Here is a 72,089-nt window from a genome sequence, read left to right as displayed (position 1 = left end):
CATCAATATCGAAACCTGTTCAGTAGGATAATTGAAAAGCATCACGTTATCGGATGGCGAGAGCAGAAAATCAAACTCACCTGTTCTTGCTCTAGTGAGGGGGGGAACAGTTATGGCACTACGAGTGGCCATACTCCACATTAGTGGATATTGGTCTCGTTATCGCTCTCTCTCTAAGTACTGCTGTATGTGTGTGCGCGCGCGGGCGACTGGAAAAGTACTAACGGTTGATAATTGCGGCAAATTATCTGCTGTGGTTAAGGAAAAATCAGCTCAGGCGACGCTTTCACAATTGCCTGCCATCCGGCTGAACCACTTCAACACAATGCGAGAAGTCCGTCATACGATGGATCTCCTTGAGTAGTGTCATTCGCCGCTATTGTTCGTTGATATTATCTAAGGAAATATTTCTTAAATGTATCTTTTCCTCACAAGAATACTCTGTAACAGTAATCTCACACGAAGCTCAGGCATGCGATCTTGAAAATTATTTTATTAATTTAATGATAATTTCATGTTCTCCTGATCGGCTGATTACTTCCATCTTCTACTAATTTGTCTTAATGTGAAACCCAGTCAACCTTTTATTCGGAAATTTCTCAATCCGCAATATCACCTTTCTCTTCTACAATTCGAGTCCAGTTAACATTCTGTTGGCTGCGTTTTCAATTCATGATGTTCTCATTACTCTAAGAAACCTCCTCGCTTCTCATTTTTATTTGTAAATGAAACGTGTGATCATTGCAAAGAAGCAGCTCTCTTAAACCGACCATCAAACTATTAAATGAATAAAAGAAACGAAAATGAATGTCCATTATTGTTTCACAGTCAAGCAAACGAACATTTGCCTTTGAGTTTCTTTGGTACATAAGAGGACGAAGTGGCGAGTCTAAGAAGCTCTTGTTTAGTAGTTCTTCTTTTTATGTGAATCCCACCCAATAAAAGACAACCGCCCTGGATGGGTAAAGGTTTACACAATAATGTTCGCCCGCTCCAGACATCAAATATGAAACATTTTTTTCAAGCCACTCAGGCCTCTAATAAGCAAGATATAGAAATAAATATATAATATACTTTTCCCTACACAGCTTTGGGAATAAGCTCATTTATTCCACAACTCTATTTGCAAGGTGTTTTTTTTTCAAAGGTTTCGAAAGAGCTCATCTTTAAAATTGTCTTTCCTGGTAGGAAACAAATTTGCTCTTTTAAAGCCTAAACACCACCTCCTCCGCCGATTACTCCTTCCGATGTATGATCTGCATTTGTCATCTTCAGTATTAATATTTCTTTCACCGATGAAACAGAATTTTAAATTGTAATTCGCCGAACACAGTTATGAAACATTCTCTGTGCTCTCAATGTGTTAACTTCTACCATTCAGTGTCTATTTGCGTGAGCGACTTCCAGTGCCTGAGTCTCCCTTAATAAGCTTCTGACCTTCTCGTCTAATCTAATCAACCACTTGTCTCCCAGCATACAAAAGCTCCATTTAATTGGCACAAAAATAACCATTCTACTGGTTGCAACATCGCGGAAGATCACTGAACCATCGCTGATTGCTTCTCCGGCGTCGGTCATTCGAGCATTCTCATGACGAGCTAAAAATGCTTAATTTCAGAGACTCAGAATAGCTGTCAAGAATTTTAAATGTTCATTTCTTACAATATAGCTAAAGATTAAAGTAAAATTTACAAATTAAAAATTCTGAAATATTTCTAAGAGGATAAAAGAGCATCAAGCTGGAATTAATAAGCATATTGCATTAAACTCTTGCACTGTGTATTCTGCTCTCAAGAATAAATAAGCATTTCGTAGTAAGCCTTTGTCATTTATCATGCACGCACTTTTTTTATTCTTCTAAGCACAGTTGCTGATTATTTACGGCCTGTAATGGGGACACAAGAAAAAGATTAATAAAATGCTACAGCTGGTGAAGTCTTCTCTACAACAGTGAAACTTGGACTCTAAATGAAGAAGCAGAGAAAAATTTAGAAGCTTTCGAAATGTGGACCATCAGAAGAATGTTGAAAATACCATGGACAGAGAAAATGAAAAACGAAGATGATTTAAAGAAAGCAGAAATGAAAAGTTAATGAAAATAATTAAAGAACGAAAAATTAAATATTTTGGACATCTAACTAGACAAGAAGGCACTCAGAAATTAATATTAGAAGGGAAATTGGATGGGAAAAGAGGGAGAGGTAGACACAGCAGAATGTGGATTAAAGACATTAAGGACTGGACTGGCTTGAATTACCATGAATGTTCCAGAGCAGCAAAAGAAAGAAAAAAGTTCCGTGACATGGTTGCCAACCTCCTCCTAGAGGATGACACTTGAAGAAGTCCTCAGAGAATAAAATATTTGCAAATGTGGACTTCGGGAAACATTGAGAGAAATAATCTGGATGCCATTTTAATAAATTTTATTGTGTCTGAAGACTGCCGTTCGTAGGATTATTCGGAATTAATAAAGAGGCAACTGCGGCTATGATACCAGTGTCTTATTAGGTCTTTAAATCGTGCGTGTTTTTCGTGTAGATTCTTTTCGTATGGCATCGTAACTTATAGAGGAACGGACGGAAAATGGATGCTCAAGTATTTGTTGAAATGCTCGAATCATTTGAATCAAGCGCTCGAAAGTGAACACATGAAAGTATATACATAACCAAAATGTTCTTTATTGCGTGAAATGAGTGACATGCGTTAACTGTTTTAGGGCATCCACATATGCTCGCGACTCTTTCGTATGGGTGGATGGAGCCGTTTTTTCCCTTTATTACTTTTCCTGAGAAAAAAGGGGCGATGCAGAGTATGAAATTTAACAGGATTAATTTTTTAATCTGCTGTTAAAGGTGAAAAATCACGAATTCTTAACAACAACAAACTGTCATGCCCTTTCCATATTATAAATGAATAGCTAACCATACTATTTGCAGCTCTGGTAAATAACGGAGGAAACCGTTCGTAAAGAGTGGCTTTTTTTTAACAAAATGAACATATCGGCAAGAATAACGGGATTATTTGAAATTACATTGCACCAATTGATCAGCGTAATCAACGATCGAAATTGGCCGGAGTTTGGCAGGTGAGAGTTGAGTTTTAAAACCCGATTTTCAAAAATTCAAGCATAGAACTCATACGATTATAGACAATACGTTAGGGTTTGCCCCTCGAGACTGTAAAAGTTGTCAGTTATATATTCTATACTCTCTTCCCCCCCCTAAAAGGTGTCAATTCATGAATTCGCTATCAGTAAAGACAAGTAAGATGTACTGGTTGCCCGCCTGTCTTCAAAACGTTACTTAGGACTAAATGCTACATAGTTAGGGAAATATAAAAAGGGTTTTTTAGCTTTCCATCAGTGAACTGAGCGCTGCTGCATAATGCCTGATTCATCCCTTCATGTCTTACAGTCACTTTAACGGCCCATTGTACTTCTTTTCTTGCAACATTCGATTTTCCAATCCTGTTCAAAACTTCGCAGGAAAGTTTTCATGGATAGCACTTCGTGTTCGGTTCTGAGTTAGTCAATCGAAAATGCTAAAGGTCTTCCTGTTCACAAAGAGTTAAGTCGTTTGTTTAAAACACGAAACTTAACTGCGTAATAAAACGAAATAACCTTTTTACGGAAAACAAAAGAGAGAAAGACACACAGAGATCGAGCTAAAGGCTCCTCAAAAGAAACCTTTCACTGGTCTTATTCGTACATAGTTACATCTTCTCTCTCTCTCTCTCTCTCTCTCTCTCTCTCTCTCTCTCTCTTTCTCCAGATGGCATTCAAGTGATTACCCAAGATATGCTCGCTTGTTCTAGCGGGATGACTGCTGCTCGCTCTTGTTATCCCATCATCTTAATTTATTATGCAAGCGTTGAAGCCCATCAAGGGCAACCGTTGCAAAATTTCCGCTGCTTCTTCCCCCCGAATTCCAAATGAACTTACGACTTTAGTGTCCTTCATCGCAATGAAGCTTCTCACGAACACGTTGACCCTCACAGCACAAAGTTGTCTGAAAAGAGAAGTAACCGGAAGTGAACAGAATTAAAAGGAAGGTCGTGCCATGGGAAGAAATTGAAACTCCGTCATTGGAGAAATGTTGAAACAGAATACGGCGGCAAATATAAGAAGTGCGAGATTACATTAAATCTGAAAACTGTGTGCATAAATATCTGTTATATCATTCAAAGTTAACTAACTGATATTTTCAGAGGAAACAAAAGTGAATGAACTGTCAGGGAGAAGTTTTTTTAATATGATTTTGGTTTATTTTCAGATAGTCACAAGAATAATGAAACATGAGTTACGGCAGATAAACAATCCTGTAGCGGCTTTTTTTACAATCCAAGGGAGGAGTATACTGTGGTGGGAACTCCTGACAAACTTTCGGAAGAAACTGGTTTCAGCGACTCTTCGTCCTTAGCTGCCCGATAACTTACTTCACGGTCATGGGGAGTTTGTTATTACAGTCAGAGCCGCAGTCGTTTCAGATTCGTTTCGCTGATACTCCTTGTTCCCAAAGACCTAGGTTTTCGTATCGCGTCTAGGACTCGAAGATTCATTTTGACGACTTTTAAGCTGACGGTGAGTTAACCAGTCTCAAGAGGAAGTGGGAGAGTTTCCCCTACAGGAAACCTGAGGGTTTCAGCCCGCAAAACAGGCAAACCGGCCAGAAGAATACACGCAGGTAACAGATGTAGGAGACTACAGGAATACAGATCAACTTCCCTATTCTGTGGGGAAGCATGCTTGGTACGGAAGCGTAAAACAGATCAAGAAATGGATTATTATATTCGAAACAAGTAAATTAAAAAAAAAATGACAGAGACGTTGGCTTCCATTTTGAGTCGTTCAGATGTGATTCTTTTGTTTTATTTCGGATTGTTGGGTTAGAGTTCAGAATCATTTTCTTTGTAGCGTCCAAACATTCCCTGCAACCCTAAAAGCGAAGACTTTTCTTTCGGTCAGAGCAGTCTGCGTTTTAAGCCTTGTCCGATCATACCGAAAAAAAATTGGAGGAAGAACTGGCATTGCTACCCTTTTGGCCTTTTTATTGTTTAATCTTTTTACATTTTAATGTAGCTTAATTGCTTTACAGTCCAATAGATGGCATTGAATTCTGATCACTGCACGCTTACATAATCTTATCAAGACGGTCATCAACACTCCATAAGTGCTTCCCATGCTGCGTTGCAACTGGAATGCAAAGCTTCACGAGATAATCATAAAGGCGGAGAAATCGCCATGGTTTTCGGAGGATTCGGAATGTGTTGTGTTCAGTATTGTAACTTTTCTCTTATATTTACGCTTGAATACTTTAACTTGCAGAATTTTTCTTATTCCTCAGAACTTTTTATTTTAATATAATGAATTTTTTTACCGCGCAAAGCAAGAAGTTCAGATTCCTACTGTAAGATGGCGCCAGCAGTCTTATTAATTACAATAGCATCCATGACGTGGAGTTCTCTGGGTTGTAATTTAGGAATGGGCTGAAATCATTATAAAACGAAAAAAAATGCCCAAATTATACGTTATAATTATTAATTAACATAAAATGCTTGATGACGATCAGCAGTGCAGTCCGATTAGATGAAGTCCGGTTTGTCGTATCAAATAATTGTGTGTGTGGCAAACGCCCTTGGCCACTCATTGCCAGTGATGATGCCCCTCGCTCTTAGAGAGCGATGCTAATTAGAAGTACTCGCTTCTGAAAGAATTCACTCGTCAAGAAAAATATGTACTGTTGAGCTGGTCGGATTTTAACAGAATTTTTCTTAAATTAGTGGAGTGTTCAGAAAAAATTTTAAATTTTGGTTTCATATTATTCCTGCGAAAAAAAATGAAATAAACGCTTTATTTTAACCACATGTCACGCGAACACTCTTTCAGATATGAGAATCTGTTTAAATGCATATTAAAGTTGTAATAATTCATATCGGAAAAAATTATCTAAAAACTTACTCAATTTTGTTGTGGAACCAAAAAAGAAAAGTCGGCAGAAATGCGTGATTAGCGAATAATGAAGAAGACCGTCTGGAAACCACTTGAATCTTTTAGTACCAAATGCTGTCTGTACCTTATGCGAACGTTGCCAATTAAAAACTAAACAAAAAACGTTATTTTTTACAATTTATTTTTAATACGACGCTTTACGAGTAGCGGAAAGCATGTTAAGATTTCCAATTTCGTTCGAGCTGAGATGTTGTTTTTATTTCTTATTCCTTATTCCGTGGAATCTTACAAGAGGTGAAAAATCAGTGGTTCCAACACCATCCTATTATATTCAATATTCAATTCATCTGCGCATAGTCCGGAAATTGTATGGATCGGGAACAGCTTTCAGTGAATTTTAGCCGAAGTGAATAATGACAGTTCTGTTTGCCCGTAGAAGACTTCTTTCACGACAGTGATCTTGTTCCTTAGGACAACAGTCCAGCCTCTTAGATAAAGTGGATTATTTGTGCACTGATTAAACACCCGGGATATCTTATCGTTTTGAGAAACCAATCAGTTCAGTATAGACAGAGCTGGAAATGTATGTACATGCATACATTTATTATTATTATTATTATTATTATTATTATTATTATTATTATTATTATTATTATTATTATTATTATAGCGATCCTAACTGATAAGAAACTCCCAACACCAATCTATATAACGGAACACTGGACTCCATACTTCAAAAATCTTCTATACCAAGCAAGGAAGGCAAAAACAGAGAAAAACTACAAGTTCCTGTGGACAAAGAATTCCCAGATATTTTTGAGAAAGAATGAAAACACTCGAGTATACATAATTACAAGTGAATCCGACTTACACAGCCTACCAATATAAAAAACTAACTCTTTACATCCTTAAGAATAAGATTAGAACTCATTTAAAAACTATATAATGGAGATCTCAAACATAGGCGAACATATCCAGTCAGACAACATAAACTTCAAGGTCTTTGACTCTTTGAAGAAATGGTCAGACAACATTTCCACCAACACCAACTTCACAATCATACACACAAACATAAGAAGTATAAAAAAAACACTGGCTTACATTGATAACACAGCTCAATTATACCATGATAAACATAGATGCGCTAATACTGACCGAAGTTGCAATAAACGACACAGAAATTTACGCATACAACATAAATAATTATCAAACCTACAACTTATGTAGAACAAACAAAAGAGGAGGTAGCATTGTGGCATTTATCAAAGAAAAATACAATGTGACAGAAAAACAAACTCACTTCGAACATGCGGAAACACTAATTTTGGAACTCACAAATAGCCACAATAGTATCAAATACACAATAAACACAATATACAGACCCCAGATAATAATCCACTCAGTTTTCTTCACGAGTTAGAAACATGGCTAAGCGGCATCGAACCGCGTACAACACACAGGCTCATCCTAATAGGAGACATTAACATAAATACTCTTGACCACGCTTCTTCAACCACTAACACATATCTTGATATACTAAGTCAGTACAACATAAACCCTACCATTAACCCCCAACAAGAGAAGAAATACTCAATAACTCACTAACACAATCATGCATTGATCATATCAACATACGGGCTCCCATCCATACATATACATCATCAGTAATTAACGTCAAAATTGCCGATCACTACTTTGTCTCAACTTCGTTTTATTACGTTTCCTACCCCCCCCCCCTCCCACCACCACAAAAGTCGACAAAACTCGATCATACTAAAGAGCATTGTCGATAACCAAGTAAAAAATACAGACTGGAATTCCCTACTTAAAATAAACGATCCTGTAACATTATACGAGAATTTTCAACTAAAGTTCACAGAAATATACAAAAAAGCAACAAAACCTACACAAACGAGGCGACAAACAGACAGCAATCCATGGATAAATGACGACATACTAAATACTATTACTGAAAAAGAAAATCTATGGAAAAAACTTAAAAAGTCACCCAGTAACACACATTTACAAACCTTATACAAAAACACAAGAAATAAACTAACAACAAAAATTCGTAGGGCAAAAAGACGATACTACTTCCAAAAATTCATGGAATATAACGACAACATTAAGCAAACATGGGCTACACTCAACGAATTAGTAACCCGAAAAAAGAAAACTTCAGCACAAGATTTTATTGCAAAAAGCTTCGGTCAGGACACAAACCAAGAGGAACTAGCAGACTCATTCAACCATGCTTTCACAAACAACATCACACAACTCAAAAAAGACAAACTACCAACGATCAACAAAAAACTACGACAAAGTCAACAACAAACGATGTATTTTCCACCCATAACAAAACAGGAACTGAAAGAAGCAATCCTACAACTAAAACCAAAGACCACTCCAGGAATAGACAAAATAAGACTCACAGACCTTATAACACATTTTGAACAAATAAATCCAATACTTTTGAAACTCGTGAACATAATATTCGACACAGGCATTATTCCACAACAACTAAAAACTGCAGTAATTACGCCAATATACAAACACGGCAAAAGAAACGATACTCAGAACTACAGACCAATAGCTACACTACCAGTCATCTCAAAAATTCTAGAAAAAATAACACACACCAGACTACAGAACTATTTACAGAAGTACAACATCATCTCACAAAACCAATACGGCTTTCAGAAAACAAAAAGCACCATTACTTTATTAGAAGACATCGCCGACACAATAAACAAAGCTCTCGACAAAAACAAGTACGCCGTCCTTATACTGCTGGACCTAACCAAAGCATTTGACACACTTGAACATGACATACTACTCACCAAACTATACTCAATAGGTATAAGAGGAACACTGCATACATGGTTCAAGAACTACCTCTCAAACAGAACACAAGTAACAAAAATAGGTACATGTCACAGTCGGAGTATACAAGTAAAACACGGTGTACCTCAAGGTGCCATATTATCACCCACTCTATTCAACATATACATTAACGATGTTCATAACATATCCATAAGAAGTCAAATATTTCAATACGCAGATGACACTGCACTACTAGCAATCCACACAGACATTAACACAGCTCTCTGCAAAGCACAACAAGACCTAAACGAAATCACAACATACTTCCACCAAAACGCAATTCTAATCAACGGTACCAAAACACAGATGTTGATAATACACAACCCAAGAATCATACGCCCCGCATCACTATCGATACATTGTCACACATACCGCTGCATTAATAGCAAAAATACCTGCCAATGTTCCGAAATCAAACCTGTAACACACGCAAAATACCTCGGTCTCTATATAGATTCCCACCTTAAATGGACAAAACATATAGAATACCTACACACCAAACTCCGGATCATCGCAGCAAAACTCTTCCAAGTTAAAGATATTATTCCACCCAACATAAAAAAACTCCTATATCACGGTATCTGCGAATCCCTACTCAGATACGGAATAACAGTCTATGCAAATACATCAAACAGCCACCTAACAAAATTAGAAACACTACACAGGAAAATCGTGTCAACAGTGATCTGGACACCTTACACGCAACAACCAATATCCGACAAGCACATGGCGATACACAGAATTCTGAGCATTAAAAACCTGAAACACTACATGACATTAACAAGGAATTACTTCAACATCACCTATCGAAACAACAGAGACACATATCGTATAACACGACCTACAACAACTCTCTACATCCCCACACCCTTCAACAACTCATACGGTTCTTTTGTGAGATCACATCAGATACCCACGCAACTCAACAACCTACCAAGAAAGTTAAAACACGTAGATAACTACAGAACATTAAAAAACGAACTCTGGAAAATATACCAACAAAGTTAAGAAACCATTAACACTAATATACACATCACAAATCACTAGCATCCAATGCCTACATCCCATACATAAACAGTAGCAACAACACAAATAGTGAAGGCTAAATCCCACTCTCTTCATAAAAGCTAACCCAAGCTTCGAAGTAGGTGGGATTAACTTGCCTCACTCATCTACAAGTAATCCTTATAAGTAAATGCAGAAATTTGTATGAATAATCACTCTTTCTCCATTATTATTATTATTGTTGTTGTTGTTGTTGTTGTTGTTGTTATAAGGGCGCTTTAGCAGCAAGCAGTCGCAAGCACGCTATTTCGATGCTCCCATATTTTAAGTTGCAAAGTAGATCTTTTCTTGTGAATTAAAATTTAAAGTACATCAGTGAACTCCGTTCTTCAAGACGAACATATAGATGTAAAAACTGTAAGTATCTGTTAAGTAATAAGTAAAATATAAGTATTCAAAGTTCGAAGTATACGTTGGTCAACTACGCGAGAAGAGAACAAAGGAGGACGCCATATTAGAAAATACAGCAAGATCGTCAAACAAGAAGTATGAAGTGCTACAAATGCCAAGAAGACCTAACGGGGAAGAAAACCACGTAACATGTAGGAACTGCCAAAGAAACATGCATTTTTTATGTTCAGGATTGTCCGAGACTACCTGGCAGCGAAAATCAAACAAGAATCGTGACGAGTGGAAGTGTCCCCATTGCAGAGATAACAAAGGAACGTCGCCTTCGACCGCAGGCGGAAAACAGCCAACGCAGAAAACAACCGCAGGCAGTAAACAGCTATCAACAACAGAGGGAATTAAAAACAAAGAAAACAACAACGGAAACCCAGGTGAGCCATCTTTAAATGCATTACTTGAAAATAGATTACAAAACCTAAAAGACTGTTTAATCGATTTTGTTGGAGAACTATTTAAAAAACATACCGCACAAATTACAGAAAAATTTAACCAATACGAGGCATTTATTAAATTTAATAATAACTCGATAGAAGATATGTTACAGACCGTTAGAGAAATTAAAAACTGCATCAAAGAGCTAACTGAAAGACAGCATAATTTAATTAAAGAGACAACGGACCTACGGCAAGAACTAAACTCTCTAAAGCAACAGTACGAGCTCTCAAACCAACAGCAGCACAAAAATGACCTCCTCATAAATGGTCTCCCAGAAATAGCTACGGAACCTCTAAGAGACACTGTAATACAACTAAGCCAAAAAATCGGCTCCCCCATTGAACCAAGAGACATCCAGTCAGTGCATCGGTTACCACAAAAAAGGAAAAGAGAAAATAATACCCGTCCTTCTCCCGTCGTAGTGCGACTCACCAACAGCCTAACAAAAACTACACTTATAAAAGCTAGCAGGATTAAAAATCCAGTAGTAAAGGATCTGAAAGGAGACCACGACAACACCCCAATATACTTGTCTGAATACCTTACTCCACACTATCAGAAAATATTCTACCAAGCAAGGAAAGTAAAAACAGAAAACAATTACCAGTTTATATGGATAAGAGACAGCAAAATATTCCTTAGAAAGACACAAGACTCAAAACCAATCGAAATAAAATCCGTAGATGACCTCAACAGGCTGTCACATTGAAAGGAATATTGACAACTCGTAAAGAAGGACCAGCACCCCAACCAACATGAATGCACACCATCAAGCAGACGTAATCACCCCGGAACATGATAATTGCCACATTCTGAAATCAATATCAGAATGGAAACAACTGACAATCCCCAAAAAAGGACTATCTATTCTCCACATCAACATCAGAAGCATTCAAAAATACTGGCTGACCCTGCAAGCTTATCTGAAGGAAGATATAGACGAAATAGACATTTTAATACTGACTGAAGTATCTACGACAAACGAAGAGGCATCCTCCTACCAAATGCCACACTTCCAACAACACAAACACTGCAGACAAACAAAACGAGGCGGTGGTATAATAATATTTACCAAACATAAACTAGAAGTAACAGAAATAAACTATAAATTAGAATACGCAGAAAACATATGCATCGAAATTAAAAACATCAAACAAGAAAACTCCCTGATATTAAACGCAATATACAGACCACCCAACTTAAGCACCACAAAATTCCTAGAAGAACTAAACAGATGGCTTTCAGCCACGAAAGTAGGCACCTCAAAATACTTGATAATAATAGGAGACATTAATATAAACATTAGGAACATAAATAACAACACAGAACAATACCTAGACCTATTATCGGCATATAACATAACCCCATCCATACAGTCGTATACACGAGAAGAGATAGTCGGAAACACAACAACCTCAACCTGCATTGATCATATAAATATAAGGGCCCCTCCAAACAGCCACACAGCAGCCGTCATAACATGCAAACTAGCAGACCATTATTTCACAGCATTGCAGTTACACACTGAACCAGAACCCATAAAAATCACTGAGACTACAAAACAGTATCATAGCATTGTAAACGAAGCAATAGTGAACGATGAAATCAGAAAAACAGACTGGATGCAGATAGCATCTTTAGACTCTGCTGAAGCTGTATATAATAATCTTAAACTTGCATTTAACAAAATATACAACAAAGCATTAACAAAAATAAAAATACGCCCCCAAACGAAACAAAATCCATGGATAACAGACAACATACTAACAGACATACAAAGAAAAGATGCCCTATGGAAACAACTTAAGAAGTCACCGAACAATATCGCTTTAAAAGCTGAATACAAAAGAAAACGGAATCTCCTAACAACCCAGATTCGAACGGCAAAAAGAAACTATTACAGCAACAAATTAACAACAGCACAGAATGACATAAAGGAAACCTGGCACCTGATTAATGAAATGCTGGACAATATACACAGAACCACTGCCACAGAAACAATAAAACACAGCTTTGCCTGCGACCCCAAATCCCTCAAACAGTTGGCAAACAACTTTAATCAGCACTTCGTGAACTCTGTCCAAAAGCTACAAGAAACAACCTTTCCTCACACATACGAACATTCTCCACTAGGTCCACGAGCAACCCAGTCGATGTGGTTCCCCACAGTAACAAAAGAAGAACTATCACTGGCAATTCAACAAATTAATCCTAACAAAGGACCGGGGATAGACGGAATCAGACCAAAAGACATCAAGAAACACTCAACCGACCTACTTCCAGTTATACAAAAACTGTTAAATAAAATCTTCGAAACGGGACACATACCTGAAACACTGAAGACTGCATTAATCACACCCATACACAAACAGGGAAAAAGAAACATAATAAGTAATTACAGACCTATCGCCACGCTGCCTGTAATCAACCAAATCATGGAGCGCATTGTACATCAGAAACTCTCCACATACGTTGAAAAATTTCAAATCATACCCAAAACACAATATGGCTTTCAAAAAAATAAAGGAACAGCAACACTCCTGGAAGATTTCACAGATCTAATAAACGCTGCATTGGATAAAAACAGAATAACATTAGTGGTATTCATTGACCTAACAAAAGCATTTGACACACTAACACATAAAACCTTGTTAACGAAACTTACCCATATCGGAATTGGAGGTCGTCTACTCCAGTGGTTTAAAGCATACACGAAAAACAGAAAGCACATCACACGTATAGGATCAGCACACAGCAAAGAGGTACATGTAACCTGTGGAGTACCGCAAGGAGCTGTCCTATCTCCCATTCTATTTAACATATACACACACGACATAAGCCAACTCCCCCTAAAAAGTAAAATCTTCCAGTATGCAGACGACACTGCCATAGTATCCATTCACAACACTGCAAAAATCGCTTACAAAAATATGCAACACGACATCAATCAAATCACTAACTGGTTAACCGAAAACGGCATATATATAAACCCTGGAAAAACAAAGCTAATGATATTCAAAAACCCCCAAACCCTGCCCATAGAAACTAAATATCTCACTATCAAACATTCATCCTCCTATACACAAAGTGCAGAACCTAAAATCACAACCATCACACAGGTGAAAACAACACGCTACCTTGGACTTCACTTCGATGCAGATCAAAGTTGGAATAGCCATACAAACTACCTACATACCAAGCTTAGGATAATAGCAAGCAAACTATACAGATTAAAAGACATTGCCCCAACCCACATAAAAATACTAATCTATAAAGCATTATGTGAAAACATTTTAAGATATGCAATCACATCATACGCATTCTGCGCAGACTACAGACTTAACAGGCTACAATGGTTGCAAGATAAAATGATAAAACTGATATTCTGGGAACAACCCACTCTTATGCAGGAAGCATGGACAAAACACAAAATATTTAAGGTGAAACAATTACGCCACTACACAGTCATGTTAAAACACTACTACAGCCCAACATATAGAGTAACCAGAACAACATATCAAATAACAAGACCACAGTCAACAAACTACATAACATATAAGTACAACAATCACCACGGCAAAGCCACCCGAAACTTCTACGTACCTGACATGATAAACAAACTGCCGTTCGACAACAGAAACCTAGGAACATACAGAGAGCTGAAACAGGCACTATATAAATATTATAGCGAGAATGAAAATTAGAGCAATTCCTGTTTCTCTCTCCCCCACCACACACACATACACACACACACAACCTACGACAACCCCCCCCTCTCAAAAAACTACCACTACAAGAACACAAAGAAACAAACACACCATGTCTAAATCCAACCCTATTTTCACAAAAAAAAAAAAAAGTTAAACTGTAATAGCAGTCGAAGTCTTTCAAGCACGTACCAACAAACAGTAAAATCAACACCTGGCTTGTGACCACTATAGGAACACAACCATGAAACCACCACCCTCTGTCATCTATTATCTTCCTCAGATAAGCTCTGCTAAGCTTCGAGGAAGAAAATTACTAACTTGCAAGTATCTGTTATACACACTTGTAATGCGTTATAAATATTATATACATATAATTACTACAGCAACTATGTATGCAATTCATCTGAGACATAAAAAAAAAAAATTCTGTATAATCCTTATTGTAAATACTGTAAATATTATTATTGTATGTAACTTATACTGAGACATAATAAAATGTAAAAAAAAAAAAAATTATTATTATTATTATTATGTATATTCTAAAATAAAAAATTCTGTATAATCCTTATAGTAATTACTGTAAATATTATTATTGTATGTAACTTATACTGAGACATAATAAATTGTTTTAAAAAAAAAAAAAAATTATTACTATTATACTCAAGATAACTGTTATATATGAATGTGTAAATATTTTAGCAGTGAACAAAAATATTATTTACTTAAAAAAAAAAAATTATTACAATATAAAAATGTTAATAACTCGCCAGTATTTGTTATTCACAATTGTAATGTATTATAAATATTATGTATATATATATATATATATATATATATATATATATATATACGTGTATATAAAACTATTGTTGTATCTATGTATGTAATTTATCTGAGACAATAAAATGTTTAAAAAAAAAAATTATTATTATTATTATAGTGAAGGCTAAATCCCACTCTCTTCATAAAAGCTAACCCAAGCTTCGAAGTAGGTGGGATTAACCTGCCTCACTCATCTACAACTAATCCTTATAAGCAAATGCAGAAATGTGTATGTATAATCACTCTTTCTCAAACTTTAAAAAAAATAATAATAAAATAAAATAAAATAAATAAAAAGTATACAAAAAATTCTGTTTAATCTTCATTGTTAATATTAGAAGAACATGTGTTGTAAAAACATAATATAAAGGCAAAGAAGTATTATTAAAAAAAATTTAATTGAAATCCAGTGTAGGAATTGCAACACTTAGTGCTGAACAACTCTGTAAAATTATAAGGTGCAATGACACACAAGATGTTTATTGTAGGTATAAATATTTTAGCAATAAAAAAAATAATATTATTATTAGAATACAAAAAACGGAAAAATTTGTATGAAATTCACTGTAAAAAATATATATGTAATATGTAAATATATGTAAATATGTAAATACTCTGTAAGATGATAAATAAAATGTTATTACATAATTATTATTATTATTATTATTATTATTATTTTATTAAGAGAGACCTCCAGGAAGTCAGTGACTCATCGAGAGAGGCCACATACAACACGCACCAGTTATCATACTATTCTTGAATTCATTCACACTGCTTGCACTCACAACATCCAACGGCAATCCATTCCAATTATCATCATCCTATGAGAGAAAATTCTAGCCATTACCGGCTTTTTAGCAGTATTCATTCTCATCTTCCAAGGATGCCCTCTTGTCCTTTCCCTACCCTCCATAAATTAAAAAATTCCATCAACTGGAACCCTGTATCACCCTTTCAGAAGTTTGTAAGTTCTGCAATCCTGATTTCATTTTTATCACTCTCCTTTGTACTTTCTCCAATATATATCAGAATCGATATATATTGGATCTGGTCTCCTAATCAACGGAAATTAGGAGACCAGAACTGCGCACAATAGTCCAAGTGAGATCTTATCAAGGCCTTGTAAAGAGGCAAAATAACATCTTTATCTTTACACGTGAACGTTCGTTTCAGAACGTTCAAAATAACTCAAAAGAACGTTCGTTCGTTTCAGTTGTATTTGCAATCTTTGGTACATGGCACCTGAATTTCAACTTCCTATCTACTAACACTCCAAGATCCCTAGCCTAATCAGTTTCTTTTAGCATAATCGAACCAATATAATATGACACTGGATATATAATCACGCCGATGTGAATGACTTTACACTTACTGAAATTGAACTGACACCCATTTTCCCATGCCCGCAATTCCAGCCTATTCAAATCATTCTGCAACTACACTGCATATCAGCAGCATTCCTGATTACCCAACCTAGCTTTGCGTCATCAGAAAATTGCTGTGCGTCGCATCTCACCTTCCCACTGTCATATATACAGACTGAATAACAGTGGACCAAGGGCTGATCCTTGTGGTATGCCACTGGTTACCTTAAACGTTTCAAGCACATTCCATATCCACCTTTTGATATCTGTCACTCAGCTATCCTCTTATCCACTCTAATATTGTATAACCCAAACCCATGTTCTCCAATTTATGCAACAGTCTATCATGCTGTATTCCGTAAAAAGCCTTAGCAAAATCCAAAAGCTCCATGGTGTATCTGTTTCCTTTATCTAGTTCAATGATAATATTGTTATAGAATGTGACAAGTTGCTAAACATTACCTTTCTTTAATAAACCTGTGTTGTTAATTGTAAAGTAGAGATTCACTGTCAACCAATTTCTGAATGCGAGTCCTAACTAATTTTTCCATAATGTATTCCACCACTCCTGAGGTACTAATTGGTCGATAGTTGGAAAGATCGGTCTTTGCACCGCCCTTGCGCAATGTAAATACCATACATTCTTTACATTCTTGCATGATCTTCCCTGTTCTTAGACTCATATTAAACAGCCTGGTCAAAGGAATGGCCAGTTCAGCTGAACACTCATTTAGTATACTTGCCGATATCCCCTCAGTCCCTATTGTTATTCGTATTCAATTTGTGCAACAGCTCTAATACCTCGTCCTCGTACACCTGAGTTTCTTGTTTAACAAAATGGGAACTCATTAGCTTAACAACTTCTTCTACACCTGTAACCCTCACGCGAAATCATTTAAAAGAGTTATTCTTTCATATTCATTCTTTCTTTTACTTGCAGCATATCGATAGAATTGTTGTCGGTTGTTATTTAGCACGCGGAGCCAGTTTTATTATTATTATTATTATTATTCCTACTTTGCTTTCCGTACAAGAGTTGTGAATATTCTAGCCAGCTGCTCATAACATTCGTAACGGAAGTCATCCTTATGCAAATGGTATTCCTTCCACATCGTCTCCTGCTTAATAAGATCACACATCCATTTTACTCCTAATTTATTTATTCTTCGAACTCTCGGGACACATTTTGATATCGCATCATTTTTAAGTATTGTTTAAAATGCTGCCCATGCACTGTCGATATTCTTTCCATCCAGCAACCGATCCCATTCCACTGAACTCAGTGTGCTTCTCAGCTCCTCATAATTTCCTGCTTTGTAGTTCAGCATGTAACCTTGCTGAATGGAATATTCATAGACTTAGTCACTTCACAAGTGAGTACCACATGATCACTGTCACCAACCGGAACCAAATAGTTACATCTTTAACTGTAACGCCCTCTGAGACTGTAATCAAATCTAACACTCTTTGACCTTGAGTTCCTTCCTTCTGTCACATGCTGCTGCTTGAGAAAGTTGTCCCACAACAGCTCAATAAATTATATATATATATATATATATATATAGTATTAATAGGTATATTTCTTAATTATATTCTTCGAGGTTCCTGTAACCACAGGATTTCAAAGCTTTTTTATCTTTTTCCATTCATTCTACAGCAGAAAAGTGTTTTCCTGAAGTTTCCGAGCAGTCCTCAGACCATATTTTAATTCTTTTTTATTTCCTTTTTTGTTTTTGTTCGAAGAATTCATTTAATTTAATCTCAATATTTCTGTTAGAAATGATAATTCCTCCGAATCGTGATGGAAATGAGTTTTTTGTTTAATTAAAGCAGTGCAATGCAAACTTTAAATGAATGGACTGCGATATTTTATTTAGCATAATATTTGAACTCCTCGCGTACATATGCATGCATATATTCATTATACATGATTTTAATTGCACTTTTGCTGAATTATATCAGTATATTATTAATACCAAGTATAAATAATAGATTTACATAGGCAGTGTGGATGTTTGATCCATCATTATTTCAAATTCGAATGTAGAAACCATGAAAGTTTCGAAAGTTAACCAAAGAGTTTTCGGGAATACAATCCTCATGCTCTCTGGTTAACTTACGAAACTTTCATGGTTTCTACATTCGGCATTGAAATAATGCTGGATCTTCTGATATTCCCATTTTCTATCTAAATTTGCATTTCCAAAATAAAAGAAATTCATTTTCCTGGTTTGTTCAATCATTACGTCTTATCTACTAAGAATTTATTACTTTTTAAATTATGATTTTGTGTGGTTAAATGTTTTTTTATGTTTGCTTCTTACGAAAAGCAAACTCGAAGCCAATTTGACACTTACATGTCGTAATACCAAACGTGAATAAGAATTTGACTGCTTGCTTAGACAATCGTGAATATTACTTCGACAGCTCAGCAAAAAACGAATGAAGAATAGTTTACCACGAAAGATTTCCAGGCTGTGCCACAATAAAGACCAATTAATGAATGCTCTGGTGAAATTCTGATTATTTCATTCATTCATTGGTAATATTTCTTTATTTTTATTAGTGGAAACCATTTCTCGATCCACCGTTCACTACTGTCAGTTGGAGGGAAATGCGCTTTAAAGATGGACTCAAGCGCCAAGAGATGTCTTCAATTTACTTCATGACGAATGGGAGGACATTTCTAGCATAGTGGTTTTGTAATTCATTTAAAGTAGAAAAACGACATAAAATCCCCTCGTTTAACTCCTTGTGTCCATCCACAGGAGAAGGTTTTTAGGTGAGGATTCTCCTTTTCCTGCGCGTTTAAACTATTCGTTAGTGCGTTGCAAATCTAGACTTAACCCATTTAACGAACGAAGCACACATAACGCGATCACCTTGGTTAAACGTTGGAAATCGGATAGCCAAGGCGACTGGAAGAATTCCTTTCAAAACCGAAGTTCTCTCTTCTCGGATGAGACCCGCTGACTCAACTTAAGTTAAATTCCCTTACAAAGGCTCCTCATATCCAAGACCATCCTAGACAAATGTAAACACTTGAATCCAGGTCTTTCCATTCGAAGGACATTGTTGTTCTCGACTGAGCTACAAATAGCGAACTCACCGTCAACACCACAGACTACGTACAAACAGTATGGCGGTGCTGCTGTGATCACCTCACAAAAAGAAAGATCGCCGTAGGATCTTTCCAATAACGAAGTCCAATACATTTCTTTCAGGTCACTCTGAATTCTAGGATTCTCATTTTTATTAAAACTTTATTAGCGGTTGTACATGTTGGAAAATGGTTTACAAAAGAAAGGTACCTTCTTAAATCATATCTTTCATGCACATCTAATTGGCACCCGCCATGTCAATGTTATTTCCACTCAAAATGAACGCCACTGACTATTTTGCACTCGGAAAATATTGATGACGAGAACGTCATCAGTATTTTACCATAAAGTTCTCAGTTCTGCATTTCGCTTCATCTGATAAGCATTCAATGTCCTATGCGCTCTAAATTGCTAGAAGTCCTATTAAGTACATCCTTCTAATAACTGTTAGCCATTAGACGAATAAATAGATTTTTAATTACATCTTACACGTGAGTAAGAATAATAAGCAATTATGCCGTAACCTGGTAATTATAATTATCCCGATAGTATACGATGCGCATTTCATTATAAATTATTCGTAATTGGCAGAAATGCGATTCGCGAATCCACCCGCAAAGGCGAATTTGCGTGTGGATTATAGGCGACACATGCAACTGTCTAAAACGTGTTGAGGCTGCCAACAACAAAAGTGCTTTCCGGTGCAGTTAAGCTATTTATATAAATATAAAGATTCATTAATCTTTGCAAATAACTGTAGAAATTCAGAGACCGAATGAAAATAGAAAAGTAAATGATAATTAAATTGTTTTTCCATATTGGTGTCGTGCTGGAAACGTTGCGTTAATTCATGAATTTGTATTTATCATCTCAACACGATTAACGGTCGACTGAGTGAGGTTGGGAAGTGACATTTCTTTCAAATGCCCTCTTACAAAAATTACTCAGCGTCTGTAACAGCGAGCGCGAGAGGCCAAACAGCTTTGGTCTCATTCAGCGCAATTAACCAAGTTTATGGTACTCTTCTTCAGCTGTCGTTTCAAGTGAGTGTTGCAATATTTTAGCTGAAAACTCCTTCGTTTGTTCACATCATTTCGCACCGAAAGGTTTCGATTTAACGCACGCTTTTTGTTCTCATTGCATTTCTTGGGAGGAGAGGATGAGAAAGCTCACGGGATCTCAACGAGACCTTCTCGTTGCAGGGGTGTTGCTCAGGAATTACACTACTGCTCTTGTGTTGCACACAACACTGCATTATTAGATTCAACAAAGCCTCCGAAATGTAACAGAAAAATCAAGACGTGTTAGGTCGTCTCTCATGAAACATTTTAACAGAGTGCAATAAGAACTGAGTTATGACAGGCGTCTTCTTAACAATTCCTCACTAGAAAGAAATATTAGCTTGAGTGCGTTAATTGTTTAATTATGTAACCTTTCAAAATTGTTAGTGTCTTTGATATTTACAACCAATGCGGTTTATATTTTTTCTCATGAAGAATTGTGCAACAGAAGAAATTTAGCTTAACAAGCAACGAATGTTTTCTTAATCTGAAGGGTTTGTTTCAAGAACAGCAGAATCCCTCCTCTAACAATCCTCCAAAACACTTTATTTGAAGAGAGTTGAATGACTGATCTCATACGGAGCGGAAGAGTATGCTTCCTGTGAAATTTCGCTAGAAGGACATCAGAAAAATACTCGGCAGCCTTGAATAAGGGTGTTGACCAGCAGCTGCTAATATCAGTATGCTATTGGAGAAAAGTGAAGAGATAGTAGATGCCAGCTTAGTGACGAAGCGTATTATGTCTCTTCTATTGGAAATATAGAAGAGACATAATGCTGCAACAGAGCGTCAGAGCGTCTATAGGAAATAGAATGAAGATAATCAGTTAGGCAGGTGTTATCACTTAAAAGAACCGCTCGCTTCTGAATACAATCAAGTTCTCTGGAATGCAGCCAAATGTAACAGAACTATGCTAATGTGACAGGATTAGAGATCGTCAAGAGTTGAGCAGAAAAGAAGCTCTGTTTGGAACTAAAAAGAATACCATAGGTTTTGGAGATTGAAGGGTCACGGACTGGATATGCTTTTGCAAGAAAGATTAGATGTGACAGTTAACACAAGAGAAAGTTGGTCCTGCTTGACAGAGATAATATTGTTAAAAGTGAGGGAGAGTGAGGTATCGGCATACATCCTGGAGATAAAGCAGATGTGTGGTTTGGTCGCGCTAAAGTTACTACATTACCGTCCCCACTTGAAAATAGAAAAGTGATCACTCTTTAAGGCACTGCTTTAGAAAATGAGAAATAAGACTAAAGAATATTCCCCTCAGCAAGGCAATGAATGGGATTATATCTTAGTGAGAGATCATGATGTATTGGAGGGCGAGTGTAGTTGCAAGAAAGAACCCTGGGAAAAAAGCGCACTGATTGAAAAATCTGAAATGGAAACCACCATTACTGAATGGTTCATCTTCTTCCGTGGTCCATTGCATGTCATGGAAACCATGACACGCAATGGACCACCGGAAAGTAATCTGGAAATCCATTCATAGAGAGAGAGAGAGAGAGGAGGAATATATAAAAAAAGTATACCGTAGTAAGAAGTGCATTATGACTCCAAATAATGCCTTAGAAATATCATGAGCGAACTGTTGAAATTCTTCGAATTGTTGAATGGCCTACGTCCAAAAATGGGCGAGATGGGCTAAGAGATCGGTAGTAGAACGAGAATGGCGGAATCAACATTGGTGACCAATTAATAATTGATGGTTCTCGACGTAGTGAATCAGCTCATCTTATCCATGACGTTCTCCGTTATTTTGAGAGGGCTGCTGCTATGCTATACTAAGTTATATTACAATATTCCCAGAGCAATAGGGCGATAGGGTGATGGTTGACTTTTATTACCTTTTTTGGGAATAAGCAAAATATGAGCTTTCTTCCAATTTGCTAGATACCGGATGAGTATGATATCTTGAAAGACGATATAAGATGGGTATCATTTCTGTAGCACAAGAGTTTAGTGCAACAGGCGGAATATCATCAGGGATAGGATATGTAGTGGTATTAAAGCTTCTTGAGAATTTTTATGATGTCCTAATGAAGAAATTTCAGAGGAGACAAACTGTGGATAATTTGTGTGATGGAAGCAGGAGAGATCCACCTTTAACATCTACAAGAATTGGAGGAGGAAAATGATGCCAACAGATCTGTCTTATTTTTAGGATATGTTACCATTGTATCATCAGGATGTGTGTCTGTGTGTGTGTGTGTGTGTGAGAGAGATAGAGAGAGAGAGAGAGAGAGAGAGAGAGAGAGAGAGAGGTGAAAACATTGAAGCACAGAAATCGCTAAACACAATTCTGTCCAAATGGCAGTCGTGCCAGAAGACACGACTGCCATTTGGACAGGGGGAAGCTTACTGCATTTTGCCTTATAAAGTGTGCTTTGACTTTATTTATGATGTTTTCAATTTTTACGAAAGGTAGTGTAAGCTGAGTGAGAAGCTGGAGTTTTTGAATTAAACCATTGGTCATATGCTGAAATTTTTGCCGGCTTCTTTAGCACAAGTTTTGAAGAATCAGGGTTTCGATAAAGGTGAAGTGAAGTAGGGAATGAAAGCAGTCATTCCAGCAAGAATACTATATGTTATTAGATCAAAGAAGATGCTAGGATCAGAAGAGGAGAAGCAATAATCAGACAAAACTAGGCAGAGGAGTGTCGAAGATCACCCTAATTGGATGCATTAGAGTTCCACAGGATACGAGGCTGAAAACGCTTCGGAGGAGGATGATCTGTAGAAAGGGGATATGGGCAATGTTATCATCCAACATGCCAACAGGAGAGCTCACATCTGCGATGTATTTGGAGAAAGAACTGTTTAAGAGAAGGCCATGGTACTGCTGGAAGAATTATGAGGATTATCTGGAATTCTGTTGGATTGCTGAACATTTTGTCTTAAATAATTACCGATGGAAAGGATTTCGGCTTCTTTTTCAGTAATCTCTCAACAGCCAGTATGGTTGTTGATATCACTAAGGAACATTATCCCACTGTTATGGTAATTAGACTCTATGCTAACGATTTTCAGAAATAAACAGTCGAGTAGGTTGGTGAAATTAGGAGAACGCTAATGGCAGCAAACAAAAGCATCAAAGGGGGTTAGGAAAGCTTGAACACACACACACACACACACACACACACACACACACACACACACACACACACACACACACACACACACACACACACACACACACACACACACACACACACACACACACACACACACACACACACACATGTACGTTTATGTGTATGTGTATACATAAACATATTAATACTGCTCTTCTACTTTTGTGGTCTTTTACAGTTAAACACCAATGCATGTGTATTAGAGTAATTAGATTAATGATGACTGGTTTAAAGGCATATCCCTGCTTCGATCCTGATTTAGTAGCAAACTATTCAGATTTAACACCATTAGCGAAAACCATGCTTCTGCTGACAGTGACGAAAATTTCGATTACATTTATAACTAAAAGAGATTCCTCTTCGTTGAATACTTTCCAAAGTCTATGAATGCCAAGATATGGTTTTCTAATATGTAAACATAGAATATGGACAGGCTGGTTATATTCCAGTTTTTCTCTAAAATTTGTGTTCGTGTTAAATCTGGTCAACTGTGGACCTAATTTTTCGGATTCGTTTTTCTTCTTTTTATCATAAAAATGGATTATTTTGGTTAATACGGTATGAGATAAATGATTTTCCTTCGAAAACTTGTATTTTTAATCGACAGTATGGGAGACAACATGGAGGAGATTGTTTGCACTCTTTATTCCAATCCTTCAAAAATAATCAAATGTGCTCGTGTAATTACCGCAGTAATATTTCGTGATGCTCAGTAATCGAATTCTCAAACTTAGTATGGGACAGAAGAGCTCCACTTACTCCATTTCTAGAATAAAATGTCTTTGGATTACTTATTTTAGCTCACTTTTATTTAAAGTTTCTTAGTTCTGAGCGTCTTTGGTTTCGTTTTCCGTAATTCCAGACGGCATTCTGGTGGCCGTTTGCTTCAACTGGTGCACTGATACTCCACGAATCTTTGTTGCTTTTGGCCGTTTCTTGGTGTATTTAAATTATGTGAACGATAGATCAGTGTAAAGGGGAAGTATGTTGAAATGTTACTTAAAGAGAGAACAGGAGGGCGAGTCATGCCCCTCTCTTTATTACAACACTTCTTTATTTATTGTGAACAGTCCCTTAAACACGTATTACATTAGACAAGCAATTCAAACATCAGCAGCTGTTGTTGTTGTTTTTAATTTATGTCTAGCTTATTTATGCACTGTGTTATTTCTTGGAATATAGTTAAATGAAATACAGTATTAAGGTTGTCTCTGTCCTCTTGAATCCCTTACAAAACTTAAAAAGTTAATTGTAGAGCAAATCGCTCTCTTATGTTGAATCCTACAAATCTGGAGAGAATCCACATTTTGGGAGTCATAGCACGTCTTCATAATTAATACACGCAGAAGTGCTTCGACTCGATTCCATCGCCTTAAGTATAAAACCCCATTGTATTAGGGTCGTATTTGTTATTTTTGTTATTTTATAAACAAATATTTATTTTTAATCCTCCGTCTCTTAGCTGCAAGAATGGTAGTCAAAATAAAATTGTGATTTCTTTCGTCTTCCACTCGCTCTTAGAACGTTCATTTAAAGACCCTTTTTGTGGAAACGTTTGCTAATGGAATTCTGCTATTATCAGAGGATCTTTCCTCTGCCAATTTCCCGACTGGATCGCAATATCCACTCCCCTCCAGTAGTAGGATTTCGGGAAGGTTTAGGAAAGTTTAAAACGATTGTGAGAAGATCGTGACATTATGAAGTCATACTGCATTCGAAATTCATTGTGATGAGATTGGAAAAGGAAGTCAAGCGCTTGTCTGTTTCGGATCATCACAGAATTTGGTTCAGTTGCAGCTTTATTGCAGAACATCACTGACTGATGTAATTACTGAGATCACTTGGATCTTGGATGGTGTAGTGACTGTAACGGATCACAGAAACAGACGGGTATGTTTCATAAAAGGTTTATTGACAAAAATATTATAAAATCGTAATCTTAAAAACAACTTCACTGAAAAAGCAAAAACCGCTTAGCAGAGGAATACAAAACCGATCAATTAGCTGGTGTAGGCCACCCAGTAAATTAGGTTGACGAGCACGAAACAAGACGGAAACAGGAAGCGGGAAACGATATCCAGACGAGCAGGTATCGGATGTTTTCGGAGGGGCTTCATGAATATATCCACGATCCTGTTGCTTGAGGTGGGAGGATTCTCGGGGACTCCTTTCTCTTCGTCTTCTGTTCGAACGGCAGCCAGAGGTTTCTGGAAAATATAATAAGTGACATTAACGTAGTGTGTTTGTTTTTCTCGCGACATATCTTAAAGAATTCGCAAGTGCATGTTAAGTTTGAGCGACTAATATTTTTGTCAGGTTATGTGATCAAGTACCGCTCCGTATGCGGAATAAAAACGTCTGAATTACGCACCATGGCAAGGGAGCCGTCTTCTCCCTTCAGTCCTCCGTTTTTGTCTCGTTTTGCTGCGTACTCCAGTGACAGGAATCGGACTGTGGTGTACTCTAGTAGCGAGAAAAAAACAAACGTCATAGTGATTCCCATCCACACGTCGGCTGCGGTATTGTACAGCGTCACTGGAGCTGATTCCCTGAAAGCAGTCAGCACGATGACCTGAATCACTAGGGCGGTGAGAGCCAAGGCGAAACGGATGGCTCTGGAGTTTTCATCCAGCCAGAAAGCGACCCACGAGAGCAGTACGGCCATCGTCGTTGGGATGTACACGGTCTTGAAGTAATTTCCCACTTTTCGATCCAGATGGAAGTTCAGGCTCAGGCACGAGTACTCTCCTGAAGAAGAAGAAACGCAATGGGAATGAATGTGGAAGTGGATCATTCGTAAACAAGTCACATCCTGAAAGAGCGCAATCGTTCAGGGAGAGACTTACCTGTGGTTGTCTTGCTGGTGCAGTATTCATTCTGAAAACGACTGACGTCGAACGGAGGGAAGATCAAACTTTTTGACACTTGGATGGGGTTGCTTTCCTTCCAGAAAAACTGCAGATCATCCGTGGTATAGCCATCTGCAAAAACAACAGTTTAGTCAACAAATTCCGAACAAGTGGAATATTTTGCGTTCGAAACCATGCCACAACTTATGGGAATAAATTTTCACAATGGAAACAAAATCTTACTGCACAGATTGTAAAAGACTGCAAACAGCTTCAACAAGAAGCTTCATTTCGTGGATCTGAGACTCTGCTTCTCTTTTCCAAAACTCAAATAAGGCAATCCTGCACACATTCTATTGATCACCATATCTTTGGTGAAAAGTAAGCCAAAATACACTGCATGAAAAGAAGTCAACAGACACCATAGTGTGAGAAATAAACAGTCATGATGCCCATCTTAATCATCTAGGATCTCCTTTCGTTGCAATAACTACAGCAATCTACGGGGAGGGGCATACTTTCCACAAGAGTACAATAGCGATCAATGGGAATTTTGGGGCATTCTTCCTGTAAGCATATAATGAGGTCCTAGTCTCTTGTGGGGCGGACGTCCCTTGACTTCACAGGACGCTCCTGCCACAGATGTTAAAAAGGATTGCGATCAGGGTTCTGTGGAGGACATACAAATGTGGTAACGTTCATGTTCACAAACCACGCAGTTAACGCAGCAATAGCGTTAGTTGCGTTAACATGCCATGCTGAAAGAGACAATGATCATTTCCGTATAAACTCCACAAACTAGGAAGCATTGCATTTTCCAGAATGCTTAGATACCTCTTGGAGTTCAATGTCTGTGGCACCACAAACAGACGCCCAGACTAAACCAGGATAAAACACGACGTACCATTACACCGCCATCTCCGAATTTCAAGCTTGGGGTTACGCACTCTGGTAAGAGACGTTCACCTCTCATCCGCCACACCCACACCCGTCCCTATGCTCGGTAGAGGGTGCGTGATTGCATATTGCGGTCCTATTCAGAAATATAATGTTGTAATTCTCAGTTCTGAATTTTTTTTTCAGAGTCGTATTCCAGTTGATGCACGGAAGGCCGTATTCAACTTGCAGGTCCGGAATTTCGGGTTTAAGATATTATCGTTCGTAGCAACCTAAGGTCAAGTTCAGCGAGTGTATTGCCACTCGCTGAATCCACCCGGTTGAATCCACGCGCTTCCATCTCAGTATGGTGTCACTGATTGTTCACCTTGGATTGCCCAGTTTGTCAACAGTGTACTGACCATATAGGCCTGCAACATGACATTCTATCACAACGCCTCTTTCAAACTCTGTCAGCCATTTAACCTGGACCTAGTTCAACTGGCTTGGAAAAACATATTCCTCTAATTTATATAGGAAGCAGACAAGTGACTCGTTACATAGTATGATGTACCTTTCCAGTGGGGATATCTTTCTAATATAGATGTATTTTTGAAATTAAGAAAGAAAGCGTCTTTTTTCTCACAGTTGCTTCTTTGTAAAGCAGATGCGCCAAAAGACTAACATCGGAGGTTTAGTCTTCTATGTTACGTTCCTATCCAATTCCACCGAATTTCGCTTTGAATATCAGCACTGATGTGAGCTCATGTGTAAGCAAACAATTATTATAAAAGAAATCCAATTATAGAACAATACATCTGAGGGTGGCTACTAGGATCTGTTCGAAATAATGAAGACTGAATGTTGTTTTCCCTAATTTTGCCACCGAAATGGTGCAATTGCAATCGCAACGGAAATGTCTCCAGAAACGTTAGTGGAAATCTAAAGAGGAAATTTGTTAAACTATCCGTTTTTCCAGAGAAGAATCTCATATTTACCTGACATTCAAATGGTTTCCCAAATACATAAAAGCGAAATTTAGGTCTTCTGCAAGATGAGTTTCTTGTATTAGGATCCATATTTTGCTCATGATTTCATTCTATACGGAGAGAAGGAAACGTATGGGTGAGACTAAACATTCAGAAGCCAGTGTATTTTTTTTATCTTTTTAAGAAAGAAAATTGCGGTGATGTTGTGTATGAGATGTATCGTAGTTCACTTTCCAAATTATGGTTAGTTGCTTCTTTCTTCAGGGAAGCAAACCTCATGAATACGCATTGTAAAAAACGTCCCACATTTTGCTAAAATGTAAATGTTAGGTTAGGTCAAGCACAACCAAGTGAGTGTTGCATGGAACCTTCCGTTCCAGCTGCATCCGTTATTGTAGAATAATCGCTGCAACTAAAATTGAGAAAAGTAGAGAAGAGAAAAGTGGCTGCTACTTTGCCAGAAATGCAATCACCTTAACATAGCAAATGGGGATGAAAGGAGACAGAAAAGAAGATCTCCTTCAGCATGTCATCGTTCCTGTTATAATTTTAGTAGATTTCCTGTTATCTTTTCTGGATTACTAACTTCTATATTGCAGGCTTTGCTCTCTCCGAAATATATGTAAAGTCAAAAGTATTTCTGAGATCTCTGAAAAGCAAGAATGTAACGAAGAAAAGACAATGAAGACTGACTGCGATATTAAATTCTGATTCAGATGTCGAGTCAGATGTTTCCAGAAACAACCAATCAGTCTTTGATTATATTTTTCCCCTTCTTTCTTCGGCAACGATAAAAGTAAAAGAAATAGTGAGAATTTAAAGATCGTCATTAATGAGGTCTGAATAATACCAGAACTTTCCTACCCTCTTCTCTTTCTTGTAACCAAATGTTAAAGAAATTAAGTCAAGTTTCAATTTCAATTTGCTCATAAATATTGAAGGGAAAAATATCGATCTCCACCTACTACACAGAAGACATCAAACTGTATCGCAATCCCATTACATGTGCCATTTAACTATAAGTAAATAACAAATGATGGGAGATTTGCAAGTCAGATTATCTATCTATCAGTCGCGACGCGGAAGGGTGCAGACGTGTTCAAGGTCGCTCCTGCCTAAAGTTGTGTATTGTGCGATCGAATGCTTCAATCAACTTCAAGATTTATACCTACATAGTCGTAACCACCTGATCTGTCGCGTTATAAAATCTTCATTGTTCGTTTGCTTATGTATGCCTTCGAGTGCCGGGAAATTGTGATAGCTTACGTTTCCCCATATTCGCCCGAAGCAATGGCCAGTAAAAACCCCAGCATATCACCACCAGCAGCCGATCCACGCCGGAGTTCAGCAGGAATCGGTCCAAGGTCACAGGATTCCGATCAAGGAAAAGACGCCAGCCACAGCTCCAGAGAAAGAAAAGAAAAGAAAAGAAAGAAAAGACATCAGTCTCACCTCCCCCCCCCCGGACAACAACGGACAAAGGTCAGTACTCTCCGTCTCTTATGCCAACATTGTAGCTAATACCTCCGCGCGAATTAATACTACTGTGACAACGACCACCGCGCGTGCAAACATTCAACTAGCCAACCCCGTTTCCCGAGACAACGGAATTGTAATTTTTGCAATTGAAAATACCCCACTAGAAAAGTATCTAGACGCAGTAGTTCAACATGTTCCGCTAAAAATATAACTCACATTTCAAGAGTTGCCGGAATACAAATGTAAAAATGTACTTTAACAACGCATCTTGGTCTGAGACATTAATTGAAAAGGGAATAGATATCGGAGCATGTCACGTGAATGTCTCACCAATCGCGCTTGCTCCCACAAAAGTAGCAGTGTCAAATGTCCCACCAGAAATAAGCCATCAAATACTTCCCGGATTACTATCAAAATATGGCTCAGTGACAGGTAAAATCCGAACGCTACGCGCCTCTACAACTAGGCCTGAATTCGCTCACATCAAGAACTTTAGAAGACAGGCTCTAATGCACTTTGGCGACAATGCAATCGGCTCCATACCCAAAATAATCAACAGAAAGAAACGGAGTACCCTACACCTTTTATATTACTGTTGCTGCTCGGTGCTTTTACTGCCACGAAGAAGGACATGTAAAGAAGTTATGCCCGTATATACCCAGAAATGAGAACCCGGTTAACAATACTACCAACCCTAGCGGATCAGAGAATCAAAAGCAGCAAGCAGCCAACCTCAGAAAACATAGCATCCCTGACAAACAACAAATATCTCATGGAAACAACTTTCAGGTCGAGTACCCAGGGGACAAAATCAAGTGGCAGCACTAGCGAAACCCAACTTTCGGAAGAACCTCCACCGACATTGATTAAAAACAATCCTATAAAAAAGGAAAAAGAACACAGACAACTAACTAACTCTGATAAAGATAAAAATAACGAAGAGGAGCAAGAAACAAAAACGGAAAAACAGCCAAAGACAAACCAGCATAGCTGCAGCATGGAACCTTTGCCTCCAAGCATTCTGGAACCCTTCCAACAGCCTGTAGAGGGGGGATGAAGAGATAGAGCTTCTTGAGTCCTCAGATGATGAAGAGAAAACTGGAAATGCAGGTCTTCCTCACACTGCAGGTCCACTTACAAATGAGCAGCTTCAGAGCTTTCTTAAAAAAGTTCGAGGCTCTTCACAAAAACTGTTGACAGCCTATGACTACACCGCTGACATCAGTGCCTTATCACTCAGCTGGAAGAATTAAGAACTATTCTGACAGGAAAAAGAGGGAGGAAAACCACCAATCTCAGGAAAAGGATATACTACGGATAAGGATATACTTTTAAGGATATAAAAGGATATATAAACGGGCTTGAATCCCAGCGGCAGCGTAACTATCAGTAAAGGAAGTGAGGATTACCGCACCAAAATAAAACTCAACTATAAAATAATGAACACCTCAGTAAATCTTCTCTCACTAAAGGCTAGAGGATGTGCTACACCATTGCGAAACAGGCTTGTCCTGCAGCACATCCTTGCCCACCAGCCAGAAATAGTTATGCTGCAGGAAACTAACTTCCATTGCAACAGCAAAGCTTCATATCAACACTGGAAGAACTGGCCTTATAACCATGCACCATTGTCCTACCATACAACTTCATGGATCGGGAGTCAGCATTGGAATTCACCAAAACAGCGCTCTAAAAGTAGAAATTATCGATACCTTTCCTGGGTGTGCAATATATGCACTCATTACAACTCAGATAGGAAAGAATATATATATATATCATTAACATATACATCCCACAAAATGAACAGCTTGCAGTGCAGATACTAGAGTTTGTGCGAAACCACCTCAGAGAGGTCAATGACCACATCATACTAGCAGGAGATTTCAACTGCACTCTGGATCCTGCAATGGACAGACAGCAATGCCAAGAACATCGACACTCACTAGCTCAGCTTCTCCAGGATGTAAAAATGACTACGAGTTAACTGACACCTTCAGACACTTGCACCCACATGAGAAAGTGTTCTCCTGGAGAGCCCAAGGTGGTCCTACCAGTGTCCTATACCAGGCACGGCTCGACAGATACTACACATCGATGCACATAATACCCTACTTCAGGAGAGTCAATTACCATCCATCTCATGAATCAGACCATGATTCCATCCTTCTTATCATTTGCATTCCTGGACACACCAGACACAAAGGAGGAGCATACTGGATATTTAATAACAGCCTACTACAGGATATAGAATATCTCAGAACTTCCAAAATCTATATCGAAACTCTCATCAGAGATATACCTACAGTACTTCTCAATCAATTTCCGAGTGGTGGTCACTCTTTAAATCCAAAGTTAGGGTATTTACCAAAAAATATAGTCACCAAAGAAATTTGAATAAGCATTCAGTCCTTACAAATCTACAACAACAACAACAGCAATTGCATCATTCAGAATTTGAGGAATACCAGTCCCTAGAATTCACCATACGCTCACACCTAGAGCACGCTGCAAGAGGAGCACTAATAAGAGCACGACGCAAACACATTAATTTTGCAGATGCTCCCACAAATTCTTTCTTCTCACTAGAAAAACGCCAACAAAAGTGCACCACTATATCTGCTATTAAAACATATAGTGGAAACATCATAGAAAATCATGACGAAATCCTCTTATATACCTTGCAGTACTACAAAAATTTTTACCAAGCCAACTCAACATCTATGGAGGCCACGAAAATAATTCTCTCCGATGTGAAAAGACTCTCACCACCAACAAGGTGTAACACAGAACTTCTCATTACGTTACACGATCTAACAACTGCCTGCACCTCCTTACCTAAAGATAAATCTCCTGGCATAGACGGGCTCATCACTGAATTTTACCAGTCCTTCTGGGAACACCTTGGACCTATCCTCTACAGAGTATTTGTCGACGCGAATACCAATGGCTTCCCACTCAATATGACAACATCAGTTATTAAACTCATTCCAAAGAAAGGAGACGCGACGAAATTAGGAAACTGGAGACCCATCTCTATCACAAACACTGTAAAATTATATCAGAAGCCATTGCCAACAAACTTAAACCCACTCTGAGCGAAATAATAAATAGGCATCAGAGCTATTCCATCCCTGGAAGATCTATTCACGAAAACTTACACCTCATAAGGGATCTCATAAGCATAGCGAACAACAATAGTGAAACAATGTGTCTTGTAACACTAGACCAAGAAAAAGCTTTCGACCGCATTGAACACCTATACCTCTTCAGTTGCTTGAAAGCATTTGGCTTTGGGTCAAGCATCATTCATTCTATTAAGATGTTCTATGCCAAGGCACAGTTTTGCATGAAAATAAGCCACAGGCTCACCATAACTGCACGATATAGCAGAGGTATTAAACAAGGCTGTCCACTCTCCGGTCCTCTTTACACAATTGCCATTGAACCCTTTTTGTGTAGACACAGCATGCTACTTAGGGCATCCCGACCTAAACTTCCCTACCAAACCATAACCCTGGGAGCATATGCTGATGATGTTGCAATTACAGCCCGCAAAGAAGAGGACTTCCGTAACATAGAAATGGCATACCAACAATATCAGGCACCTTCAGGAGCCAAACTAAACACACATAAAACCACAGGAATGTGCTGTGGCAAATGGACAAACCGAACGGATTCCCCAATGTCTGGTACCTGGTCCGCAGAGGAAAACAAATTCCTAGGAAATACGCCCTCTTATGTGGATAAGAATTGGGAAACACTAAACAAACGTTTCAAGCAAGTACTAGGAAAGTGGGCAGCAATACGAGCCTCTACCTCCACAAGAGGGAGGACAATAATCGTTAACGAAATAGCCACCAGTGTCCTTTGGCCTACACTAAAGATTCTCACGACACCAGTGCAATTCATCAAGCAAATAAAGTCAATCATCTATCGATTCATATGGAACAAAACAAACTGGCTTTCCTACTCGAAGCTATGTACTTCTCTCAAAGATGGAGGACAAAATTTGACCTCCATTGACAACAGGATAACAACGTTCCGCGCTCGATTTCTCCTTAATACCCTACAGCAGGAAATATTACACAAATGCACCACTGAACATATTTTCACTTCTGCCACTAGAGGTCTCTCTCTCTCCACAACCTTAAGAATGACAACAGCTCAAGTGCTAGTAAATTTAACAAACTTCTATAAAGATGCCCTTCGACGATTGAAAAAGCAGCTAAACCTCCAGCACACAGTGAAGACAGCATCCCTACCTGAAAGACTCATGGAACCCATCTTCCACAACACGATGGTAAGAAGCCCGATCACTCAGAGAGAGATTTTCTTTCCTCCATGGAGCTGGCGAAGCGTGAGGATCTTGGGTGAAATTCTTTCTCCAAGCCTCACCTGGCGCTTTCCAAAATCGCTCGAAAACCTGGAATATGGGAATCAGTCTCAGCAGATACACACTGTAAAGGCCGCTTTTCAAGCCGCTATGCCTGATAACATAACAGAAAAGGGGCTTAGCTCTCCCAACTCAGAAGATCCGGCGCCTACCATTCTGATAAAAACCAATAACTCATGGGAGAAACTTACACCCAGCAACACCAACAAAATCTACAGCACTCTAACACAACAGTGGAACCAGAACACTTTACTGGAAAACCCTGCATCATCTGATCAAACACTATTTCAATGCGACCTACCATGTCGCACAAGTCATCAAACCTGAGGCAGATGTTCAGTGGAGAATATGACACAATGTATTACCCACTCCTACTATATTACAAAAATTTAACTCAAACGTCTCAGATAACTGCCTGTTCTGCTACCAATTAGGAACAGTCCCGAATAACTACTTGTAATGCCCAGTCAACACTAAATTAATCAGTTTGTCTCAGGAAATGGCAGCTCTCACCTGTGGTAGTCTTCATTCAGAAGAGGAGTATTTCAATCTCGTCCATGCGGAGTCAACCATTCATTCTGCAATTACCTCTTCATCGCCGCGAAAGCGGTAATATAGAACTTCTACCTCAGACATACAAGACCAGACAGCACAGCAACTTCACAAAGAGAGGCAACTGACCAACTCATTGCAGCCTTCAAACAAAAGGTGAGAAGTCAGATCCTACACGAGCATCACCACCATAGGCAAAACAACACCTTAGATCTTTTCCACCAAGACTGAAATCCACGGAATCAACTCTTGGCGGAGCAGGGCGACTGCATCATAATCCACTTTCCAACATAGAAGTGACATCATCCCCCCCCCAAAGAAAGGGGAAAGAAGGTTTGTTGTGCTTAACAGTGCGAAAATTAATCAGCTGCCACTCTCATCTGAATAGATAATATTGTGCTATAGTAACTCTTATGCTCTTCCACATTTATGTTCTTATACAGTATCGTGTCAAAATAACTCTTAATGGCTTTAATCTTAAAAAAAAAAATGTAATTCGCCTTATAAGTGACTTCGATGTAACATACTCCAACAAGAGTATGAGCGTGTAACCTCTCTGCCTGACAGCAGAGAACCTAAAGCCGGTTAATCCTGTATATAAGATTGTTATGTTCACAATAAAAAAAAATCTATTTAACAATACTAACGACAAGATACTCTGAAAAAACTCTGCACGCGACACTCAATAAGAGAGGTCAAGGCCTGATTTCCCTTGATAACCAGATTACATCCTTCAGGATAATCTTTCTCCTAAAAACACTCCAGTGCAATCATACTTACCTAACCACCTTCTATTACAAAATAAAATCATCCACCAGAGGACTTACACTCCCCACAATCCTCCGAATGGCCAGTTCTGCACCATCTCCTCCTAAACTGCCTTATTTTTACAGAGATGCTCTACAGCGGTGGAAAAATACAGAACTTCATCACACACTGACAGGATCAGCAGAGTCAGCTGTACTAACAGAACCACTGGTTTCGAACATACATAACAAGCCTCACCACTGTCCACCCCTTGCTTTTCCCTACATGGAACTGGGAAGGAATAAGAATCATAGGGAACCTCCTGACCCAGGCCCTAAAGGGGAAAACACTCACACGCCTACCATTGAAAAATCAAAAAATTGAAACCAATATCAACAGATGCAAGCTGCTATTACAAAAGCCTTCCTAGATATCGCTACACCGCAGGGAATACGTATTCCTTCTAGAAACTGTGGGGAGCCCACCTTTCATCTTGCATCATCCGAAGCCTCACTTCCAATTCTTCCTTACAACCAAGAAAATATACCACTTCTCCATGGAGGCATTTCGTCAGTGTCTCCAACTTCGCCATTCGTATATGCATTCTTAACCCTCTCATCTATAAAGATGAGAGGGTTAAGGATGAATAAAGCATATAGTTAAGCTATAGTAACTCTTATGCTCTTCCACATTTATGTTCTTATACAGTATCATGTCAAAATAACTCTTATTGGCTTTAATCTTAAAAAAATATGTGATTCGCCTTATAAGTGACTTCGATTAAATTAAGGATGAATTAAGCATCTTTAACTCTCTCATCTATAACGATGAGAGGGTTAAAGATGCCACCCAGTTTTCAGTGGGATCTTCCATATAAATCGAGGTGTGCCAAACCAGATTCCGACATACAGTGGAGACTAGGGCATAACATCTTGCCAACTCCTAGTAAGCTCTACAAATTTCAACTTTGAGAAACGGATCTGTGTCTATTCTGCGAAGTTTCAGGTACCTTGGCACACATATATGTAACCTGTCCAGCAAACAAAGCGATGATCACCTATGCCCTGAATACTGCCTCTAGCACCTGCAAACGCCTGCACACACAGACGAGAAGAGTACTGAAATTTAGTCCATACAGAAGAGAACGGACACAGAATATGGAATTTCCTCTTTCTCTGCGCCAAGGCAGTCATTTCCAGTTTCTACCTTAAGCACACAAGAAATAACCAGCACCCACCCATCCATCACTGAATCGGAACAAACCCTCATGTGTAGCCTACGTCGGAAACTACAAAGCAGGCTTTCACTGGAATTTGATTTTTACAAAGCAACCAAACTGTACAGAAATTCATAGAGGAGTGGAATCCAACTGGTACCCTGTTTTGGATTGCCGACGACAATACACTTCAGCTGAAAAATAACTAAACGTGATAATGAACTGTAATATTGACTCTTACTAAAATGACAAATCCTGTCTACCACTAATGTATTATTTTCCCCTCATTTCTACTGTATATCTAAAAAGAAAATCCTTTTTTTCCCTGTGTAATATATATTCTTATAATTTGTACATAGTCCATTTTGTTGCCTATCTCCCAAAGTATATTTTATCAAGTTAAATAATATCCATCTATCTCTATCTCGTTCCATTCTTAAATGCGCTCCTTTGACGGCCTGAATTTGAGTAACAAAATATATCAATTTTCCATTATTTTAGAAAACGTTGACCAGTTGACAGGTTGGACAGACATTTTCCTTTTATATAATGTATTAATAAGCAGTTTGCATGCTGCGGAATACCTATTAGTAGAATAGCCCAAACAGGATCAGTATTAATCTATAAGCAGTCTTCTCAATATTTTATCAGTTAAATGCTCAAGATACTCTTCGTATATTGTTAAGACCTTAGAAGAACGTACAGCATTATGTAACTGTTTAGATTGCACTTAAGGTTAAGTCTGTGGAAGGGAATTTGTAATGCCACCGATCTGAACGCTCTTCGAATAACCACTAGAGAACGACGTGAATGAAAGAATTTTTTTATGTGGTTACCACCCACCGAAAGGTTCTTACTAAACCTGTGGCACACTTGTACCGTGGGTGAACAAAGGTTTTATTCTTCTCCATTTTTGTCAATTTTATGAATGTTTTTTATTTTGTTTTTAACAATTGAAAGCCACTTAATATAAGTTTACTCATAAAATTACCAAATGATGCCTACTTTTGATGCCTAATTGATGCCTAATTTTGGAACGCATGGTTTCTTTTCGAATTCGAACTGGAGATGTAATTTTTATTAAAGGTATTAAAATAATATTTTTTGAAACAATCAAAGGTCAAAGTGCTTTCTTACACTTTCTGGAAAAGCAGAAAGGGAATATTTCATTCTGCAGCCATTTATTCAATACATCATCGGATCCTGTTAGATAAATGTCTGTCTGTTCTGTCTTTGCAAAGAGCAGATTTGTCAAACATTTCATAATCTTATTGAGTACAATTAGTCAGAGGTGTCGCACACAGTCATTTGCACAACCGTCTTTCAGATAAAAATTGACTCAACTGAGACAAATGGATTAAATGGAATGAAGTAAACGAACAAAGAAGTGGCGGCTCTATTGTTGGTGTTTTCACACAATTTTTGAACAGAAAGATTACGGAATGCCTAACACAAAACATAACACCATATGCAACCAGCATGTTAAGGGACATTTTGTCTGTCCCTGTGGACAATCGTTATTCCGGAGATATCGCTGAACAGATTTTATGATCCCTTTCGTATATGAAATCCTTATAAAGATCGTCAAGCAATAACAATTCTTGTTGCAGGGCCTCAAAGGGAAAAATGTACCGAAATTATTAAAATAATAAAATTGGACGTACAGTTGGCTCATAAAATGTTTCAGTTTTGATTTTTATGGACGTTTCCAAAAATTCTCTTCGGAACTACATTAGCTGGATAAATATAAAGAAATCTGATATGTCGGATGTGCCGTAAAAATTCTGTCGAAAATCATTTCGATTTCGGTTTCAGTAGGACCATATTTTGACAACATCAGGCAAAGAAACACCATATTATAATATCCAGAAATAGGTCGGAGTTTAATTCCATATATGCTGTGACTCTTGACACATGATCGTGGGATTTTTACCAAGCGCAATCATCTAAGATTCCTATCCCATTCAAATACCGTCTCCTATCCAGGAGGTTAACTGCCATGATGAGACTCACGGTTACCTACTGAGTAACGACACGTGGTGAGGACCTATCTCTTCCACATATTGTCATAAGGATTAGCAGCTGTAAATCCGTGTGCGTTCACGGCGCGGTTTGCCTGTTCTGAGGATGAAAAACTCGAGTTTCCAGGTGAAAATACTCTCTACCTCCGTATGAGACTATGTAACTGACCTTTAGTCGAAAGAGACCAGATAAACGTTCCTCACCTCATAGACGGGAATTGAACCCAGCTCTTTCCGACCAAACGTCTTCTATATCCTACGGAGGCTCTTCATCTGAGATTAGTGAATGATATAACTTTGTTATAAGAAGATTCTGAGCAATCTAATGTTATACTTCCTTCTATAATAATAATCAATTATGAAATGACGTTAACATGCTTCAAGTGACCGGACATGCTCGTTATTGCACGAGGGAAGTGGTTTAAGAAAATAGTAGCAAAACAATTTGATATGACGATGAATAATGATACGCGGTTCACTTTTTTTTTTGCTCTAATTGGCCCATTTTAATTGCAAAAATGAAGGAAAACTTCATCTGTACAGTAGACAAATGCTGAAAAGGACTCTGGATTCAGTGGTCGTGATAATTAACGATGTTATCACATTCAATAATGTGATTTCGTTTCCTTAAGACGTCGCTCAGAAACTGTACACCTTACTCACTCAATGATTCCCTCATCGCTTCACCATGAAATGCTTCGTTCAGAGTGATGGTCGAAGGAAGTCAAGGCGGGTGTGTGTGTTATGTATATCAACTGAGCATGTTCTTCTAGCCTGCTTGCTTGTTCTGCGGGATGAGACACGCGAATTTCGGAGAGGAAGAACGCTTCCACGTGAGACTAGATAACTGACTTTGCTTGGAAAACTACGATAAAGGCTCTTCGCATCCTGGATCGGATTGGAACTCATTCCAGCTACCGATGACTAAGCTATGGAGACACCCATTATGTGCATTTCTGTCAGTTGAAAGCGTTCACTTTGCTTGCCTTCCTTGAACAATAACTTCTGTACGAGGCGAATCAACTCACCCTCGGCTGCAAAGGCGTTTGTAAATATTCTTAACCTCATGTGAATATTCGAACGCAAGTCTTCTCGATCCACTAAATGTTGAATTCTCCTTCAGAGTGCACTACGGAAGAAGAGATTTTTTTCAAACCAAAAAATAAAAATAAAATAAAATTAAATAAACTTATTAAATTCTTTCGCTACCATTCTACGAGATTTTAGCTAAATTCAGAAAATTAAAGAGAGAGAGAGAGAGAGAGAGAGAGGCGCGTGAAATATGAAGGTAGCACTTACAGCTGGCCATTATGATGCCGCATTTCTGGGAGTCCAGCGGATATTTGTGAAGATCGAGATTGCAAGATAGTTTCAGAGAAATCCTGCAATTAAATAAAGAGAAATACTTAAGATTTGAAAGACTCTTCGATTTAAAATTAGTTTCAACGTATGAAAATGGTTGCTTGCAAAGAATTAATTTTATAAATGCTGATATCAATAATATTGTGTGGGGGGGGATAAAGCGCGCACGCACATACACACATATAAAATTCCAAGTCACGAGTTACTACACTATCGTATCAAACGAAGGGGAGATCATTCACTACTTTTTAAACCATCAGAAGAGATAATTTCAAAAGTGAAATCGAGTCAGTATCGGGATGAAGGAATTGTTATCTATTCGGACTTTCTTCAGTAAGGGACAATAATTAACGAAATGAGATGAAAGCAGGAGGGCCAGCCTTCAACAGTTTGGTATCCAGTCTGATATCAAATTGATATCATATGAGGAAGTCGACATCACAGTTCGGAGATGTGCTGTGCATCGAGAGAAGCGGAACTCACAGTTCTGGTCACCAGCACTGTGAGGCATCCATGTGGGGAACAAGTTACGACTGCTTGTAATTGTCTAATATTTTTAAGAGAATTGAAGTGATGGAGATTGAACAAATCCTTGACAGCTAATTATTATTATCTTTCATTTGGATGTTTTTGTGTGTACAGCAAAACCGTGTGGACGGTTTATTGGTCTAAGGTACATTGCTTGGAAAGAAGTCGCGGACGCCATATGTTGAGTAACAAACAATGGCGTCCCCTTGAATAAGATGTAGTACCTCGTTTCTCCAGGATAACTGCAGCAATCCTACGGGGCATACTTCCCACAAGCTTACATGGCAATTTTGGACCGTTATTCTCCTGTAGGCATGTAAGGAGACAATGGACTGTTGTGAAGCGAACATTTCTTGACCTCACCAGTCGTTACAGTTCAACCCACAGATGTTCAGATGATGGCTGTGGAGGCCTATTAAGTATGTGTACATTCATGTTCATAAACCACGCAGCACTCTGAATAAAAGGATGCATTGTATTGATGAAAGAGAGAGTTGTCAGTTCTGTAGAAACGCCACACAACAGGAAGCATTGTATTGTCCAGAATGCTTACAAACCTCTTGGAGTTCAATGTTTATGGCCCCACAAACAGCGGTCTGAGGCCAAAACAGGAAAGAAACAGGACCGTACCATCTCACCGCCACCTTCGAATTCCATACTTGGGAGTACGCACTAAGAGACGTTCCCTCTGCTCGGTAGAGAGTGTAGTCTCTCCATAACACAACTTTCTAAGCTTTACGTCCCACTGTACACGCTCTTTGCACCAATGAAAGCAATGCTGTATGTTAGTTCACGCAGTGTGTGGCTTACAGATTTTGGTTTCTACCATGGAAACCCATCTTGTAGGCCTCGGCTCCGAGTATGTTTGTGCAGATTCATGTTCCAGGCGATGCGCGGGACTCGGCATTCGAGGTGTCCATAGACGAATGGTGGTTTTCACATATTATCTTTCATAGCACTCTACGGTCACTTTCGGTAAGTGTAGTGGGTCGTTCACTGCAGGTAGTACTTGCAGTGGACTCCCAGCGATTCCATCTCGGTGTGGTGAAACTAATTGTTGACGTGGAATGGCCCAATTTGTCAACAATTTACCGAACAGAATAGGCCTGCATCCTATCACAGCGCCCCTTTCAAACTCCTTCAGTTCCCTTCACGGACCTATTTCACAGGGACACAGTTGCACCGTCTTGGGAGCATCATGTTCCTTCAGTTTATACCGGCTACAAACCTGTGACATGCTAATTCGCATGAAAAGTTTTGCTGTCCTAAGAAAACGATCATTTATTTCTTAATCATGTTCATTTCAGGAGAAAAACAATTTTTAGTTTACGTTAACGTTAAACGGAAGTAAAAAAGAATATATAAAAATAAAAAAGTGGTGTTACAACTACACGAAAACGTAACTTTTATTTTGTTCACCTGCCTGTGTGTTCTGTGTTCTTTTTGGTGGGAAAAAGTAAATTATCAAAGTACAGAACCACTAGAGTAAGCAATACTTTATAAAGTTATTTTTGTTCACAAAATATTATTCACCATTTCACCGATTTGATGGGAACACCGGCAGAGAACTGTTAAAATGCAGGACAAGAGAGGGATGATTTTGGTTATTATCATTAAAAAAAATACTTGATTAAATACAGTATTATAATAGAAATAGCAAATATAATTTCGAAGAAAAGAAGCTGTATTACTGTCTCGTTACTGCTATATTACTCCAAATAAAAATATCGGGCATCTTGATAAAGACCATACTGGTTGCAGAGAACAATGTAAGTGCATTGCCAAGGAAATGCCAGTGAAAAACACACACACACACACACACACAGTCATAATTTACGATCCTCAAACAACTTATTAGATCTTTAATCTAATAAGTTGTTTGATAACAACTTATTATCTTTAATCGATTCTATATTATGATTTAAGATAGCGTGAATTTAAACCTAGAATTACTCATTACAGGAATTCAGCTTCTTTAACACATCCTCAGAAATATTATTAAAAATGGGGTAATTAATAAAATTAACAAAGGCAGAAAAAATATTCACCTTGCACTGTACAGCACTATTCCGTCTGGGAAAATCCTGACAAGAATATTGCGTGAGAGGACGTCGTTGACGAATCCTGAAAGCACATTTGAGAAAAACATATCAGGGGTCCAAATTTGATCCACTTCGGGCAGCGACAGGTACCGCACTATTCCGCCTTTGTCGTCGAATTTTAAGCGAGGATCTTTCCATTCCTGTCGCAGAGTAATCTGAGCGGTGTACTCCTACAGAAGACAAAAACACAGATGCAGTCTCAGAACAAGTGGATAAAACAGCGACTGTATTTTATTAATGAGCTGAGGTTGTGGAAGCTATTTCTTTGTCTTCAGAAGAAATGACAACCGTAGAGGCAAAGTCCATCCCTGCATTTGCAGACTGTTCACTTTTCGTGCCAAAGAAGACATCTTTAAATTGTTCTCCAGAGAAAAGGGGGGGAAAAACAGGACACGATTTTTCATACCTCGGGCGCTGTGAAGATGGAATGTTTGTAAACGTCCACTTTGGACGAGTTTGTATGTCTGGCAAATGCATCCCTGAAATTACTGAAAGCATTATCTCTTTGAAATAAAAGAATGGGAATTATGTTGAATTTTTTCTTGACAATTATTCATAAGACTATTACACTTTTTTTATAATCTTTGTCAAGTAGCTTTATTTTATCCTCCTACATGTTTTGCCAATCTTTTTCTATTGGCATCCTCAGGGAATACAAACTAGTAAGCTAAAATGAAGGTTACAGACTAGGTTAAAACTGATGGTTCTAATTCATACAAAAAATTGGTATTGTGCGTGACAATGTGCGTGTCTCGTTAACGTGATTTATTCGTTATGGCTCATGATGTAATTGTTATGAAAGTTCATTTCTTTGATGTTTAATGATCTGATAAAGGTTTTCCAAATTTCTGGTAAAATTAGACCTTGATTCTTGTTTAGGTTTTCAGTTTTACGGGCGACTGTAGCTGCTTCTTTAAAGGTTCTTGAATGGTAGTTATCTTCTATGTATGGCATAAGGCTCTTATCCCACTCAATGTGATGGTTAGTAGAGGCAAAGTGGCATGAAAGGCCTGAAATGTCTTGTCTGTTATTTCTGACATATCCTATGTGTTCTTTCTTTCTCGTTTCAAAAGAGGTCTGACCTACGTAACTAATACCACATGAGCAAGGTATATTATATACTCCAGAGTACTTGTAGAAGTACTCTGGAGTATATAATATAATCAACACTATTCTGAAATTTTTAAGATCACCGAAAGATCCTCATCCATTCTACAAGTACTCTGGAGTATATAATATACCTTGCTCATGTGGTATTAGTTACGTAGGTCAGACCTCTTTTGAAACGAGAAAGAAAGAACACATAGGCTATGTCAGAAATAACAGACAAGACATTTCAGGCCTTTCATGCCACTTTGCCTCTACTAACCATCACATTGAGTGGGATAAGAGCTTTCTGCCATACATAGAAGATAACTACCATTCAAGAACCTTTAAAGAAGCAGCTACAGTCGCCCGTAAAACTGAAAACCTAAACAAGAATCAAGGTCTAATTTTACCAGAAATTTGGAAAACTTTTATCAGATCATTAAACATCAAAGAAATGAACTTTCATGACAATTACGTAATGAGCCATAACGAATAAATCACGTTAACGAGACACGCACATTGTCACGCACAATACCAATTTTTTGTATGAATTAGAACCATCAGTTATAACCTAGTCTGTAACCTTCATTTTAGCTTACTAGTTTGTATTCCCTGAGGAGGCCAATAGAAAAAGATTGGCGAAACATGTAGGAGGATAAAATAAAACTACTTGACAAAGATTATAAAAAAAGTGAAATAGTCAAAAGAATGGGAAATTGTTGAATGGGAAAAATGTCAGCAATGCTTGGGAATCTTTGAAAAAATGCATAAATGAATTGCTATCTGAATTTATCCCTAGTGTTCTAAGAATAAGGAGGTCGAGATTGAAATGGGTGTGCAACGTTATTAAGCAAGAGATCCCCAAGAAGAAGATGATGTGGAAAGAATATCGTGAGAACAAGAGTGAAATGAGTTGAAATAATAAAGCTCAGACGAGAAAAGTAACCAGTGTTGTGCGGAAAGCTGAATCGGTGTATGAAAAGAAATTGCCCATGCAGGCTAAAGGCAATTCAAAGGAATTTTATCATCACGAATCACTTAAAAGAGAGAATGAATATGAAAGAATAACTTTATTGAATGCTGATGGTACTGTAGTGTTGAAAGTTAAAGAGATTGTTTAGTTAATGAGTGCCCACTTTGCAGATATATCAACCAGGTGTATGTAACATGGGGCGCAGTGCTGCTGCTGTGTCCGATGAAGAGTTAGAGGTTCATGAAAATGAGGTTGAAGTGCTGTTGCATAACCTGGATAAGAATTTGGCAATAGGGACAGATTTCCCAGCACATGTGCTAAAATATGTTCAGCCGAATTGATTAGTAACTTGACATGTTGTATAACTTATGTCTCAGCTCAGCAATGATACCACAGGAATGGAAGGAATATATGATAGTTCCAAGGGTGATGCAAAAACTGATGTGCTTAACTACATACTATCAGTATCTCTGGTGTGGTAATGAATGTTTTAGAGAAGTTGGTAAGATCTCGTATACAGAACTCGGTAGATAGACAAGCTATACTTCGCTTGGAACATCATGAGCCTATTAAGCGAAGACCGTGTTTCAGCAATTTGCTCAAGCTTTATAACAACGTTAGGGTTGAGTTAGATAAAGGGAATGGATACAACATGATGCTGTTGGATTTGCCTAAGGTTACCGAATGAACGGCTGTTTCATAATCTAGAGAATATGGTGTTTGAAATATAAACTCTTCACTTGGATCAGGGGATGGTTGACAGACAGATAACAAAAAGTAACATACAGTGGGTGTGAATCTTTCACACCCACTGTAACACGGGAGAGAACACGGGGCCACAAACAGAAGCTAAGTTTGTTCACAGTCAAGAAAGGGATAAGAGTTAGGTTTTTCTCCCAGAGAGCAGGGAGTAAGTGGAACAGTTTGCCCTTAGGGGTAGTGAGTGCAACTAGTGTGAATGAATGTAAGGGAAGGTATGAGAGACAGCTGGTTTGAGTGATGTAATATATAGCATCCCTCGACGAATCCCTGACTCCTTGGAGGTCTCTAAAATGATAATTTTATATATATTTTGCTCGCAGTTTCAGTTTATTTAAACCATCTTGCAGGATATCTACAGCACCTTCATGAACTTTTGGTCTCCACAGTTTGCATCTTCAGAAAATATGTTACCCCTGAAATCATTCCCTATTAGTATACAAATGAATACTAATTGCTGTAGTACACAGTCCCGAGGCACTCCTCTAGTCTTCCTTTCTCCTTGATTCCACTGTAGTCTACCCTAGACTAATCTTTCATTTCTGTTTGTTAGCTTCATCCATCCATTCCCATTTGCTCCAACCAGTTTAATAGTTTGCCGTGTAGTATACATTCATTCCTTTACAAAATCCAGCACTGTTATTTTATCTAATTCCGATCTACGTTAAATAAAATATGAGTAAATTAACAAAGTTTCGTCTACCTTTCACAAACCGTGGGGTTCTCCATACAGTATCTTTTCCCTATTCCCTTTCTTTAATAAAAATTCAGGATTGGGGGTGAAAAGAATACATTAACCAATTTATTGATTAAAGTATTAAACTTCGTGAGATACCATTTGGTGCTAATTTGTCACTTCTGTATCGGGAGCACCGTTATGTAATGGTACCATCTTTCCACTCACTTGGAACTTTGCCTTTCGAACTTTAAATTCGTGGCTTCAGCCAGACGGCCGCGCATAATAAGTTACGAACTCCGAAATACGAAAGAAAAAAAAAACACTATTGACGATCACTGGCCAGCAGCATTCTTAAGTAGTTGCCTAGAACAAGTGGTGATATGTGACAAAGGAATTTGCATATACGCTGGACAAGTGACGTTTACGTACATCCGTAAGCTGTCGAATTCAGTGGTCAGGATGTGTACCGAAACCTTTCATGAGTGGGACCTAGATATGAGAAGAAAATCAGCTAACGCCTTTTACCCCCTTATAAAGAGCAGGCGAAGACATTTTACTTAATCCAATAATAATAATAATAATAATAATAATAATAATAATAATAATAATAATAATAATAAATTCGTCTATAAATCAGAAAAGGAACTTTTACAGACAATTTCCCACTTGCAATAAGCACGATGGTGATCTCACACATGCAGATGAAATCCATCTCTCCTAGGCATATTTAAGAGCATCTCCAAGCTCATAGTGATATTGCAACCCTTGTTGATTGGAGGACGAACGTTATGCCCACTACCAACCGAGCTCACATTTCGATTAACACGTTACACAGTACAACAGAACAGGAAGGTTCAAAACGTACAAGAGAATCGCCAAATGGACAACTTTTTATATGTTGTCCATTTGTAGATGGACTTTGTTTTATAATTTAACTCACATGAATAAAGAAATAAAAAAATATAAAAATACAAACAATAGATTTAGAAAAATGGGTGACCTATTTCCAAAATCTCTGGACAGATGAGAACAATGAATTAAAATTTTATAAGACAAAGAATGACCTAATAGAAAATATCACAATGTTAGAACTGAAAAATATAATAAAGAAGATGAAAAATAGGAAAACGCCAGGAGAAGACAATATAAATATAGAACTATACAAAAATGCAGGTGAAAAATTTAATGAAAGACTTTTGAAATTTTTTAATATGGTTTGGATGTCCGGAAAAACCCCTAACTCTTGGATAAAAGCACTGGTTATCCCAATCTATAAAAAAGGTAATAAAGACAATTGCAATAATTATAGGGGAATTAGCCTGCTGAATACAGGATATAAAATATATGCAGGAATATTAAAAGAGAAACTAAGCAGCATTGTAGAAAACAAATTACTAGAAGAACAAAATGGCTTCCGAAAAGGCCGATCCTGCAGAGATCCAATTTTTACTTTAAAATTATTAATAGAAAAGAGAAGAGAATTTCAAAAAGAAACACATATGGCGTTTATTGATTATGAAAAAGCGTTTGACAAAATTAGTCGACAAAAATTGTTTAAAATATTAACCAATTTAAATATACCAAACCAACTTTTACAATCTATTCAAGAAATATATACAGGAAATAAAATAGCAGTTAAATTAGAACACACCTCAGAATGGAAAGATATATCAAGAGGAGTACGACAAGGATGTACCCTCTCACCTCTGCTTTTCAATATATATATATATATAAATGAAATATTAACAATCTGGAAACAGCATAACCCATTTGGTATACAAATGACCCCGCAAATGAAGATAGATACACTACTATTTGCAGATGATCAAATAGTATTAGCTACATCATAAGATGACTTACAAAGATCATTAAAATCATTAAATGATATCTCAAAGCAATATAATATGACAATATCCAAAGAAAAAACAAAAATAATGGCATTCAAAGGAGAAAACCCAATAAGAAGTAAAATAGTGATAGATAATAAAATACTACAACAAGTAAACACTTTCAGATACTTGGGATGTGATCTATCATACGAAGAAGAAAAAGACACAGGCACTAAAATATCAAACTTTGTCAAAGTAAATGGCATAATAAATAGTATATTTAAGCCATCCCTGGTACAGAAACACACTAGAATCAGACTATATAATGTCTTGTCAACATGATGTATGTAACATGGCATAATACCCAACTCTACTATACGGAAGCGAAACATGGACCATGAAAAGGAAAGATGAAAAACGAATTCAAACAGCAGAAATGAAGTTCCTCAGAAAAACAGCTGGATATACCAAGTGGGACCACAAAACAAATGAAGAAATCTTACAATCCCTAAAAATCAAACCAATTAATTACTACATAAGACAGTATAAACAAAAATGGCTAGAACATTTAAATCGAATGGACAACAGCAGATTACCAAAAATATTATACAGATACAAAAAAAGTGGAAAAAGAAGAATCGGAAGACCAAGAAAGAGATGTGAGACCGGAACAGGCCACATGGCCTATATTCCATGATAGGAAGAAGAAGAGAAGAAGACTCAGATGATTATAATTTCTTTTGTAATCATTGCACAAAGGGTAGTGAAAACGAGGACCTTGTTAAAGATCCAGATTGGGTCTCTGAGTAGGGTCTCTGCTTATGTAAGTTAAAATAAATAGCAAATAAAATTTTTTAAAATATTAAAAATATATTTAAAAAAATAATAAAACTCCTTATTAACCCTCCCACGGTGCTAATGTGCTGTAGGTTTACAACATTTTCAACACATTCGAAAACAATTAAAAGTGATATCTGTAAATAGTTGGTTGTTTGTAACGCAACATTAATTTGCGATTCCCACCAGGGAGAGTTTATAAACTTGTAGAATATTAGTAGGAGCCTCTCGAATCGAACCCAGGTCGGAAAGGCCTGGGTTCGATTCCCCTCAGTTGACGTGAGGAATCCGTATCTGGTCTCTTTCGACTAACGGTGAGTTAACCGGTCTCATACGGTGGTGGAGTGTTTTTCTCCCACTAACTTGGGTTTTTCATTCCTCAAAATAGGGAAAGCGGTCCCCTGAATACACACGGCTACACTCATAAAGACTTATGGCATGGAGGCAACAGGAAACCACCTTACGTGACTATCTCCCTAGTAATCAGCTGCAACCTTTTCAAAGAGAGGAGGCCGCAGAAGTAGGATGAGTAGAATTAGGTGGGGTAAAAGTTTAATTCATTATTTTTTACATTGAACATCAAACTGAACAAACCGCAAACTAAAAGAATGATTGGGGAGATAAAGAGTTAAGAATTTTCAAAGACTGAACAAAGAATGAAGAATTTTCCTCAAAATACGAAATATAAGCACGTGCTGTTATCTTTATGAAAACGAATATATTTTTAATTACTAATTATATGAAGAGCAAAGGCTTCAATTCAGCGACATTAACTTATTTAAGTTCAGGGATATTACATCCCATATTGTTTCTTAGCCGAATAAGAAACTCAAAGAGTTTCTTATTCGGCTAAGAAACAATATGGGATGTAATATCCCTTAACTTGAATATATTTTTGTTATTTTTTAATAAACTTTAAGAGAGAGAGAGAGGGGGGTGGTGTTCTTGCGAAAAATGCTACCGGCTTCAGGCATGAACAGTTGAAATTTCTCTCGCCAGATGGCATTCAAATAATTACCCAATATGCAGGTTACTTATGCTCACTTGCTAGCAGTGCACTAATCACTGTTCTTATCCTATTGTGCTAATTAGGCACTCGAGTGTTGAAGCCCATCAATGCCAACCGTTTCAAAATTTCCGCTGCTTCTTCCCTACGAATTCCAAATAGACTTACGTTGGTGGTGTCCTTCATCGCAGTGAAGCTTCTCACGTACACATTGACCTTCACCAAGACTGGATTTTCTGAAATGAGAAGGAAGAACAGGAAGTTACGCTTTAATTCATTCAAAACTATGAAAGATTATTTTTAAGTATCTTTCGTATTACGTTTTAAGTTAAGTAATCCTATATGTCACGATATATAATCTGAAATAAATATTCACAGTTAAAAGAAAAGACGTACGAGAATGCTTATGAGGAAACATTTTAGACGAATGAGAAATCAGAAAGACATTCTTGAAAGTTTAAGGCTTCTGATACAGCGCGCGCAAAGGCAAAAGATATATGACAAACAGTAGATGAATTTTATGTTGTTATTATTTCTTCAGGAAATAAATCGTGATCACTGCTATTTGCAGTGATCACGATTATTCCTTTCAGTTACTTTATCTTTAAAGACATGCATTTTGTAATATTCTTTATGAAAAAAATTACGTTCAAGTCATATTATTGTGGGTAGTTTTTTACTGCTTAGCTATGAGAAGACAGTGACTTATATTTCGTTTGGAACTAAACCTAGTGCGATATGTGAACAAAAATCTTTCAGAAGCCTGCTTGAAAACTGCGAACCTAAAAGTTCGATGTCGTTTCAACTCCGAAAACGTTTCTTATAAAAATAAATAAATAAAATAAATAATCGGGTTTAAGTCTCCTAGCATCGGATAACATAAAAAATTAAGTAGTACTAAAATCTTAAAATAACCTTAAGAAAGTACTGACCAACTTTTTTTTAAGGAATTGAATATGAACATTAAATTCAAAACAATTAAGAAAGAAACTCACTTCCCATTTCAGGCCCCTCTGGCCGCATTCTTTTATCGTACTTTTCAGGTGACAGGATGGAGTCGAGGGCATTCTTTTGCAGAACTAAGACACTCTCTGCAGACCTAAAACACAAATTTGTTTTGTTAATGTTTTTATTTTCCCATTGGCTTTTTTTAATCAAACTCCACAGAAAACAACAAACCAGATCACACAGCAGCACATGCCAAAAGTGGGCAACGAGAAAAAAGGAATCTGTTAATAACGCGTTCCTATATGGAGGGTTGTCTTCATTGGGGGAATCGAAATGGCGAAGATTATTTCACAGGACAGTGTTTCTCCGAAATGAAGGAAAAGAATGAGAAGTTGGTTAGGCGAGTCCAGAGCTGAACCTGACGTGGATATTAAACAGCAGCTGCCCATCTGCATACATGATTCATGGAAAGTGGAGGAATGGTGGTTGTGACCAGTTTAGGGGAACAGCATCCCTGAAAATATCTTTTAAAAAAGGCAATGCAGAAACACAATGTCTGTGGACAAGTGATTTCAGGCAGTCAGTTAGAGGGTGGGGGGGGCATCTCTTCTCGATATATTCAACCGTTATGAGCGAGGGTTTTGGTGCTTCACCATAGATATAAGAAAATATTTTAAGGTCAGCAGATTTGGTTTTATAGAATGTAAGGAGTTGAACAGAAGATGTGTTGTTTATTAAAAAGAACGCCAAACTTCGTAAAGCTAAAGATGCTAAGACTCGGTGTTTATTTTGCCACGATAGGCTAGATTTGTAAGCCCACTCAAAACTGATCTTGGTTGAGGACGCCATTATCCTCAAACGTGAGGGTGAACAGGAGAAAAGCATGGCATTTCTTTACCGGCACTGAGAATGGGAAGAAGCGCGGTGTTTAAGGTATTCTTCAGGCCTTCTATCGATTATAGAAGGTCTGAAGTGTTGTTTTTGTCCTGTCACCTTTACTTTCTTCAATCAGTAAAGCTATGAATAAGATTTAGCTATTTCTGTAAAATATGGTGCTAGAAATAAAAGATGTCTTACCAGACTGTTATTGGTAGAAGTACTGACACGCAGCAGAACAGGACTCCGTTCAGCAAGATCTTCATGGCTGTAATGGATTCGATCGTCCTGAAATTGAAATTAAATTGGTCTGGAACGCATTTATTTGCGAAGTGGCAAAATTTCAAATGCAACAGCATGCACGAAAGCTGTAGGCAGAAAATGGCAAGTGAACTAATGATAACGAAGAATTAGTTATTACAGTGCTCTACAAATGCAAGAAAGTGCTGAACCCTGCACTCTTAAGTCCTCAATGTTCACAAGAGGGTTGTATTTAAAATTCCACCAACCAGTATGTTTTAAATTAAAGTGGTTTTAAATGTTTTTGCTTGGCATTATGAGTGAGAACTTGCTAACAACACTTCTTGCGATGAGCATAAAAGTGGAAGAATTGAGATGGTTTTCGAAGGTTCTGATTATGTTGTATTCAACGGATGTCTGTTTCCTCATCTGCACTTCACTACTTTCATAGATTTTTGTTATCACTCAGCGAATGTTTTATCTTTTTTTTTTTTTTTTTTTTACTTTTACTGTTCTGTGCTTTATCTTTTTTTTTTTTAATGTGCAGTGCATTGATGAACCAACGATTAGTTCAATTCCTACTGGCGCTAGCAAATAGCATTATGCTATTTATAATGGCATCCATAACTTAAGTTTCGAGGATATAATTTAGAAGTGTCTTAATCATTGTACAAAATATATCCCAAGTTGTCCCTTCTAATTGCAAATTAACACTAAAAGGCTGGACGGACGATGCAGTCCCATTTCATTGTTTCCCATCAAATAATTATATATGCGCCCAATGCAAGGGCCCTTGGCCAGGAATTACCAGAGATGACACTACCTACAGTTAGAGTGATAGAGAGAGACGCAGCCGAGCTGCTTATTATTATTATTATTATTATTATTATTATTAATTTCTTATTCCCTTCTCAGATGAGACGTGCAGCATCTCACAGAATCCTACAAGAAAATCTACATTTCATGCTTCAAGTTCTGACGATGTTCATGTTCACAATTGACAACATGAATCATTTTGCCAAACTACCATGCAAATAAAATAATGTCACATTCTACTTGATGTGCAAAGACATCATAAAGGGCAAGATCTGAATCAGGAAAATTAAATCTTAATGTAGCTACCAAACGGGTAAAAATACGAATCATAAAGCTGAAAAAGACGATACGATAAAACGTCTCATGAAAAAATGTAGATTAGGACTCAAGGGCTTAACTGGTGTTAGAAGAATGATGCCGATGACATACCGATTGGAGTGTTTTTTCTAGAGTGGGAGAGAGAGAGAGGGGGGGGGGGGGCTATTGAGCAATAAACGATAGATACTGGAAAGTTAAGATGAAATGCAATACACAATACAAATGACATGGATGCGTGTGTGTGTGTGTGTGTGTGTGTGTGTGTGTGTGTGTGTGTGTGTGTGTGTGTGTGTGTGTGTGTGTGTGTGTGTGTGTGTGTGTGTGTGTGTGTGTGTGTGTGTGTGCGTGCACTATAAGCCAGCACGCTCTGTAAATTTTTGACGCATTTGTCACATTTGCAGGCGCGTGATACAGTTCTTTGGGTAAAGTGACCTTGACACAAACATCCTTAGAGTGCTTGCTAAAAGAGCGGAAAAAATTACAACGAAATACTTCTCTTTCGCTTGCTGAATTGCTGAGTTACAATTGCTGAATTACATATAATTCAGCAATTGTAATTCTGCAAGCGAAAGAGGAGTCAACTTGACCTTCATTCTTTCAGAGTGGATAAAAGTCTGTTGATGAAGGAGTTTTATTGGTAAAACATTCGAAATGTTAATAGTATATTTTCGCTAAAAGCACGCAAAGACGTGTCGTACAGCACTTAAACGAAGAACGGCTGTAGGGTCATCCGCTGTAATAATGAAAATCAACCGCAATGGCCGGGAGAAAGAAATTCACCTCCTTAATGCTGTCTCAAATCAGACCCTTATTTCATGTTTTCGCATATTCTTCACAATGTCTCCAGAATATTTGTTATTTCTTTTTTTAAGAAATAACCTTAGAGCCTCTGTATTTTTTTAACTCTGTTTGGTTGAAAGAATAATCAGCAGTAACATTTATAATTCCTTTGAGAGTTGTGGACCATAGATATTTCATTAGAAATTATTCGTAATTATCATAATTGAAATTGTCTTTATAAATAACTATAAAGATTAATTACTCTAATGAAAGAGAGAAAAAATTAATGGTAGATACGTTTCTATTAGTCTAAAAATTGTTTCACATATCGCAATGGAAAGATTATTCTTAATTCTTCATAATTCTCCCTGGAGATGGCGCTAGTTGCACTGAAATTATTCTATGTGGGTAATCGGGAACTGCCCAATGTCAGTTAATGGGAAGTGAAATCTAAAAAGCACTGCTATGAAGTGATAAAAAATTCTCAGCCTCTGGCAGCGATGACGGCGCAGTCCAAACGGATATCTAATTTAGATCTGTAATCTAACTTTTGCAACTCTTCCTGGGCATCTGCTTCAAGCATATGAGTGAAGGCATTTTCGTTCATTTCTCTTTGAAATATATTTATTTGTGAATGACACAGCAATAGAATTCCAAAGGCAATCACGGTGATCGCATTTAAAGTAGATTTGGAGCAAACGGACCGATTGCAATTCAAACTACAAGATGATTCATGCTATAGTTGAAGCAGTTGATCAAAAGATCTTTTTATCTTAATTTCAGTAATCTGAAAGAATTATACAAAATATGTAAAACGAGTTGGGATTCAAAAATGCAAGTTGCGCACACTGCAATGCAAGTGTACTAAGATAAACATAAGTTGCACTTTATTATTTCCCACAAAAATAAAATTATTTACGTTATAATCTGCATCACCGTGGTATTTCTGACGTCACTTCCGTTTCAAGAAATCATTTAAAATTCTTTTATAGATAAAGAGCTCTCTTAATATAATAAGAAACAAAATTCAGATAAAACGTTGCTCACATAAGGAACAAGTAAGTGTAAGTGAAGGAGTTTTTCTGAGGTGTGAGGGTGAATTTTCACTCTGCTCTTATTAGGAGAATTTTCCAAAGTGGTGCGTAATGAAACAGCAACAGTCTCCATCTCTGCTGAATCTCTGGAACAAGGAGATGGTCAAGTAGTTCATTCAACAAACATGATATCAACTAATAAATGTCTTGATTATATTTCGGTTCATCAGAAGTGCATAACAGTATTATTTCACAACAAAATGTCGCTTCGTATTTTCAACGGGAAATGACTGTTACAGAAACTATAAAAGATTCGTACGAATTTTGACCAGAGAGCTTACGGGAATACACTCGCCGGTATTTACGAGTTACCCTAGCGTGGACGTTATAGGAAACATGATCGCTGCCCAAGAGTCTATATATTCGCCTCCTATTGGTCCATTTTGATAAGGTTCCACTGGCCTGACAGCTGTTTCCAACTCAGAGACCAGTAAATTATCTAAGTAAAGCCCACTCTAAAATTAGGCCCCAGGCCACTCCCTATGGTGACCGAAAGATCGTCCAACTCAGCGTTGGTTCCACTCAGTGAGAGGCTCACCCCACCACTGAGCAGAACCACTCATACTCCAGGGAAAAGCATTCACCGACAAAACGCCACACGGGACATGCCGGAAAACACTTTCCCCGGAGACTCAAATTGCTCTCTCAGGAAAACCCCCGAAATCTAAGCTCACCTCACTGGGAGAAAAAATCGGGAAAAAACCTAAGAGAACATAAACTCTCATTCGGTACCAAGGAACTCGAAGTGTCGGAGAGGTGTATTTTTCGTAAGCGAACTCACGGTCGGTGCGTAAAGTATTTATTAAATAAAGAGCGAAAAAGCTTCATTTCGAAGATGCAAAATTAAATCCAGCATTATTTCAAAGCCGAATATAGAAACTATAAAAGTTTCGCACGAAATTTGACTAGAGAGCTTACGGGAATACACTCGCCGGAATTTGCGTAAGCTCGCTGGTCAAATTTGCATTTGAAATAACGTTGGATTTAATATCCACTTGATTGATATAATTTTGCATCGCCGAAATGAAGCGTTTTGGCTCTTTATTTTAGTAAATGACTGACATTTTACAAACATTGTAAACTTCACTGCGCGCCACAAATAAGGGATCTGGTTGCTGCTTCGTCTGTAGATGAGTCCTTCTCGCCTTTAACAGTTCTGAACGGGAACAATTTCATCTGAACGATCACTTACACAGGTGTCCCCCATTGAGAACTTTAGTAGTGGGTTTCATCCACAAGGACTGTTATCTAATTACAACGTGTCAATTATACTAAAGCGCTTGGTTAATGATTGGCATTACAAGGTGGAAAAAATAAAGAATTCTTCCTCTTCTTCGTCTTACATCTGAGACCTGTTGCGATGACGTTGACTGCAACCCCATCTACCCATCGTTTTCGTATTCTTCCAACTGGGGTTCTGGTATTTGGTTTCCATTTTGTTGATTCCTTTATTTTATTTTATTACATTTTTTGCATTATGTTCACTTTCTCTTTCCGTTCCTTTTCCGTTGCTATTTTCACTCATTCACTGGAAGCAAGCACATCAGTTCTTACAGTTCAATCAGGACATTTCTGATTTTATCAAATTTTGTTTTTCTGTGTTTTCCTAAGAGTTTATTTTTCTGTTTGTTTCTCGCTTACACATCACTGCCTGTCTTTGAATAGTTAACAAATAATTTTTAATAGTTAACTAAACTTAATTTTTAATAGTTCAGTAAACTGAATTAGTATTTTAATTCTTTCATAATTTAGTGCCTCATTTCATATTTCGTGTCTTCTTTCTGTTTTTGTTTTCTCTTTCTGGTTTTTCTTAAAATGCTTTTATTTGTCGTGATGTTATTTCTAAGTCTTCGTCCTCTTGACGTTTTCAGGTTAAGTTAATTTTTCTTGATTCTCATGCAGTTTAGTAAAATATCCTTCCCAACTCTGTTATTGAATTAAGGGTACGTTTATACTCTCGCATAATTTATTAAAAGAACTCAGATAATCAACACGGAAAAAAAAATTAATAATTTCTCGCTAGCGAGCAATGCTAGTGATTATCTCTGTTACTTAATGCACAATGCAATGTGCAGTTTAAATAGGACACAGCATACTTCATGTTTGTTAGACTCACAATTTTGTTTTTAATGTTAGAAAAACATTAAATTTTAGACAAAGCTCGCTTTTATTATTGTTATTATTATTATTATTATTATTATTATTATTATTATTATTAGCGCGCCTAGTAGAGTAGGATGATACCGCGGCCGGGATGCCCACAAGGGCACTGGACACCATCTTGTGTAACACACATATATTACTATTGGTTGTAGTGTATTTTTGTCTGTAATTTGAAGATTTCACTGGCCGGTTTTCCTGGTTGTGGGACCAAAAAAACAATCTGAGTTTCCGGAAGTGAAACTCTTCCACTTCCGTATGAGGCCTGCTAACACGTCTGCAGTTGAAAACCCTTGAGAAACGTTCTTCCAACCCTCGACTGGGTTCGAACCCAGGTCTTTCCCAAAGGTCTTCGACCGTACCGACTGAACTACGGATGTTGTTAACCTACAGTTAGAATGATCCGACTGCGTCCAGCAAGTGACAAATGGTTATTATTAGGACTTTTCAACTGAAGGCGAGTTAGTTGGGCTCACGAACGTGGCAGGAGAGTTTTTCTCCTACAAAACACACAAACCACTTACAGACAGCCTACTTGCCTAATTCGACTTGCATTTGATTTTAATCACTCACATAAATAATAAAAAACGAACTGAAATGTAAATAAAGAAATCATTTGATCGCCCACGAGTGGCGCGGGTGCATTTTGCCTCCCTTGCTCCTCAAACTCCAGAAACATTAAAAACGTCTTGAAAAATCGCCCACGATTATTGAAATCAGTGACACGTCACGGTTTTGTTACTTCCTCCAACCTGCAGCCGAAATCCAGTGGCGGATTTTAAAGAACACCTGAAAAGTAAAAATCTGATTTCCGCTTAAAAACTCAGATAAATTACTCAGTTTGATTTTACGCGTGGGCGTAGGAGAATTCTCCATTTCCTACTCCCTTCATCACAAGTAATTTTTTAAAAAAAGACGCAGAAAATCTTGCTTATTGTTACCATTACTTTATCTTGGATTCCAAAAGGAGACGTTTTACTAACTTCAGTTAAGACTAGTAAAGCCTTTTGAGGTGATTCAGGAATCGAACAAAAACAGTTTTGCCGGAACCTTCGCACCCAAACTAGCAGCAAGTGGGAGGGGGCGGGTATCTTAAGAAGAGTTTCCAGGGAAATAAACCCCCAAAACATTTTCCACGAAAGATATTCGAAACAGAAAACTCACCTGTTAATTCAGCGACAGTTCCTTCAGTGCTGTCCTCGGCCACGAAGGACGGATGCGGTGTCAGTTCATCCCTCTCGGTGGGCCAGTAATGAAGTGTCAGTTCAGTCGTACGTCTAGTTGACCTAGAGTGGCCACTCCGTGGGCGGAAAGATGCTAACAAGTGATAATTGCAGAAAATTGTGGGAATGTTCAGCCATTATCCCTGCACAGCCCGAAGGAAACAAGTGGGTGACGTCATGGAGATTGCGCGTCATTTTTGTCCTCTTCTGGCATCCTGCTGTCCTGTTTACTACACAGACATGCGTGATGACGATTCCCCTCCCTCCAACACCAAAGATCCTCGTGAGTCGAATAGCAAGGGGGGAATATCGCATGCTATTTGAGGTAACTCAAATAATTTCGTTATTCGCACTTCAGTTTTCTCTCTCTCTCTCTCTCTCTCACTCTCTGTATATATATATATATATATATATATATATATATATATATATATATATATATATATATATATATATATATATATATATATATATATATATCAATTTGTAGTATTAACTCAGTTTTGGGACATGTTCATATTTATATTTACTGATTATAACCGAGACTAGAATAACAATTAAGTTTATTCAAAACGCAACATGTTTCATCAGATTGTCCGACTTCTTCAGGCGTGGGAACATAGAAAGCAAATAAACACAATAAGAAACATCACATCACTATAAAACGACTATTATAAAATCAGTTAGCTTTGAATTGTAGCTACAGTCCGTGTTGAAGTTCTATTGTTATATATATATATATATATATATATATATATATATAGAGAGAGAGAGAGAGAGAGAGAGAGAGATGAATATATATATATATATATATATATATATATATATATTAATCACCCAATTTAAAATTTGAACAAAATTAGATCTGTTGAAAGTTTTTTTTTTCCGTTGCGTCTATTATACATTAAGGATGCGAAGGAATGATATTCTTGGTTTTAATCCTTTTCCTAATGAAGCAAACCAAGTGTTGCGCGGGAAATGTATTCACATCTGAACTATTTGCATATTGAGGTTAATGACTTCATATCAATTACCTTAGTATTTATCTCATAATGCAAAGCACGCACCCTTTCGGAAGTGTATAAAGTTATGCATAACGGGAAGGGCCCTATATAAGTAAAGGACCTACTCCAAAAACTCCGGCGATCCCCAGATCACGATAAACTCAAAAAATTCGAGTGATCGAAGGTTCGTTCATTTACGCACGGAAAGAAACCTCAGCAGTGGTCTGCCCAATGGAAGGCTCATCCCCGCCACAGAACAGAGCCAAAGTCTCAACGGTGGCCCTACTTACATCCAGGCAAAAACCAACCCCCCTAGCAGAGGTTCTCATATCTCCAAGGAAAGCTTCTCCTTAGCAAAAACATCGCTGGGAGCCAGACCCAGAAGTGATACTAAGGCAGAAGTAATGCAGAAGATATATTTCCATATTCAAGTAGCCCAAAGGTGCTACTTGTATCTGAAATATATTCACGTCTGAGCTAATTCTATATAAAGGCTGATGAAGAGACCTCAACAAAGGTCGAAACCGATCTTGGTAGAGGCCCTTCCCGTAATGCATAATATTATACACGACTGAAAGGATGTGTGATTTGCATTATGGGATACATACTATGGCAATTGATGAGAAGTCCTCAGCCTCTGTATACAAGTAGCTCAAACAAGTAATTTTTCCGTGGGAAAATGATTAAAACCAAGAATATAAGTTCGTGGTTTTAATTCTAGATAAAATGTGGCATTTAACGACGCAACACACACACACACACACACACACACACACACACACACACACACACACACACACACACACACACACACACACACACACACACACACACACACACACACACACACACACACACACACATCATAAGACACATTTAAATGTTCGCTATGATTACGTTAAAGTTAAGTTAATAGCAGATTGGCTCGAATATTTAACTAAAGCAGCTGGAAATAGCCCGTTGGTGATTTCCATGATCGTGTTATGGGTGAGATAACCAATATTCATCTCATGTCGAGAGCTTTCCTAACTCAAATGGCATTAACGAGCTCCTTGGTTGGAAAGCCACGTGTTCGATCCCGCCTATGAAGTGAGGAACCTTTGTCAAGTATTTTAAATAAAATGATGGATTATCTGATTTCATAACGAAGATGGAGGATCTTTCTTTCTGTTTCTATCAGTAGGGGTTTTCTTTACTGACAGAAACATATTACAACTAATAGTTTGTTTTCACAAGATGGTGCAGAATGCACTTGTCCGGATGTATTTGATATGGTACTCTCATTCCGTGACAAGGGTGGGTAAAATTAGCGAGGGGATCTGCTCTACAGTGAGAAAGATGAAGCTAGTTGCACGATGATAAGCTGGTCGTTAACGACCTTCATCACGTTTGAGAGTACTAAAGTAATAGAACAATAGTTTTACTAATTTTACCTTCCTTTTTGTAAGGATCAAAAATTATCCGAATGATTTCCCATCATAACTCTCAATTTAATATGAAAGGTATTATATCAATTAAATATGAATAGGGTGTTCGTCTCTCCTTTGCTAGTCGAAAGCCTGTGCTCGTTTTCCACTAAATTAAGGTACGTTGGTGCAGTAATTTCCTTCCATTCTCTTCCAAAGAGAATTCTTTGGCCGGTGAATAAGATCGGCGGATTCTCCCTGGTTCAACAATTGACATTCCAATCCATCCGACAGGGGTTCGATGTGATTGAGATGAGGGCCATGTGAAGACCAGTAAAGTTCTCCAACACCCACTTCATTAAGCCATACCTGACCAGACCTTACTTTGTGGGCAAGAAATTTCCGCATTCATACAGGAAAGGGCCTTCGCCGAACTATTGAACACAAGACAGAATTGGAATCACAGAATTATCTAGAACAGTGGTTCCCAAAGTCTGCGCCCCGGCGCCCTGGGGAGCCGCGGCTTCCTCACAGGTGCGCCGCGATTACAAAATTTTCATAATTTAATTTCCATTTTCAATTCAACATAACAGATCGCGACATCTAGCGGACCAGTAACTCAGTAATGACTGTTTGCTGAAGCCTCTACAAATAGTTACTAGATGGCGCTCTACAATAATTAAGTTTCTCGATTGTTTTAGTAGTTTCTCGAATTTCTCGGTACTTTGTGTTCGTATATAAATAGCTGTCGGTTTCGCGCGGTCTTAGTGTTGAATTAGTTTTCGGAGATTGTTTCAACCGAATATTGTTGTGTTTAGTCAAGTGAAGTTTGTGAAGTATTTCTTCCCGTATGTATTTTTAAAAATAGATCGGTTTTTACTTAACAGTAATAAGAGTTGTGAGAGAGAAAATAAAGAGGGCACACCGTCAAATAATGGCAAGAGTGTGAAGAAGCGTAAATATCGAAAATATGATGAGAGTTATTTGGACTTTGGTTTTACGTCGACAGAAGTCAATGGTGAAGGGATGCCGCAGTGTGTACTGTGTATGACCGTTTTGGCAACAGAGTGCATGCTACCAAGTAAGTTGAAACGCCATTTAGAAACCAACCATCACAGCATGGTTAGTACATCTCGTGACTAATTTACTAGAAAGTTAAAAGAGTTAAATCAACAAAAAGTTACTTTTTATAAGCAGGCGTTGCTGTGGTGATTTTTATTCGCAGCACACTCACATTATGATCTGTGAGTGTGCTGCGAAGCTGCTTTGAAAAGTGCCTTTGTACAATAACACCATCAGTTGCAGAATACAGCACATAGCGGAGGACCTCAATGTTCAATTAATTGAACATAATAAAAGGGAAGGAATTTGGGTTGCAGCTGGATGAGGCCACAGATAATAGTAACAATGCTCACTTGATTTTCTATGTACGCTTTATAGATGGTAATAACATTGTAGAAGACCTTCTCTTTTGTAAAAGTATCACTGTTGGCGCTAAGGCTCAAGAATTGTTCGAGATCCTTGACACTTTTATATCCGAAAATAATTTGAAGTGGACTAAGTGCGTTGGTGTCTGAACTAATGGTGCTCGTTCTATGTCCGGTTGTTATGGAAGATTGCAAGCACTTATTCGAAGCAAATCCCCTGATGCACTGTGGACCCACTGCGTTATTCACAGGGAGAACTCGCGTCAAAATATTTGAGTCCTACATTGAACCAGGTCTTAGAATATGTAGTGAATGTAATAGACTTTATAAAAACTCGCCGTTCAAGGCAGGGTTTTTCAAAAGACTATGTGAGGATATGAGATCCGAGCACACGTCTTTGTTGTACTACAGCATTTCGCGATGGCTCTCTCGTGGTAATGTTTTGTCTCGTACTTTTGAACTGTGACAGGAAATTTATATTTTCTTAAAGAGGAAGACCACGAGTATACCGAAAATTTTGTGAATGAAGATTTTTTGGCAAAACTAGCATACTTATGTGATAAGATTTAATGATTACAAATACAAAGAGCCAACAAGTTTCACTAGCCACTGTCTGGCATTTTCAAGGCTGTACTGGTGTGAAAACAAATGCATCAAGTTACATGAAAACATACACTTTAGTAACTGCTAGGCCGTTACATTTGATAATTCGTGTTTGATGGCGTGCATGCGTTCGAATACTTCAGTCAGAATCCGCTACATGACCATGTGTTGCGTAGTTTTTCGCATATTGTAGTTCTGTTGAGCCGAGAGAATTGATGAGATATTCCATATGTCTTTAAGAATAGCGCCTTGATTTCTATTTAAATTATTGCCTGTGCGTAGCACCACTGCTGTTTCTTTGAAAGTTCTGTGTCTTTAGTCATTCTCGATGTAAGGCATAGAACTGTTTTTCCAATCTATAACGTGATTTGATGTTCAGAAATGATGAGCTAAACCAGATGTGATGATTCTATTGTGATTGACATCCTCCACATGTTCCTTCTGTCTTATTTCAAACCATCTAGAGGTCTGTCCAACTAAGAACGGCCACACGTGCATGGAATTTCATATACTCCAGGAAATTTGAAGAAAGGTGCCTCATCTTTGGGTGATCTTAAGACTTCTCTGATCGTGGTAGTTGGTTTAAAAATTACTCCAATGTCATGAGCTTTTAACATTCTCGCCAATTTTGTGGATACTGAATTAATATATGGAATGACAGCTGTAGACACATATTGGGACTCCGTTCCATGTTGTTGGGGGTTGTCTTTAAAAAGCGATTTGTTTAAAATATTAGAAGGATATCCATTCAGAGATAGAGTGTTAACTATTTGTGATAGTTCTCTCTGTACATATCCATCTTTCGAAATAGACCTTAAGGCCTTATTACGGAGAATATACAGGGTGTTCGGGATAAATTTGACATATTTATAATTAATTATATTTTTCCGTAAGTTACATGTATTAACACACACTTCTCTTCATTTAAAAGTTTGGACCCTTCTTCATTCATATACAAGATGTCAGAAAGGATGGATAGCTGGAACCCACCTGAATCATGGAAGAGAATAACTTGTATCATGATGATTCGTGCCCGCCATCAAAATAAGGATATTACGACTGCTGCCCAATGCTCCCTGAATACAGTAAAAACAATCAGGCATGAACTAGAGACTTGCAATGGTGACTACGAGGATGTAGCAAGAAGAAAGATCCCTAGCAGACGATCTGATTGCGTTCGTACAGCAGAATTCCTCGCAAATCTGCAGGAACAGGTGTTGAAGAACCCTGGCATTGGAATTCGGGCTTTGTTCGTGGAGTTGCTAACTGTAGTCAAGCCCTGGATAACAAGGGTAGCCAATGGTAGGCCGTATGTATGGCAGCGGGATTCGGCCCCTTGCCACACCTCTGGGAAAAGTCAAAAATGGTTGTCTGAAAATTTCTACGACTTCACCAGTCCAAATGTTTGGCCTCCGAACTCCCCAGACCTTAACCCCATGGTTTATTTTGTATGGGGCGCAGTTGAAAAAGACACCAATCGCACTTCCAGTAATACAAAAGCCCAGTTAATGGATAAAATTAAAACAGTTTTTGCGGCCCTTCCCAGGGAGACTGTAGCATCAGCTTGTTCGAGGTTCCGAAGCAGAATTGAAGCTGTGATCGATGCTAATGGTGGTTATTTTGAGTAAATCTTCTTGATAGTATTGTAATTAACTCTGCCTGTAATTTTTTTTGTCAATTCATTAAATTTAATAGATACAAAGAAGATTTTCTTTTTCCTTACGAAACTGTCAAATTTATCCCGAACACCCTGTATATGATGCTGTGTTTTTGTGATCTATGATGGTTAGACGAATGATGTAGATATCTACCTGTATCTGTGGGTTTCTTGTAAATGGACAACTGGACATTGTTATCTTCTCTCCTCAAGAATATGTCAACCTTCAAAGAATTACCCTTTCTTGATATACTGGTGAGGAGCGACGATTTCGAAAACAGCACAGGTGACTGGTTTCTCAGAAGTTGAGATATACCAGATGTTTAATCAGAGAGAAAAGTACCCACATTGCCTGTATGAGAGGCATGACTGTTGTCATAAATGTGCTTAGTAGTATGGGAGGCACTTTGAACAAGATCAAGATCAAGATAAGATAAGGAATCGTGACGTGAATGTTTGTGGTTATCAGATGGAGATAAGTGACGTCATTTGTTAGTTGTAAATAAGTGACGTCATTTGTTAGTTGTAAATAAGTGACGTTATTGTTTTGAATGGCAAAGGGAGATATATTAGTGAATAAGGAATCGTGTCGTGATTGGTGGGACACTTCTGACAAGATCAAGATAAGATATGGAATCGTGACGTGAATGTTTGAATTTAATTATATGCTGATGTCACTCAAACATACAGTTTTTTTTTCTTCTATAGATGTCTGTCCTAATTTTCCGATACATTTTGGGGTATTTTTTTTTCCTGTTAAAGGGCGGTAATTCTTAGAGAAAGTCGTGATGGGGCAGTGTTTCGGAATAATTAATTATATACTGTTGTCACTTAAGCACACAGTTCTTTTTTCATAGCTCATTCGTATTTTCTTCTATATTCATATTCTAATTCAAGTTCATATTTTATTCATAATTCATCCGAATATTTTGATTTGTCTAAAATTAAGATCTTAAAGTTCAATAAATAAACAAATCGTGTGTGAATTCACTATGATTTCAAAAGCGATCTTACATAAACATACATAACACATAAACGACACTGTTTGTTCTTTTAACTTTACACATTTTATTGCACAGATATTATTTACAATATAATATGCAAAAATAGGAATTTACAGATATAACTACTGTCTATAAATGGAATTGTGGGGAATGTTTTTGAGATATGATATCTTGGAATTTTCCCAGGGTGACACACATCCATCATTGTCGTCATGTTTTGTGTTTGATTGTCTATAGATGCATGTACTAATTTTCCAATACATTTTGGGTATTTCTTTCCTGTTAAAGGGTGGGAATTCTTAGAATAGAGTAGAGTGTAGTGGCAGTTGTGTTCCGAGCTTTTCTGAATAATTTAATTATATGCTGGTGTCTCTACATCATTTTATAATAAATAAATTAAAATAAACGCACAGTTAAATGGATTACAAAACCTTTTGTATGTATTCTAGAAATTCTAATGATAATTTAAATTACTTATTATCTTTCCAGAATGGCTCTTCTAAATGCGAATATTCCAAAATAGTTGAATTTTATATCCACACCACAACACAAACACAAAAACCACAAAGAACGAAATTTCTGTAAATACTGTAACCTGAAATAGTTGAGTTCTTCTTTCTTTAGATTTCAGTCCGTAGGATCATGCTATGTTATCCAAAAACATTCAACCTGAATACACATTTTCGATGTTTACGAGGTTTGCAAGCGCCCTATTACTTCTCATAAACTTTCCACACGGCGATAGTGTCGATTTCGATCAACTATGCCTAAACTTCTAATGAGGTTATTTGCGCCAAAAATCCTTTCAAGCCGTTCAAATATTTCACTTTATGCAGGTAAAGTGTTGGGGTTCCCTCACGTAGTCCTATGCGAGAGGTTCGTATCATTGCACGCCGCGCAATGGTCGTTTCTTATCACTGAACAACCCAAGGATTACTTATTTTCCATTAATTGGTTGTATACTTTCGGAAATTTAAGTTTCATGCACTGCGAAATTCACAGACGAGCTAATATAGGTGCAGACTCCATTTCGTAGAAATGAAAAGAACACATAAGTAAATCACCCATCCATACACACACACACACATATATGTGTGTGTGTGTGTGTGTGTGTGTGTGTGTGTGTGTGTGTGTGTGTGTGTGTGTGTGTGTGTGTGTGTGTGTGTGCGCGCGCGTGTGTATGAAATATATATATAAAAAGTATGGGTTTGAAGTATCTAAAGACTATTGGAAGCATAAAGTTCACAGGAAGTGGTTGAGAAGGAAAAAGCTAAAATACTCTGGGATTTCAAAATCCAGACTGACAAAAGCTTGGAATGTAATACACCCGATATAATAGTGGTAGAAAAAAGTGAAAACAAGGGTGTTACGTTTATCGAAATATCAGTACCAGGAGATAGTCGGATTGATGAGAAAGAAAATGAAAAAATTACAAAGTATCGCGATTTGCAAGTCGAAGTTGAACGAATCTGGCAAAAGAAAACGAAAGTTGTTCCCATAATAATAGGTGCTTTAGGTGCCATCCCTAAAACATTGAAAAACATCTAGAAGCACTCGAGTTAGATGCATTAAAAATTGGGCAGCTGCAAAAGGCCGCTTTGTTCGGCACAGCTTTCATTTTCAGAAAGGATTTCCACAACTCGTAGGCCCTTAGGTTGGGCTCGAATTAGTGGAATATAACCAGCCTTTTACTTAAGACTGAGGAAGTAAATCAAACTTTAATGAATATTATATACTGTATATATATATATATATATATATATATATATATACGAACTGGAAAAGAAAATATTGACGTCGTTCTTGAACTCCTGCTGAGTAATGAGATCCAAAGTCTGATTACAAAGTCTCACAGCATGCAACACTTAACAAATACCATGAAAATACGGACCTTCCTAACAGAGATGATCAGTGCACTAATTATAAGCAATCCCCGGACACAACGGCCAGAATCACCAACCCATGTTCCCACTAATTCAGAACCTCATTCCATAGAAGAAACTCCTGAGAATGGCCTTTCATCACCTGCCCAAGGAGGACCAGAGTTTCCAGACGATGAGGAAACTATACTTCCAAATGATGACTTAGAAGAAGAATAAGCTGAGGGGAACTTCACCACACTAACGGATCCCTTAACCATGAAGTAGCTGTCATCCTTCATACAAAACTGCGAGCCCCCCCCCCCCCCTCAGAAATTAATTATAGCCCTTAAATACACCACAAGAATCCCGAAACTAATATCTCAACTTCAGGACCTACACTCGAAACTGAAATGTAAAAAGAGCAGCGCAGAGGTTAACAGGAGCAAACAAATCTAATACCTAATTAATGGGCTACAATCACTATACCAGTGCCAATATTAGATTCAACTTACAATCAAACTTTCATAAATATAATGTTGTTAAGTCTTTTTTCTCTCAAGGCAAGAGGGTGTGCCTCTGCTTTACGCAATAGAGTAGTTCTTGCCCAGGTACAGAAATATGTAGACGTAATACTTCTGCAAGAAACAAACATCAACTCTCATCCAATTTATCTAGAAAATGGACAGAGTGGCCGTATGACCTACATCACTCTGCAACCCGACAACACTATGGAGGAGGTGTTAGCTTAGGTGTACGTCATCAATCTCCCTACAAACTGAGAGTGATTGCTCATATACCAGGATACACCTTGCAGGCTCACATAAAAGCATCCCACCATAATACTTTGCATGCGTTCAATATCTAAATACTACAGCAGATGCTCTGGCATCACAAATCTTAGACTTCATTCAAAACCATCTTTCCGCTATTGAAAAGGAACATATCATAATAGCTGGATACTTTAACTGCACTCTTAACCAAGAAAAAACCGACTTCAATGTACGTCGTAATTCATCGTAGTTCATTAAACATTATTAAACGATAATGAACTCATTGACGTGTTTCGGCATCCGCATCCAGATAAGAAGTCCTACACATGGAGGTCAGCAATCACAGCAACTAATAGGCCTCTCTACAAAGCACAACTGGAGAGATGCTACATTTCCAATCACACTGTTCTCTAGTTAGAAACATGTCACGCATTCCTTCCCACATCTCAGATCATTGCTTGATCAAGCTGCAACTTTCATTATCTTTGGAAGCATCCAAATCAGGAAACACCTTTTGGATCTTCGACAATACCCTCCTGAAAGATTCAGATTATATAATAAACGATAATAAGCACCCAGGCTTAACCTCACTCACTCGAAAGGGAATACGGAACCAATGAAAACATGGTGGCCCAACCTAAAATCACGAATAAAATTCTTTAAGCAGATCTAGGATCACCAGAAAAATCAACAGAGGAACATTAGCATCCGACACGATTGCAAGATGCGTGTTTCCTTTTTAATTGTTATCCCGTTTTCTTTTCAAGTACGCTTTTTATTTATGATAACGCTCACGTGACATCCCTTTTCCAATTCAGTTATTATTGTCTTAATGCCTTGTACTTGCTCTCTTTTCTCGTTCGTCGTATTCAACATGTGCTTATCAGAATAATACCATCGGCAGCTGAACCATGGATGATCTTGAAGACCAAGTATGCGTGACAATTCATTTCTTAATATTACTGCAATATCGATTTCTTTTATTCCCCTGCCATGTTTCAGGTTTTTTACTAAATCCAACTTTTGGTGAACAAACACATCCCATAATTTAGTACCGGCATTAGTAGTTGCTGGGTAGCTGTATTTTTTGCATGTGGGATGAAAAATGAAGCTTGCATCCAAGTAATAGAGATCGTGCAAACGGTAATCGGTTTTTTTTTCATTATTTCCAAAATACCTATTTATATAGGACCGGTAAACCAATTTCTTAAACGGAACCAGGTGACTCGAGCAAGGATGCATTTCTTGAGAGCATGAGTTGTAACAGCTTTTTTTTCATGATATTTGAATGCGATATGGGGGAAGCAAATACTTGGACTGTTCTCAAAGCATTCTGGAACATCTAGTTATTTGCTTGTGAACAGTGATTTCCATTCTTTTGGAAGTTTTTGAAAGGTCTTGGAATTATTATTAAGTGACACCTCCAAATTGTCCAAAGACTCATCGAGGAAAGGCACCTACTCTACAACTCTACGTCTTCACCACTTAATCCACCATCTTCATCAACTGCCACTACCATCATCATCTACACCAATGCCATCTACTACCCACCACTACCACTACTATTTTTTGTCTTTAAATTACGCGTGTTATCAAGACCGACTTGTCCGTATGCTGGATGAAAAACCCGAGTTTCCGGGAGAAAAACCCTGCTACCACCTTATGAGATCAGCTAACTCACCTTCGATTGAAAATGTCCATATAAAGATTCCTCGCGTCACGACGAGAATCGAACTTCGACTTTTTCCGATCGAAGGGCGCAATGTACTGTCGTTCTTGCAATTACGCAAAGGAGAATCATATTTCGTCAATCAATTTTAGTCGTTACTTCTTTTTTATTTTAAATGGAAATTTCATTTAAATCTCGTTAGTGTCTCAGTGGGGACTTATATTCTCTTTGGATATTCTTTCCATCTGGCTACGCGAAAGTTTTCCGTCACCTGGTCTGATTACATAGTGATTCTTCATCTCTCATTCGCATTTGTTTTTCCTGTAGGTATTGATATTTATATTTATAGATATATTTGTTTGTAGACATTGCTAGAGAAGAATGCGACGAAACGAAAGGATTCAGTATTTCAGGGTGCAAAACCTTGAATAATAGTCCTCAAGTGTTTGTTATTTACTTTTGTCCTTCACTTTTTGTTTTCTTGTTTTCCCCCTTGTTCTATGGTATCAAAATGCTTAATGAAATACTGGAGTTTTCCCTCGTAAAATTGAAACGTTTGGACCTTTTTATTTTTTTAAAGAGTTTGGTTAGACCATTCAAATTACTGAAACTTGTTTCTCTTAATCGAAAACTGCAACAAATGACTGCCCTTATCCGTTAATTATTTTCGGGACACTTCTACCCACAAACGTTAAAAATCTACAGCATGTATTTTAACCCTGTGGGTGGTCGTTAGAGAACCCAGCTACAAGTCAAACTCGAGGTGTTTTTTCAATAATCAGGGCGAGTGGTTTCCAACCGTATGCTGAAAATCTTCCGCCATCTGAATTCATAAATCTGCGCAGAAGTAGCATTGGAACAACGGGATCGTTGGGATCCACTGGGCCCCTCTACTTGAATGAAACGCAAGCGGATGACTTCAACGATAGTGAGTGACTCGGCTAGTTTCTTTTGATATGGCTGCGAACTGGAATTTCTCTCAAGAAAATCAATTAAATTTAGGGCTTTTCTGGAATGCTGATAATTTATATAGGGATCATTTAGAATTTAGAAACTTTGGATAATTTAAGAATCATTCACAAATGATCGCGGAGAAACCTAGTGACTTCTAAATTGCGATCCCCGGAAGAAATACGGTGCGGTCTGACGGTTTTTATTAAAAAATTAGAAACAACAGAAGGGCTCTTGCAAGAGTCGAGTCACAAACTCCGATGCATTCAACTGCGCTCGTGTTATTTCATTTCCTAAAAAATTCCCTGCTTAACTGCCAAGGTTATGACCTTAAATTGCCGTTTTCGTTCTGTTTACTGTCGCTGATTTAAATGTCGCCGTATAATTCCGTCGTAGGATTCGATATTTTTCCAGGAACCACTTTTAATATTTAATTGTTCAGTTAAATTTCAGTTTATATTAACAGATGGCAGCACTCTCGTACTTTAGACCAGTGGGGAAAAAATAAACGAAGCGTTTTTTATTTTCTTGACTTTTCAAGATTGTTATTTAAAATATATATTAAAGATGCCAAGAAATGATATTCTTAGATTTAATCCTTAACCCAAGGAAGCAAAAATTGTTTTGCGCGTGAAATTTATTCAGTCTAAGCTACTTGTATATAGAGTCTAATGACTTCACCTCAACTACCTCAGTATGCATCCCATAATGCAAAGCACACACGCTTATGTGACACTGGCAAGAGTCACATAACTCTGATGTATTCAACTGCGCTCGTGTTATTTTCATTTTCATAAAAAATTCCCTGCTTAACTGCCAAGGTTATGACCTTAAATTGCCGTTTTCGTTATTTGTTAATTGTCGCTGACATATAATTCCATCGTAAGATTCGGTATATTTCCAGGAAACCCCTTTTAATAGTTCATTGTTCAGTGAAATTTTAGTTTATGTTAATAGATGGCAGCACTCTCACTTCAGACCAGTGGGAAAAAATAAATGAAGCGTTGTTTGTCCTTACTTTGCAAGATTGTTATATATATATATATATATATATATATATATATA

At 37.7% G+C, this 72,089-nt stretch overlaps 1 protein-coding gene across 1 annotated transcript; it reads right to left on the bottom strand.

The window, feature by feature from the left end:
- Positions 1 to 25,823: 25,823 nt before the first annotated feature.
- On the bottom strand, positions 25,824 to 58,696 carry LOC150109737 (glutamate-gated chloride channel-like). Its single transcript, XM_090409933.1, has 9 exons — positions 58,613 to 58,696; positions 52,242 to 52,328; positions 51,212 to 51,315; positions 50,385 to 50,452; positions 42,991 to 43,214; positions 40,352 to 40,434; positions 26,777 to 26,911; positions 26,302 to 26,678; positions 25,824 to 26,137 (listed from the first exon to the last, which is right to left on the bottom strand). Exons 2-9 carry the CDS (start codon positions 52,304 to 52,306, stop codon positions 25,931 to 25,933), a joined length of 1,263 nt encoding a protein of 420 aa, XP_090266059.1. The 5' UTR covers positions 52,307 to 52,328; positions 58,613 to 58,696; the 3' UTR covers positions 25,824 to 25,930.
- Between the last annotated feature and the right edge of the window lie 13,393 nt (positions 58,697 to 72,089).

The sequence above is a fragment of the Typopeltis vanoorti genome, chromosome 2 (assembly GCF_054136105.1).
Source record: "Typopeltis vanoorti isolate ZY-2024b chromosome 2, IOZ_Tvanoo_1.0, whole genome shotgun sequence".
NCBI lineage: Eukaryota > Metazoa > Arthropoda > Arachnida > Uropygi > Thelyphonidae > Typopeltis > Typopeltis vanoorti.
Note: the sequence above shows the minus strand (reverse complement) of the source record. Positions and strands in the feature narration are given on the sequence as shown.

Coding starts and splice junctions, on each gene's coding strand:
- LOC150109737 (XM_090409933.1), bottom strand. CDS start 52,306: ATGAAGATCTTGCTGAACGGAGTCCTGTTCTGCTGCGTGTCAGTACTT. Junction 50,453..51,211: donor AGAGGGGCCTGAAATGGGAA/GTGAGTTTCTTT, acceptor TTCTCATTTCAG/AAAATCCAGTCTTGGTGAAG. Junction 26,138..26,301: donor AAGACGGCTCCCTTGCCATG/GTGCGTAATTCA, acceptor TATATTTTCCAG/AAACCTCTGGCTGCCGTTCG.